Source organism: Mesoplodon bidens (genome assembly GCF_964165515.1).
Source record: "Mesoplodon bidens genome assembly, contig: HAP1_SCAFFOLD_179, whole genome shotgun sequence".
Taxonomy (NCBI): domain Eukaryota; kingdom Metazoa; phylum Chordata; class Mammalia; order Artiodactyla; family Ziphiidae; genus Mesoplodon; species Mesoplodon bidens.
The window spans coordinates 639,041-711,129 of NW_027671490.1; the positions used below are offsets into that span (position 1 = coordinate 639,041).

Genomic DNA, 72,089 nt, shown 5'->3' on the forward strand with positions numbered 1-72,089 from the left:
TGGAAGCAGTGTCACATTCTTAATATGTCATCTTTTTCTGAAATACTTCAGTATTAATTTCTAACAATGATAATAATTAATTAAGGCATGAATTATTTACGGAGAGATACTAGTTATTCCTAAAATATTTGGAGATTGTTTTAACATGAAGGTATTTCTTAGAATACCTCCAGTAAAGTTCCAAAACGTGTCTTTCAAAGCCTAAATGTGTTTGTACGATCCTGAAAACCTCAAGGAAAAATGTGAATGTTGCCGATTATCCACCATTTAAAGTTTTCTAGGCTTTGGCATTTTTCTGTAAGTATAAATAATTGACTATGAACTATGCAGAGAGTTGTTTTACCTGAATTTCTTTGAGATCCATCAGATGTGGCCATTAAAATGAGCCAATCTCCTCCATTACAACTACTCACTGTGCAGGCTTCTAGTCAAGCATTGGTGGAGATAGCGAGGCTCAATTTAAATGTAAAATTCAAGGTAATGTAACTAAACAAGTTAGTCCTATCCTTTTCCCCTTACTTTCCCTTAGAGAGTTTCTGAAGTTAGGGATTTGTAAAATGAAAGTATTAAACCAAATTTAATAGCAAAATGTCATTGATATCATGAGTGAAACCAAGCCCAGTTTCCATTTACCCCAAAGTATAAATTGCCTATCTGAGAAGCAGTTCAAATTTAAGTCATGTCAGATTGGTGGTCTTTCTGAGTTTCAGTTTGGAACTCTTATTTGAAGTCATTGTTTCATTCAAGAGCATCTCAATATCAATAGCAGGTTTTCTACTTCAGCAAAAGCCTTGATGTACATCAGTGCCATTGGGTCCAGAGGATAGCCTCTTTGTACGTTTTTTTCTCCCAGTCTCACTGCAATGTTAAAGTCACTGATATCACAGAGCACATTTCTAATCCTAACTGTATGCCCTAATTTGGGCAGAAATCCACTCCTCCACTTTTATGCAATGTATTAACAACCAGAAATTTAATTATATTTGTTGAGACTGTAATATCAACGTGAAGCATTCCTTTTTTGAAGCTCAAATTCTTAACACTTGCTTTCCCCTTTGCAAGAAATACTTACTCCTTTACTCCCTTGTCCCCTTAGGCTACCTACGTCATAGTTCAGTTAAGAAGACATTTCACAAGGGATGCCTTTCCTCATCCTTCCAGGTGAGAAAGGCTCCCTGTTCCATGGCTCACAGTACCCTGTCTATATTTACTACAATTAGTAATTCTTCTTTAGACTGCAGGCTCTAAGAAATATGGACAATGCTTGCTTTTCCACACCTTGTATTACCAGCACCTAATGCAGTGCCTGGGACCTAGTAGAAGTTCTATAAATATGTAATGATTGCTGAATGAATGAATGAATGAATGTGTTAGTAACAAGATAAATGCATAAATCGTATTTGTAAAGCACAATACAAAGTAATTTCATGAATATTCACCCACTTATTTGTACCTTTATACCCTTCTCTTCATTTATATATCTTAGAATTACTTTTATCAGCAGGGATACAGGATTTAATGATGAAATTTTGAGGAAATGTATTAGAAATATTTGTGAGTGAGTAAGCACTATGCCATGGTGAGAGAGAGAAAAAAAATAAAAGCTATTGCTATATTCTTGACTCAAGTCATACTCAATATTATTTGTTACATATTATATTACACACACAAATGCATTCTCACTGGCATGGTATCACCTACATTATAATTTCCATTTCCTTCCCAATCCCTCTAAAGCCCATACCTGACCCTTAGACTTATTAAATTGCATTGTTTTAAACCACTTCTCCAATTTGTCAAGGTCATATTACGGTCATGTTGAATTTTGATCTTGACAAAGTATTAATCAGTCTTATCAACGAAAGAGAACTGTAAATGACTAAATCCACATGCTTTTCTATCATCCTAGACTTGATGAAAATATTAAATAGCCTCTGGCCCAGGATTGACCTCTACATATAAAACTTCTGTCCACTTTGGTTGAGGAGGAACTATAAATGAGTTTCATTGTTCTACCTACTTTGTTTCCAATAAATAGGTCTCTGGTGCTGATCTATTTTTATAAATTTGTGAATGAATTCCATTTGTAATATTTTTATAATATTAATATTTAATGTCTGATTTCAAGTCGTGGATGAAAAAATGCTAACATCAATGAAAACTACCACTTGCCCAAATAGATTAATAATAGTAAGAACAGGTAAAGTAGATTTAAAACCTACTGTCATGTTTATTTACTTTCCTGAATTGTTCCCACTGTGCCACTTCCTTACTTTCTGAATATGACAGGTTCATGCATGACGTCCTCCTCTAGATGCTGTGCCATTAAGAAATCTCCCTGATTATAATAGGTGATCATCTATGATGGATAATAAATATGCTTGTGCATTTTCAATCACAAATCCATGTCTTGCACACTGAAATGATTTTACTTGTTGCTTGATCACGGGGACTTCTTCCTCTGAATAAATAAGACTTGACTTTGCCTCTTTATGCAGTCATCTGTTCACAGTTCTGCCTCTCTCCAGTAGACTGTGTCTCCTTAAAGACAAATGAATATTCATTCATCTTTGATCCCCTTTGCTTAGCATGCATAGTAATTGTTCAACAAATATTTGTTTAATAAGTTAAACACCAATATGCCGTGAAGTAGGAAAATCTGGAGATGTGAGTGGTCAAGATGGGGGGTGTGATTAAAGGACCCCTCTGAATTCTAAGAACAACATACTTAGGAGGGAATGCATGAATAATCAACGGGGCTGACTACTTGACAACTAGTATGTATTCAACTTTCAAATTCTATATTATAAGCATCCCTGAGTGTAATTTGAAATGGATAGACAGGAATTTTTATTTTATTTTTTCTAATGAGGAAGCAGTGTAGGTCTCTATTCTCATGGCCTCTGTTGCTTCCTATGAATATTTCTCCAATATCTTGGCATAATCATTTTCAGGAAGCCAAGAGAGTCCAAAAGAAAATGACAAACAACAGAAATTGCTTTCATTTTCTAGTGTTTGGAAAAACATAAAAATAGGTTTAAGTTTTTCAAACATACTTAGATTTCATGAGATTTTACTTGGTTTATAATCAATATGATAAGATGCATATATATGTGTATAGAATCATCATTCATTTTAAATTGGAAATAATGTGTATCCCCATGGCTGATCTGCAAACTGTCCATAATAAGAACCAAGCTTATGTCCTCCTAAGTCTTTTGTAGCCCCATTTTAACACATTTTCTGAAAGTTATTTCACTTCAACCACTCTAGATACTTTCTAAAAAAACAATAGATGACTTTTTAAAATTTTCCTTTCAAAATGAAAATATTAAAATATGCTACAAATTGGTGCAATAATGGAAGCTACAACTTACCATGTAAGTTTGTTTGTAATTGAGCAAAATATGTTCCAATAATTTTTGCATTGTATTTGCCTTTCTCTCTGTAATTACTAACCCTTTTTCTTTCACTATGGAATGTGAATTTTGATTTCTCATCTTCAAATTTGCCTTTAAATACATTTCTACCCTTATTTTTCTTCCATCTGGAAGCTAAGTTTTCAAGAGAAAATTTGTTGCCACAAATATTGAATGTCTTCATATTAGGAATAATTCTAATGCAACTACTTTGTACTTGGAAATGTGCCACTGTGTTTAGGAAGGCTAAACACATACTTTTGGGTAAGTTCAAAAAAGATTACTCCAATGATTCAACCAAGTATATTTCAAGCATATTGATAAGAAATTTCAAACTAATTGTGTGTGATAGCCATCAATTAAAGACGTAAAATGAATGCCTGCTATTTTAAAACATAGTTAAGCCAAGGAAAAGCTGTGCATAACTAGCATGTTCTGTAAAGATAATTGGCTCACTAACTAAATTCTACCAGCCCATTCACATTTCTAGATTTTAATTGAAGAATGGATGGAAATAGTAAGGTGAGCTCATTGCCCAATACACATAAGCATGGGACAATTTTAATTTCTGCAGAGATGCCCATATTGTGTGAAATCTTATTAATATTGTGATGGAATACAGTGAATCATGCTGTGAAAGAAGCACACATTTGTTGTACGTGTGTTCACACACACACACACAAACACACAGATACACACACATTTCTTTTCTCTCCTCTCTATTCTCATTTCAGTCCCATTTTTCCTCTTCTTAGATAACTGGTATCATGAATTGAATATAAATACTTTGAATCCATGCTTGAACTTTTTACTATATGCAAATGAATCCATGAAAAACACATGATTGCTTTGAGTTTTAAAAATTTGTAGACATGTCATCATGCCAAATATGTAATCTTAAAAATCATTTATCATGTATATAATTAATTATTTCGAGTGAAGTATTGCATTGCATCTTAAAAATAGTTTATATATGTCTTTTGTAAGCAGCATAAACTGGAATTTTTTAATTTATTTTTATTGTCTCTGTGATCAAATGTATTGTGATTATTGATCTATTTCTCCTTTATTTTTCCATGTTTCATCCCTCCCGGTACTAACTTCGTTTAAACACATTTTTCATTCTCTTTTTATGGTCTACCTTTTTATGAATCATATATGAAGTCTTCATTTTTAGTGTTTTCTGAAAAATTTGACATATATTTCTAACTTGAAAAAGTCTAAAACTAATTATCTCATCTTCCTCCTAAGCGGTTCATGGACCCCTCAAATTTTAAATCTGATCTCCAGTATTTCAGTATATTATCTAGTGTTTTAGTTTTACTTTGTACATACCCCCATTGGCTATTATTTTTTACACTCAACCGTTATTCAGATTCATTCCAACATTACAAATTTCTTTGCTGGTCACTGTTCAGTGCACCTTCCTACTTCTTTTTATTATGCTTATTTTCTTTCTTACTGAAGAACATTCTTTGTACAATGGTCTCCAATCTTGCCTAAAACACATGAGAATTATGTGAGAACTTTTTAAAGCTCCCATTATTGAAACACCGCCTAGATCACTGGTTAAAAAAAAATAAATCTCCAAGTATTGGCTTCAGGCATCAGAATATTTTTTAATGCCTTCAGACAATTCCAATAGCTGCTGCTACTGCTTTAGTCATTTTGTTGTTGTTGTTGTTACAGTTTGTGGGTGGTAATTCCTCTTTGTCTATGAATGAAAATTTCTTTACTTCTTGTTCTTGAGTAGTTTTTTAAAATGAGGTGTAGAATTTTAATTTGGACAGCTATATGTGCTCAGTACTTTGAAGATATTATTCTATTGTTTTCCAGCATCTACCTGTTTTCTGATAAGACAACAGCATCTACCTGTTTTCTGATAAGACAACAGATATTTAAAGCCAGCCCTCAAAAACAAGGCTTATTATTTCCAGGGCCCCCTTGAATTTCTTGGTTTCAACTCCTCCTCACTATTCTAATGTTGAATTTGTTTTTTCTCCTTAAATCCTGAGACTGGGGATCCCCCCCCATTTTTTGTAAGCTTGTTCATTTTCTTTTTATGTGTTGCTACATGTAAAAGCAACATATAAAAGAAAACACAAGTATAACAAACTGTGTGTTCAGATAGCAAGAAAGGATTCTCAATATCAGTTCAGCCTATCCTATTGACTGAAAGCATTTACCTTGTTTCTTTTACAACTAACTTGAATATTATGAGTCTTACATCTAATATACAGTACTCTTCACCCTTCTTGGAACGTCTATGCTCAATAAGGACATTAGTTGATTTGTCACTAATATTGCTTTCCCTACATGTGAGTGCATTCAGAGTTCTATCCTGTCCCATATACATAGCATAATCTTATATTTTGTATCTAACTGGCATCAGTTTTCCTTTTTTTTTTCGATTTACTTTTAAGGTTTACTTTTAGCAGGACTGTACTGAAACACTCTTACACCTTAGTAGATCTAATTGTCTGGACTTAAAATAATAGATTTCTCTATCACAGGGGCATTTGTCTGTACAGATACTGATTTCTGTTCTCTGCACATGTTTTCATGTTATATGCCCAGTGTAATATGAAGCGAGTTAATTTATTGTGTTGCATATAGTAAAGAATCCAGCAGAATAATGTTACTTAGGGTTTTTTTTCATTATTTCTATGAATAACAACAACATCAACAATAATAGTAATAGAAAAGATAATTTCTACCTATAGCAAGTCTCAGTTTTTTCTTAAATGCAGTAGAAGGCCCTTCACACTCTATTTGTCAGCTTGGCTTCAGGTTTTCATATTGTTGGCTAGAAGACAGATAAAGGGGATTATGGACAGAACTGAGCCTGGTTTCTGCTAATCTCCAACTTGAATTCTTTCAAGGGTTGCAAAATATGATTCAAGTATTTCACAGGCCTTTATAACCTTTGTCATCTGTCTGGTATATGTGCCATCATGGGTGGATTTGGAACTGACATTTTATATCTCTGATCTCAACTGTATAAATATTTGTTTAGACTGACTATCAACATAGAACACAGACATTCTCTTCTGATGTATGGATGATAGAATAGTCCTTAACTGGGCCCCTAAGGATGGGGCAGACACAAACTAACAGAGGGCAATGAGGCAAATTTTCAATGAACTCAGATTTTATATTTTCCTTTAGGTAAAAGAGTGGTTGCTTCTATACCAAAAAACTATTTCTTATAATTTGGGTTACATTAAAAATATCTCATATATACAACCATTTATCGGAATCTATAATAGTGACTTGGTTTTCTTAAATACATTATATATGGAGTCCTTTAGACTGGAATTAAATTAATCATGGTTGTTATTTTTTTTTTCTATAGACTTCCCAGCTATTTTCCCCTAGGAAAACTCTCTTAAATAATCAAGAGAAATATTTTAGGCAACATTATGTAAATCATCACCCTTATTAGATGAATTAATATTCTTGAAGTTATAGCTCATTTCATGGAAATCAGATTAACCTGATGTTATGGGCATTGTCATTTATCAGTAAGTTATTTGTTAATATGCTCAGTATGTGACATAAAATATGTAACTTTAATAAGAGAATGGATCACCTCAAATAATTTAGCAAATCTTGAAAATGATAAGGATTAAAATTGTGGATGTATAAAGGACACAGAAGCTTGGAGAACTTTAAAACCATCTATTTCTCTCCTGTTTCCCTCACACAAGGAAATGAAGGCTGACACTTTAGCATGGTTTGGAAATCCTTCTAAAAATTATCTGACTTTCTCTTAGAATTAACAAGTAATTTAAAGTTTTAAGAACTGCAGAACTGATCACATGAATTACCATAATTTAGTCAAGAATGTTTTTGAATATCCACCTTTTGACAAACATTGTACATATATATACCAGGTTGTAGAGATGAATAAAATCATCCTTAGTCTCAAATAACTGAAAGAAAAATCCCCCAATATTAGTGAATACTGAGGAATTAAGGATGATGCTATGAGAAAATTTTTATAATGTGAAATTTATTAAGTTAAATAAAATATTGTGCTTTTGAGAATAGAATGACTTGGTTTCGTTCTAATGATACTGATGATAGACAGTTGCTGTATTTTGCAGAAGTTTTATGGGAGCAAAATAAAAACTTGATAATGTGATATAAATTTGGTCCCCCAAGGCGATTTTTATTGTTATTTCTATTGGTGTTGTTAATGAGAGAAATTTCTGTGAGCTATTAGAAAAAAAAATGTGGATATCAATATCTAATCAAAAAGAAGGACAAAATAATGGATAATTAGAGAATATATATAACCAGTAAGTTAAAAATATACTCACATGCTAAGGAAGCACAGTGGTGGAAGTTTTGCTCATCATAAACTTTAACAGTGAGTAGAAGGTATCTTGGTGTCTTGGGTGTGGGAAGATATGCTAACAACCAGTGATAGATCCGTTGTAAAATTTGGAACTGTTCCTTTGGTATTAAATTTCACTTAAGACCTGTGCTTCTGGACAGGATGGAGTAACAGGAACTGGATTTACTCTCCTGGCTTAAACTGCTAAAAGTAAAAAAATATATATATTAAACAATACTTTTAGACATTGAACAACAAACAGCACAAGACAACGGTTGTATAAAGCTGTTAATTATAATGACAACCCATAAAAACCAGTGGCATAATGTTTTGTGTAATACAGTTAAATGTTGGTGTTTGAACAAGTCCCTGGTCACCTGTGAAAAATAAAGGTGGATTCTCTTTTCATATTTATTAACAAAATGAATTTCATAGGGATGCAGTATTTAAATATGTTAAAATACTACAATTACTAGAAGAAAACATTTTTGTTTTATTTAATAAAAGTTAATTTTTAAAATTTTTTATATTTTTATGTGTTGCATTTATTGCTTTAAGATTATACAAATATGTTTTGATATAATTTAATACATGCAGCATCAACTAGAGTATTCAGTACACAGAGTATTCAATGGGTATAGGCTTAGTAGTGGGACCAAATTAGCCCTAGACTAAATTGTTTCACTTGCAGCCTAATAAGGCTTACAAGGAAGCCTCAAAATGATCAAACTATTTCTTAACTACCTCTTTGAGCAAAGTTACAAATATTTACAAAAATACAAATACGCCCTGCAACCAGTAAAGTAAAATTCACAATATCTGACATGCAATCTAGAATTACTAGGGATGCAAAGACGAAGGAAAATATAACCCATAACAAGGAGAAAAATTAATTAATGAAAACAGACTGAAAAAGGGTACAATCAGTAAACAAAGACATTCAAACAGTTATTATAACTAATTTTCATAGGTTCAAAAAGTTTAAAGGAAAGCGTCAACATCTTAAATAGACATACAGAGGATATAAAAATAACCCAAATTGAGTTCCTAGAGATGAAAAATATAGTTTCTGAGATGAAAAATAAACTGGATGGGATTAAAAGAGATGAGGTAATGCAGAAGCAAAGATTGACCTCCCTGCAAAAGCAAAAGTTTGTTATTATAATCTGTCCCACTGAGTAGTCCAAATATAAAGTCTGAAGTGCAAAATGCCAGCTTGGTCTTCTTTTTCCATTTCAAGTTTGCTTTACCCTTTCTGGTTTGTGCTTCCAAAACTAATTAAAGTATAAAATTATGAAAATTGTATTCAATGGTGTTAAAATTAAGCATCTATCCATTTTATGGATTGCCCTGCATAATGCAAATATCTAAAATCTAAATATTATGTGTATATAAACATATATGTATACATACATATATGGATATATATCTCACTAGCAGAATGAAAAGAAAATATGAAAGTACAACAAAAGTTGTGGAGGAATATAGTAAAGGAAAGTAAAATGATAGTATTTTTGTTTTTAGATATAGTTGCCCTACGCAGTGGAAAAAGGATATACGGATTAGCATATTTTATTTTCTGAGAAGCATGAATCAATTTAAAAGATGAATGGGCAGATGAATTTAAAGAATCATTAATTTAAATACATAATCAGTCTTCAATTTTTTTGTTACTGACAACATCCCCTTTAAGATTTTCAAAATGCTGAAAGGTGGGATTCCAAGATTTTTAGTTGCTATAGAAGCAATTATTAGCAAATCCTTTCTTCTAATCTCATTACAGAAAATAGTGCCCTTTGTGCCCAGAGAACTCCCATTAGAACAGATAGCTAGTGGGAAGCAGCCACATAGCACAGGGAGATCAGCTGGGTGCTTTGTGACCGCCCAGCGGGGTGGGATAGGGAGGGTGGGAGGGAGGGAGACGCAAGAGGGAAGTGATATGGGAACATGTGTATATGTATAACTGATTCACTTTGTTATAAAGCAGAAACTAACACACCACTGTAAAGCAAGTATACTCCAATAAAGATGTTAAAAAAAAAAAAAAGGAACTGCATTTCGGAGCAGCTCAGAACATAGGGTGTACCACTCTGGAGCTATCCGACATTTCCTGTGTCTGATTAAATATTGTGTATATATGCTATGTATTTATATCTCCATCTAAATATACGTCTGTATCTCCTAAAATACTCTCTCACATATAATGAAGTCACAGTTTCCAGATAGTTGTTCTGGTAGTCATTAGACAAAATATAGTCTCATTTATTTAAAAAATGTGAAATGAGAGAAATGTATGAAAAACTTGATCCATCTTCTGACTGAATTTGTGGTATTGGTACCTTCAGAAGAGGAAATAATTAATTTATTGTAAATTATTTTATTCCTCATTTATTAGAGAGGAAATTTATAAACTGAAACTGTTAGGGCTTAAAGGGTTTTTTTCCAGAAGATAATATCTGTGGTTCTCACCTTACACTGAGCAGTATATCACTAGTAAACAATCAGACAAATAGGTACATTATTAAGTTATTTTATTTTCACCTGGCTTTTTAATACTATCATCTGATATACATCATATTAATTGACACTGCAATTTCTTCCTTGATTTGTATATTTTTTTCTACAAACACTTTGCATTCCAACTTCCACGTATCTGATTTACTCATCCCTGTGATGGTCTTCATCTTCAGACATCTTGCTGTCTGGGCTGTTCAACCCTGTGACAGTAAAAGCACACTCACTAGGGACTAGGAGTTTGAGAAGGACTTAGAAAATTGTTTGGAACCTGAAAAAAATGGCTCCAGAATATGAAAACAAATCTGCAAAATGGAGATCAAAACTTGTGTAATTAATATTTTCAACTAATATTACTACAACAGCAATGTTACTCAGCTTTCATATAGTTATCTCTAAATTATATTGGATATGTGACTTGGGCACATTTTAATGCATTTGATAACATTTAGGGTAAAGCTTCTAAAAGGGCAATTGCCTAGGACTGAGGAAGGTTTAAAAATGGCCCTGCACAGAATGAACTAGAAGTGACTTCAATGGGAGGCTGAGGCAGAGATGCTGGACCCGGAGAGTGACAGAGCAGGCGTACATTGGAGAGAGCTTTCCTATATAGGAGAGCCAAGAATGTGTTACTTATTGAGGGGGGAGCATGAGGGTAGTGGACACTATAATGAGAATCCTAGGATTGCTCCTAGATTTCTAACTTGGATAAATGACAGGACGGTACTCTTTGGTGAATACTAAAGGAACAGCAACAGCAGCAAAAGTCTAAGAATGGAACTTTAACATATCACAATGCCACCTTTAAAGTTAATTTGGCATTCTTCCCGTTTTGAATGAATGAAAATACATTAATTAAAGACATACACGGGCTTCCCTGGTGGCGCAGTGGTTGAGAGTCCGCCTGCCGATGCAAGGGACACGGGTTCGTGCCCCGGTTTGGGAAGATCCCACATGCCGCGGAGCGGCTGGGTCCGTGCGCCATGGCCGCTGAGCCTGCGCATCCGGAGCCTGTGCTTCGCAACGGGAGAGGCCACAGCAGTGAGAAGCCCGCGTACCACACACACACAAAAAAGACATACACATTCACACACCTGCTAATATCTGCTCTTCTGCAATCGTGTTTTCTGTATAGTGTCTAAATATCTATTCCAGTTGAAGTAGTGCTTAAACACTTCAATAGGCCTCTTTTCAGCCAAAAAGAAAAACTGTCTATGACTGTTTCAACATATTTTAAATATATGTATAATCATTGCCAACTTGTCTGCTTTGCAGATTCTAGTTTCCTATACAATATTTAATATCTCCCTTTATTGAAAATGTCATTGCTCAGTATTATGATTGTTTTTCATTTTGATTATATGTCTGAATATTAGAATTATTGATTAATCTCTTTATTAATGGAATAATCTCAGCACAATGTTCAATACACTTCTCTACCATTATTATATGTTATTTTAAAGATTTTCCATACAGTTACTTTAAATGGGATTTTCAGATTTTTCAGGCTTTTTGAAGTCAGTAGGATAGGCTCCAGTGAGTAAAAGAAATGCTGAAGAACAACAATATGAATTAAACAAATTTAAGTAGTTAAGAAAGCACTAATCTAGTCATTGGGAAATGTATACTAATATTTACATAGTATGTATATATAAATCAATAGTTTCTAAATGAGATAATCTACTGAACAAAATATCTTAAAATATGAATGAAAAGATGTTGTAAAATCTCTATATGATTAAAGTACAAAAATTTTTATAAGCTTGGAAGATAAATAATAAGTGCATTTTTGTCTGGGAGACAAGTTGTTATCTGGGAAACCTCAAGACATTTTGTAGATTATTGAAATCACTTTACTATCAATCTTGAGCATTTCTCCTATCAACTCTATAATTAGTATTGGAAATTACCATGATGACTCTATTTCACTATCAGGAACATTGAAGAAACTATTTCAAGTGCTAAACATTGGTTTTAACAAATAAAAAACAATTCATCTGAAGAAGATGTTACAATGAGCTGAGGAATTAAAAGATCTCAAAGTAGAGAAATTTCACTGACTGCAGTATAAACAACTTGAGGGTAGAGAGTGTCTGTTTTTCCTGTTTGCCCTCCAAATTTGGGAACAGTTTTATATGCACGGTGCAGGGTAATAAGCAAATGTTTAACAAATGAAAAGTACTGAATTCATTACCTTGTGGTACAAATTAGGATTTCTTTTGTACTGTAACTAGAAGATTTTAACTTCAGCATTATGAATTATTAATGTCTTTATCTGATTCCCAGTTCTGTGTCAACCAAACTTACTTGAGTGATAATTAGAGGACTTCATGTTTATCCTATCTTCTAGGATTTCACTTTTGCATATCTGTTAATTCATAATTTTGACATTTTTATAGCACAACCAAAGACTATAAAAACACATAGAGCAAGCACTTGCCAAAGAACTCTAAATAAAACACATCTCAGATATGAAATTAGATCCATGCTTGGTTCTACTTCTAAGTGCTTCATCTAAAGAGAGACGTGCAACACTGCTGCATGAATTAATCACCTAGGGTGACTTTTAAACCTACCAACAGCTGGCCCCTCTATCATATCTGATTTTATTCAATAGTCTAAGTGATAATAATTTCTGGATCAAGAACTTTATTTTACTGGTTGTAAAGGTGGGCACATGCACACGCACACAATCCCCAGTGCTTTTAAAAATTGTGGGACAGAATTAATCATAACTATTGAGTTTAAATGCCATTTATCAACTTATTAAAGTGCAAGCATGCAGGGAAAATAAGCTAAAGACAAGACTTTCGTTTTTCAATTTATTTTTTAAAAGTCTTGTAGAAATCTTTATGAAATTAACACAAAATGGTGGTACCAAAAATCTTTTTGCTTTGTTTATTCCCTAGTCTGTGGCAATGTAAAGAGTGGAAGTTAACCCGGAATTTAAGTTAAGGAAAGCTATATTGTATTAAGTTTAACCAAAATTCTCTAACTTGCCATATTTTTTCAAATAAATAAACTTTCTATTCTCTTCCCTCTCTCCTCATCTCCCTTAAGGTATGTCAACTCTAACCCCGCCCCCCCATACACACACCTTGTTGCCTCTGATATTATCTCCTCTACTAGAGGCGCTTTTGTACTTATTGCTACACGATAGTTCAACAATAAAATGTGATAAATGCAGGCAAAGGTGTTTCAAGAAAGAAGGTAAATGTCCTTACACGTTTTCAACATAGAAACAAAAAGTTTACAAAACAGCAAAATTAAAAAAAAATAGTTATAGATAAAGTTTGCAGATAATGTTGTCATCCCTCTTAAAAGAAGAGGGATAAGGCACAGAAGAAATGTAGTGTTGAGGACAATGAAAATCAGCAGTTATTGAAATCTATTTATGCTGCATTCAATGGATTTAGAAGACAGAGGCTTGAGTGCTGTCGTTATTACTTGTTTGCCATTTGATGGTGGGCAAAATATTTAATTTCATTGGGTTTCTCTTTCTATGCCTCTCAAATGTGGATTCCCAGGCTAAGAAAATATTTCAAATCTTTTCTAGGTCTAAAAGTCACAGACCTTAGTGTACCCTTTCTAAAGGCCACATTTTCACAAAAGATAGCATTCTTGTAAAACACCTTCATAGAAAGAAAAAGCTATAGTTAGAAAGCCCACTCAGTGTCCAGGGTTTTCTGAAGTCGTACTGCTGTTTGTAACCAGGTGTAGGCCAGTAGGACAACACATTTGCTTTAATAACTGTCCAGATTTCTTGGAGTTAAAGATAAGTGTTTCATTATTCTAAGTGTTGACCTAAGAAATTATTGAAAATAAGAATTGTTCTAATTTACTTCTTGAATTGCCCAGTTCTTACATGGCCTGACACGAAAGGCGATGTAAAAGATTGCATTTAAGTTTGGACATATAGCCTTCATCCTGCTGTTTCATCACAGACCTCTTACAAGATAAACACGTGCAACCATTTTGAGTTTCTGAATGGGAGTGCTCCTTATAGTATTTTCCCCTTATAAATTTCTTGCCAACTTACTCCAATTTGAATGCAGGTAGAAATTTATAAATTTCTCCAAGAACTTATTTTTATTTTTATGAATCTTACTGATTTTGTGTTAATACCGAGGACTTTATCAAATTCATAGACATTTGATAGAATAAAAAGCAAAAGCATAATTCGGAAAAATCCAAAAACCTCAAATAGAAAATAAGATGCTATGTTGTTAGTAACAGAAATTAGCACAAATAGACTGAAAAACTGACCACCATTGTAAACTGAGCTTTTAACTATGGCAGTCACCAGGAAAAGGAGGGTTACTCCTCTTTTTTTTGCCTTCTTTTAACAATCTCGAAAATTAAAGAAAGATTGAAATGACAATAAAAATAATTTATTTCCCAAACCATTTGAGAGTAGTTGCTAACACAATGCAATGTCTCCCCCAAATCCTCTAGTATTTCCTACAAACACATATCCAAATATAATCATGAAAATAAGGAAATTAACACTGACACATGACCACAGAGCTACTAATCCTCAGACCCCTTTCAAGTTTTGTCAATTATCCCCATCATGTCCTTCATAATAAAAGGATCAGCCCAGTGTCACATGTTGCATCTAGTTGTCCTGTCTCTTTAGTTTTTTAATCTGGAAAATTTTCTCAGGCTTCCCTTGAATCTCATGAACTAGAAAGTTTTAAAGAATATGGATCAGTTATTTTGTAGGATTTAGCTGTTTGTATTTGTCTCATGATTATTCAGGATATGTGTAGTTGGCAGGAATAACACAGTGGTGAAGCTCTGTTCTTCTCACTGCTTCCTATCAAACAATTTTGGCAAACTTTTAACCTGTAACCTTACTGGAATATCATGTGACTCATTTGATTAAGGTGTATCACCCAGTCTTCTCCATTGTAAAGTTATTTTTTTCTCCTTCATTATTAATAATTTTTGTGGTAAGGCACTTTGTAATTATGTAAATATCCTGTTCCTCATCAAACATAATTTACTCAATTTAATTATTTAAATCAGTATGAACTCATAGACTCCTATTTTATTCAATTGAGTATAATACATTTCTGCCATTATTTATTTTGAGGCTGAGATTGTTCAAGATTTGTCCAGTGGAAACCCCTTCAGTTTGGCTTCTATATCCTTTGATGTTTCCCAATTATTCTGTGATAACTCCCTTCTTTTTTTTTTAACATCTTTATTGGAGTATACTTGTTTTACAATGGTGTGTTAGTTTCTGCTTTATAACAAAGTGAATCAGTTATACATGTATCCTCATATCTCTTCCATCTTGCATCGCTCTCCTTCCCACCATCCCAATCCCACCCCTCTAGGTCACAAAGCACCAAACTGATCTCCCTGTGCTATGCGGCTGCTTCCCACTAGCTATCTATTTTTCGTTTGCTAGTGTATATATGTCCATGCCACTCTCTCACTTTGTCACAGCTTATCCTTCCCCCTCCCCATATCCTTAAGTCCATTCTCTAGTAGGTCTGTGTCTTTATTCCCGTCTTACCCCTAGGTTCTTCATGACATTTTTTTTTTTTTAGATTCCATATATATGTGTTAGCATACGGTATTTGTCTTTCTCTTTCTGACTTACTTCACTCTGTATGACAGACTCTAGGTCCATCCACCTCACTACAAATAACTCAATTTCGCTTCTTTTTATGGCTGATCCCTTACTTCTTGAAACAATAATATGTTCTAGGGTCATCTTATATTTTCCCTGTAGCGGTTCTAGAATCAGCCATTTCTCCAAAGACCTTTAGTTCCTTCAGTTGGAGAGCTGTATTTAGAAACCAAGATCTGGACACTAGGTGTATTCATTGCTCTTGGGAAGCAGTGGTCCCAGGTACTCTCAATAGGCAGAGCTAGGGGATTTATGTACATATATACATACACACATATGAAAACACATATTCATAACCATTTACACATATTCACAAACACATTCATAAACATATGCATACATATAGTCTATGTTTTTTCTATAATGTCTCTATATTGAAAATCATGTGTTCACATTAACATCCTCCATTCCCTTTCAACACCCTTTCATTCTAGTTTTTGCCCTTTTCATATTTTAACTCCCTCCACAGATATTAAAATAACACTGATTACCATATTCTTAATATCCTTAATTATTTGATCAATCTTCCTGTATTTAAGTAAATTCTTGTAGCTGCCACTTTCCCATCCACACATTTTCTCCACCTGGCACGGGTTAGGACAATCTGTACACAGTGGTTGCCAAGGCCACTTCCTCATGTGGATGCCCTTTCACACGAATCAGACTTCAGCAGTCAACTCCAGGCTCCCTTATGCAGACATCCTCTCCCCTTTCTCAGACTCTGAGACCCAATGCCAAGTCATTTGGTTCCTTGAATGCCCACCTCCCCCATGCTGACAAAGGGTTATTTTACCTCACTTAATGGACTAATTTGTTCAAGAAGGGAAGGGATCACAACACTATAAAGCAGTTATACTCCAATAAAGATATAAAAAAAAAAGGGAAGGGACAAGGAAGGGGATGAAGAAAGGGAGGTGGACAGGGATGAACAGGTATCTTTCCTTTCTAAACAATATTTGAAGAGGCCCTTCATTTAGAAGTTGCAAAGACATTATGAAGTAGCAGCTGAAGAACTGAAACAATGACATATATTTACACATCTGTATCCCTACATCTATGACACACAATGTACACCTAATTTTATAGCAACCAAAATATAATTTAACAAAACTTATGATGCTTAGCCATACACTTTAATACTCAGCAACTTAAAAAAATGTGCAGTGCCATTTGGCTGTTAACTATCATCCATTTATATGAATGGATGTGTAAAACTCCTAGCCAAGAGTGCTTGGGATAGCATCTCTACTGATCCTTACTGGATCCTCTTCTTCTTTTGTCACTCTTTTCAGTCATTTGTTGATTCTCGATTGTATCTCATTGGTGACTTGCATGACCATTGGTAATCATATCTGGGCAAATACCCCAGCTTGGTGTCTCTCAAAGGGCTGACTGAAAACCACCTGCAACAGAATCAACTGTGGTACTAGATAAAATTCAGGTCCACAGGCCCTGTTCTGATTTCCTGCTCAGAAGCTCTTTAGAGAGTAATGAGTATTTGGAAAATACCTTAGCTAATTCTCACACATTAACACTGAAACCATGGTGGAGTTTGCATGTCTACAATTCCTCAAAGTTCACGGTTTAAAACACATAGGTCTCACCAACTACAGTTCTTTTATTTTAGCTTCATCAATTCACATTTGTTATTTAACCAACTTGGAAATTGCCAGATGTGTGAATAGCCGCCAAAGTAAAATGTATCTATCTTTTGCAAAAATGTCTTCTACCAAATGTCTCTACAAAATGAAATGTAAATACCTTCTAAGATCTTGCTTGGAGGAACCTTACAGATTTTTTAAATCTTCCAGGTTTTAGGGAATAGCAAGTGCAAAGGCCCTGATGTTGGGAAAGCCACTGCAGAAAGAAAATCTGGATGTGTGTGTGAGAGAAGAGTAGTAGTAAACGAGCTTGGAGAGTAGGGCAGAAGAAATACTGAATAAAGCATGTGGGACAGGTAAAAAGTTTAATTTTTATTCTAAAGTGATGGGAACAGGTTTTGGGAAATAATGTGATATGATTCATGGTTTTTTTGTGATTATTCTGGCTATTGTATTGGTTATAGACTATAAGGATTGGGGCAAGAGGGGAGGAAGCAAGGAGGTTGTGGAAGAGGCTGCCTATTGCATTAGATGAGGCAAGCAATGATGGCTTGGAGTAAGTAAAGACGGCAAGAGTAAGGTGAGAGGTAGGTTGATTCAGGATGTATTTTCAAGTTAGACTGGCAAGAATTTATGATGGACTGGACACAGGAATTGTGGGAAAGTGGGAGTTCAAGGATGAATCTAACATTTTTGCCTGAGCAACTGGATGAGTTATGGAGCCAGGGAAAACGGGAGTGCAATGGATGGATCAAAGCAAAATATTGAGTTTTATTTGCTAAGTTTGAAATGTCTATTATGCATAGATTGGAGATATTTAGTGGGAAATTGGAATTAGGAGTCTGGAGGTTAGGTGAGTGCTTAGGGCTAGAAGTACGAATTGGGGAATCATAAGTCATCTTCCCATTCAAGTAATGGGACTAGATTAAAACTCATGAGTAGTTAAGGTAGATGGAGAGTGAAGGGGGCCAGGAATGAGCCTTAGGGCATTCTAAAAGACATTGAGGGATGGGAGGCATCACCAAGGGAGACTGCCAAGGAATGGTGAGTGAGGAGGGGAGAAATCTAGGAGAGGATGGTGTCCTGGTAGCCAGTGAAACAAAATATTCATTCTGGAAATGATGAGGTTCATTTCCCAAAGTTTCTTGAATTGATGATCATTTGAAACTTGGTATTTTAAAAAGAGCTTTAGCAAACAGAAAAGAGAATAATTTTCTATCATGAGTGATTGATTGCAGTAGCATGGGGAATGGAAAAGTTGTGAAAAGGGAATCAAGAATCTATGTAAAAGACAATTTTAAACAAAAGTATTCATTTAAAAAACAAGTACACAATATTTAGACATTATATTTTGTCTTTGTGTCAACAGCAGCTACAGCATGCTGTAAGTGAAAGATGAAGGATTACAGTTTAATATCAAATCAGGGAAAAAGGTGAAATAGTTGAATTCTTTGTAGATTTTTAATAGATTTCAAACCTCTATTGGTTTTGAATAATGCCATATTTCAAACATACTTTTCTAAATAATCATAACAATTTTAGAATCAGAATAAACCTTATATAACCTTATATAAAACTTATTTAAATGCACATATAGTTCATTTTTATGGGTAAAACTAGGACTCTGGTATTCTGATTACCAGTACTATTTCTTATTGCAACACACTGTTTAAATGTATAGATGATTGAAAAAAAGAGCATACCAGTGATCTCTTAAATGTTTTACAAAATATTAAGTAATTACAATTAGGGGAAATAAAGCTCATGAGGATTAAATTACAGGAAGAGTTTATAAGAGGGCAAACAAGTAGGAGATGTTTTTCCACACAGATAAATATGAGGTTTTAGTAGAAAATGACCAAAACTGCATTTATAAGGTCATGATACTAGCTAAATGAAATAAAGACAACCATCATGTAAATAACATATAATTTTGAAGGTGAATTTTGAATATGGAGACTGGTACAGATTAACATCTGATTATAATAAAAATCAGACAGGCAGGGTAACAAGGTCTTCTTCATCCAATCACAGCTTATCAGGAATAAGGGAACCTCTTGATACTTTGGTATGTGCCATTTTAGGACAATGAACTTGGTACAAAGTGAACACCTGGTACAAGAAATAGTTTAGAAACATAAATATGATTCAAGAAATTCATGGATGGTGAAAGCTATGTTGCATTATTTCAAAAAGTTTTAGACAAGAAATATGCTGTCATTGGAATTGGTGTTTCTCAATAAGTAATGCATCGTTTCTTCCTGTCCACTTTCGAGATTTTTTTTGTCTCTACTTTTCAGAAGTTTCGTTGTAACGCGTCTTGGCAAGGATATCTTTGCGTTTTTCCTCTTTGGGTTTGTTCAGATTCTTGAATTTGTGTTTATGTGTTCTAAAAAATTGGGAACTTTTTAGCCATGATTTCTTTGAATACTTTGTCAGTCCTACTTGCCCTCTGTTTTCATTCTGGAACTTTGATGATATGAATGTTAGTGCTTTTGTTACTGTTTACAGGTTCTTGAGATCCTGTTCTTTCTCCCATCTTTACCCCTCAGTCTATTTTTCTCTGTACATTTGGTACATTGTATTGATCTCTTCTAAGTTCATGATTCTATGCTTTGTAATCTCCAGTCTACTCTTGAGCAAAGTTTCGTTTTTTTTTTTTTGAGCAAAGTTTTTTGATTGTTGTATTTTTTAGTTCTACTGTTCTCATTTGTTTTTATTGTTATAGCTTCTAGTTCTTTGTTTACATTTTCTATTTTTCCCATTTCTGTCAAGGAACACATAATTGCTAATTGAAGCATTTATGTGACAGCTTATTTAAAATCCTTGTCTGATCATTTGAATAGATGTTTTATCTCAGTGTTGGTGTATGTTTATTGTCTTTTCTCATTTATTCTGTGATTTCCTGGTTCTTGGTGTCATAAGTATTTTTCCATTGTATTCTAAACATTGTGAGTTATTATATGACTCTGTAACCCATTTAATTTTATTATTACTTTTTAGAAGGAAGTCATCCTATTTGAGGCGTAGTATGAGGACTGGGGGATTACGTACAGATTTCCATTGGGCCCTACTGACGATACCCCAGCAAAAGTGGGCACTTACATTGTCTCACTGCAGACAGATCAAGTAGAAGTGCAGCTATCCTACTGGCCCTTCTGACACCTTCCCCCCAAAAGTGGGAACATTAGTATCATTGTGTTGCCTTTTAGTAGGAGTGGAAGTTCATCTCCCCAGTAGATTTCTTTTTTTTTTTTTTTTTTTTTTTGGCAGTACGCGGGCCTCTCACTGTTGTGGCCTCTCCCACTGCGGAGCACAGGCTGCGGACGCGCAGGTTCAGCGGCCATGGCTCACGGGCCCAGCCGCTCCGCGGCATGTGGGATCCTCCCGAAACGGGGCACGAACCCGCGTCCCCCGCATCGGCAGGCGGACTCTCAACCACCGCGCCACCAGGGAAGCCCTCCCCAGTAGATTTCTTGACATAGGGGAGGGGAGAAGTGAAGTGTTTGCTGTCCTTCCTCCCACTTCATTCCTTCTTGTTGATGCCGGGTGTGGGTAGAGGGTCAGCTACGTGCTGGCCCCACTGACACCAAGGTAAGAGGAAGAGAACTGCCAACTAGCCCTGCCTCAGGATGGTTATGGGGATTCAGCACCCCACTGGGTCTCACTGACATCATGTGTTGGGGGTTAGTGGGGTGCCTACTCCCTCCAACCTGTAACATCCTATTCTTATTGATGTCAGGGAGAGATGGACGCTATGTCCCACCATTGGACCCCACGACTGTGTGAGGGCAGCCCAGTGTTTACAAGCCTGTCAGGCACCACCTTTTTTTTTTTTAATAAGTAAATTTATTTATTTATTTGGCTGTGTTGGGTCTTCATTTCTGTGCAAGGGCTTTCTCTCGTTGCGGCGAGCGCGTGCCACTCTTCATCATGGTGTGCGGGCCTCTCACTGTTGCGGCCTCTCTTCTTGCGGAGCGCAGGCTCAGTGGCTGTGGCTCATGGGCTCAGCTGCTCCGTGGCATGTGGGATCTGCCCAGACCAGGGATCGAACCTGTGTCCTCTGCATTGGCAGGCAGATTCTAAAACACTGCGCCACCAGGGAAGCCCAGGCACCACCTTTTAAAGTCTGATTGCTAATGGAAAGGGGTGGAGGCTCAGCTCACCACTGGACCACACTGAAACAACCCTGGTGGGGAATCAGAGCACTGGCTCTTCTGGAGGGCAGGAGTGGGGTGGTGAGGAAGATCAAATCCTACCTTGGCCCAACTGAAACGACAGGACATAGGGGATGGGTGCAATATTCCACTGGCACTTGGCTCGAGTAGTGTGTATATTATTGTCCAAATGGTCTTCTGTCTTTAGCAACCCCTTTCCTCATACTTTGGCTAGGGGGAACAGGGTTTTGTGTTTTTTTCGGAAGCTTTTTTGTCTGTTGTTCTGTTGGTGGTTATTGATTGGGGGTTCCTGTAATACCCTCTCCAGGATGTATGGGAAGCAACAGGAAACACAGGGGACTCATCACCATGTTATTCCTCAAGTCCCAAAGTCCCTAGTTAAGTCTGCCTTCTCATTTCCACCTTTCAGCGTCTTCCTATGTTTGTTTGTTGTTATGTTCAGGGTTTTAGTTTTAAGTGGGAGAACCTGGGAGAAATGGGCTACTTCATCTTCTTGGAAGCAGAGGTCTGGAGGCCTACTGATGTTAAAAAGTACTGCTGACTGTAAGTTAAAATTTGATGATATACACCTTGCCCTTTAAGAATTATTCTGCTAGATGATGTGGCTTCCCAAAGTTGCTACAATTTGATTTTCATACTTCTAAAAGCCAAGTGTTTTGCTGGAATTGAAATTTAAAGATAAGCAAGAGATGAGGCTAAGATGATCTATGTGGTAACAGATTAAAGTTGGAAACATCAATATACGTTCATGTTTAGCTTAATATTGCTTCATATTACCTTAATACACATGGTTATGTAGAGAGATACTTATAGATATGTGCCTATACGTGGGTCATGTACACACATATTATCTCTTTGCTCTGTCAGCTGAGAAGATCTAGAAGCAATGACATCCGAGCAGCAATTAGCACACCCCACACCCAGATCCTGCTGGCTAATACCGTTCTCCACTAAAAATACCTAGTTATCCTTGAAGAAATAGCTGATTCTAGGACTAGGGCAGTAAATATACAAGATTTATAGACAAGACCATCTTATAGTGTCAGAAAGGAAGGAAGTTCCAAAAAAAAAAAAATACAGGATGGGGATACCTCAGAGTGGCACAAGAGCCAACTGAAAAGAGTTCACAAGGGTCAGGACTAGAGCAATTTGAGGAACTAATTCTACTAAAGTAGAATTAGATTATAACCCAAAGTATAAAATAAAAATCCATGAGTTCTTCTGATATAAATAAATAATTGGATACATAAATAAATGCAGGAGAATAGATAAATCTCCAGTGCAATAGAATTCCAAATAGTTTATGTAGTACCCCATCTGAAGCATAACTCCCTTTTCCTTAGTTGTGGGCTGAGCATATTGACTTCCTTCCAAAAAGTACAGCATGAAAATGGGAAAACAGTAATCTTACGATGGAGAAACCTGAAAAACACTACCTCAGCCTGGTGATCAAGGTCGACCTCAGCATTCATAATGCATATTGATACTTTGTACACTTGATGTGATCTGACAGAACGACCCTTCTACTCTGTGGTCTTCCTCCCCAAAACACATAATCCCAATATTATCATGAAAAATGCATCAAACAAATTCTAGTAGTGGGTATCCTACAAAAAACTAACTACTCAAAATTGTCAAGGTCATCCAAGGAAACTATGAGAAGCTATCAAACCCAAGAGGAGCCTAAGGAAACATGGCAACTAAAGGTAATGTGATGTTTTGGATGAAATCCTGGAATAGAAAAAGGACATTAGGTAAAAACTAAGGAACTGGACTAATGGATGGGCTATAATAAATGATAATGTATCAATATTAGTTAATTGATTGTAACAATGTAACATACTAATAGAAGTGGATCATCATAGAGGGAAATGGGTATAGTGTATATGGAAACACTTTATACTATCTTCTCAATTTTTCTGTAAAATTAAAACATTTCTAAAAAATAAAGTCTATAATAACATCGTGTTTCTTGTTTTATGAGTATGTGCCTGTATTTCCTAAAAAATATGTAAATTTGCTTTACCTTCCTTGATACTCATATTAAAGAAAATACTAAGTAACCCTGAAAGAATTTGTAACTCCAATTCAACAAGCAATAATTCTTGGTATTAACTTTTTGGAAGAACCCACTGAATAAATCAAAGCAAATTGTCTTTAAAGGCTGAATTTCTTTTCAGTGTTTAATCTTTTATATGATTAATGCATACCACAAGCATGATTCTGTTTCAAAGGGCAGAAAACGTTGATTGTAGGCAATGTCTAAAGTACAGTGAAATATTAACGCCTGATGCTATAACAAGTTTAATGTATTTAATGTTTTCAAAATGATGAATTGTTATTTCAGTCAACAAAGTATTCACTTGTATACATTTCCTACCCACCTTTTCCGAAAACACCCACAAGAAATGATACTATCATCTGAAATTAGGTTCATCAAGTTAAATTAGCGTTTTTGGTAGCTGTGGTTGCCAATGGTACTGGAATGTGTGATACTTTTACAAAGCCTCTCCATGGCAAAATCTGATCTTCACAAGGTAAATCACAGTAGGTGCCTAAAGCCAAATGACATATAGCCAAATGACATATAGCTTTGTAGCTACATTACCAAGCATTTTACTTAGAGGCACAATAGAATGTAGAAAAGGCCATTTCTCTTTCTGTCTTTTTCTGCTCAAAGGTCACTCACCATCTTACTTTTTATCAGCCATCTCAGAAGTTTTCCACAAAATTAGACTATATAATGTCACTTAATTCGAATGTAGCTCAACATTCTGTTTTAGTACAGCTAATCTCACATTATTTTATTGGTGCTAAATATGTAAATCATCAGCAAATTTTTGTACTTAACTTTTCTTTTGATGTGGACCACTTTTTAAAGTCTTTATTGAATTTGTTACAATACTCCTTCAGTTTTATGTTTTGGTATTTTGGCTGCGAGGCATGTGGGATCATAGCTCCCCGACTAGGGATTGAACACACACCCCCTGCATTGGAAGGCGAAGTCTTAACCACTGGACCGCCAGGGAAGTCCCTGTACTTAACTTTTAAAAATAATTAAAATAAGCTATTCAACACATTTTCCCTTAAAAAAAAAACGCAATTCTTCTTAGGCTGGCCCTGGGCACATATGTGACTTTGCCATTTTTTCCATGGACTATTTTCTTATCTGTTCTACTGTGTCACATTTGTTCTACCTTCTCAAAACGAAGCATTTAAAAATTCATCTATGCATTCATGCATTCATACATTTATTAAATAAATCTATTGAACACCTACATACGGCACAGAAAAAAAGGCAGAAAACTAATCTGGGTTGCACAGAAAGTAATGAACTCAGTGAAAATTTTTGGTGAAAACAGGTGTTAATCTACTGGAAATTACGTTTCATTATGGGGACTCACAGACTCAAGGAAAATCAAGACCTAAATAATAATAAAGTGATAAAAGCACTAGCCATTTACTGAGTGCCTGCTTGTACCTGACTCTGAAACTCTAAAATCATTACGGATGTTTTGAGGATTGTCTGATATGATTATAATGTCCATTTTACAGATGAAAATAACAAGGTTCAGAGACATTAGGTTACTTGCCTAAAGTGAAGTGGCCCAGAAACTACAGAACTGGAAATTGAACCTTAGACTTCATAATGCCAAAGTCTGTGCTTTTAATCACTGTGTGTGTGTGTGTGTGTGTGTGTGTGTGTGTGAGAGAGAGAGAGAGAGAGAGAGAGAGAGAGAGAGAGAGAGAATGTGTTTAATAGAGAACTTCTGAGAAATGGCAAGAAAACTGCCAGGTATCCATAAAACAATAATTTAGGAGCTTCTTACTATACAGGTAATTGTTAATCATATGGCTGGATTAAGCATCTCTCACTTTTGAACTAAGAAATGAAAAGCTTCCAGAAGTTGAGTCTAAATTTTACACTTACATAAGATACTTCATACAGAATGCTCAAGTATAATAACTAAAGAGCTCTGAAAATACTGGAAGCATTCATATTAGTATGGTTTCATATTGTGGATAATAGAGGATTTAAGAAATTGGCAGAGGCAACTGCAGACTCATTGGTTATCATTTCTGTGAATAACTGAATAAAATGCGAAAAAAGAAAAAAGAATGGCTAACAATTTTAGGTAGTTTGCTTAATCTCCATACTAGGAAAGACTGAGCAAAAAAAAAAAAAAATTCTCGAAATTTTATTTTGAAAGCACCTACAAGTGTATATGGTCTTTTTAAACCAAATAACTTGGAATTATGAACTGTCAAATAAGTCTAATCTTCTCTGATGATAAAATTGCTGACTTTATTTGAAACTATGAAATGAAAAATGAGGTAATAATCAGAAATTCTTAAGAAAAGGAGTAGAAAAAACAAAATTATAAGAGTTATGTTAAAAAATATTTTGAAAGAAACATAAAATCCCCATTACTGGTACAGAGCTTTTAAAACCTTATTTTGGTTTTAAGTTTTCATAAATATTTATATGTTTACATAATTACTGTCATAAGGAAGACACAATTTTAGGTCAGCTTTCTTCATTCTTTCTTTATTAAGCATTATTCTATTTTGCTCCATCATCTTGTAATTATACTATAGTAACTGTGTAATTTTCTACTAAGTGGATATAATTTCCTAAACTGTTTTCCTACTGTTAACAATTAAAGGTGTTTCTAATTTTTTGTTATTGCAAATGACATGACAATGAGCATCTTTATATAATAATTTTCTGGATTATAAAGTATTTATTGGCATAAGCATCCAGAATTAGAATTAATGTGTAAAAAGCTATTAACATTTTTATCTTGCTAGACATTGCCAAATTACTTGTCAAAAGATGGAACCAAATTATATTGCAAACATCTTTGCCAACAGAAGACATTATATAAAATTTTTCATTTTGCTAAATTAATAAGTGGGAAACCTATGTTCCATTTCTTTGAATTCTTTGATAACAGAGTGCTGCTGGAGGCTGGGAGGGCAGCCATGTCCATGAAGGCTCCCCAGAGTTGGAGCGGGGAAGTAGAAAAAGGTAAAAAAAATACTAATTGTATTTTCCCTCGATTGTTATCTCTCACTCTCTTCTGCCTCTGTGTAACTTATATCCAGGTAGCTGGAGAAAAATCATGTGGCAGGGCAAATTGGTATTCCAATAAATTAATAATCACCAGCTTCAAATGGATTTTCAAGACTGGAAATAGTGCTCTGACTTATAGTACGTTCTTTCTAATTCTCCTTAAGGACTATTTTCTGAGAAGCTTTACCTGCCCTCCTCAAATGTTCCTCCATCCTCTCTACTTCCTTCATTCTGAGCCGGTGAGGTGCTTCATAACTCATTAAGAACACAGAAGTCAGTAAATAGTCCACTGCCAAATCCATTAATCCATTAGCATTTGCATTGATCTTTGTATTCCCTTTTACTACAGGAGTTAAAGTTAAAAGTCCATGTGCACTACAGATAGCATTTCATTTCCTCTCATCTTCTCAAGTACTTCACAGCACTGCATTTTCTACAACCCATCTACTCCTTATGAATGATTCTTGCCAAAATTCAACCTCATTCTAGACTAGTAACTCCAACTTAAAATGTTAAAAACTATACGTGCAACATGAAAGCCTCCCTCCTCCCCTAATCCCTGCATATCTTCTTTAGCCAATTCATGTCTGAGCTTTTCAAAATTGTTATCTTCATATATTGTTTCCATTTCCTCACGTCCCATTTACTCTATAAGTTACATCCATCTGACTTCTCTCACCGTAATCTCTTTGCCCACTGTCCTGAAATTTTACTTATGGAGGTCACCAGCGATCTCCATGTCAGTATAGCCAACGAATAGTTTTTGTCCTATTTCTAGGCTTTTTCCTTCTTTAAAAAAGAAAAACAAAAACAAAAACCGTTTTTTTTTCTTCTATGCTTTTACACTCTCATCATCTTCTGTCTTGGTATATTTTACTGGCTTTCTGTGTTTAATCTGATTTCTAATATTCTATTAGTTTCCTTTATCTTGAGTGGAATAAACCAGTATATGAAGGATTATTCTCAACAGTTCGTTCTCATAATAACAGTACTAGTAGCAGCAGTCAATACTCTGTAATGCTTATCATGTGCCAGACACTATTCTAAGACACTGTTTAAATACATATATATAGACACACACAAATATATATGAGGTTTTCCTCCTCATAGGCCTATGAAATAAGCCTATTATTATACCCATGTTACAAATGAGAAAACTGAGGCAATGAGAGGCCAAGGTCCCATGATCAGTACATGGTGAAGCCCCGCCTGAGTTGATGCTGGAACTTTAGAGTAGACAGGATAAATAATGTCTCACAGATTGGCCTTAAAAGTGAGCAACATTCAATTAATGACTTGTTAAGTATCAGAAAAAAATGGAACATTTTAAATTGAATGGGAACTACTGAGTCATGTATCAGTAACTAAGAATGACTCTTATTGAATGAAATTATTTTTCATTATTCTTTTGAAAGAAGAATATTCTTGTGTAAGTGTTTCACACTTGTTTTTTCATTCACATATTTATTCAGTTATTGGACCCACATTTCCTACACACCTTCTATGTGCCAGTGTCTGCTGCCAGCTGTTTTGCAAAATCAGAAGAAAAGGAAAGGTAATTCCTTCTCACCATTGCCTCAGCCAGTATTTCTTCTGTAATTAAAATTGAAAGCTTTCCCCAACAGGTTCTCAGAGGCTCTCCCAGAGAAACAGATTTCTCTTTTCCTGTATAATTAAGCACAAATTGTAAGGTGCAGGGCTTGGCCATAGAGGGATGGATGGTCAGAGGTGTTCCGTGCAAGGCTGGGGGACGCTTTTGTGTTTGGTTAGCTGTTAGGAAGTGCTAATTTCCTTTTCTCTTGCCATTAGGCATTAATTCCCTGCTGTGCCAGAATTTTTTTACAGGCTGGGGCCAGAAAGGTGAAGGGAGCTGTACAGCACAAATGCCAGAGAATCACCTGCACCAGGAAACTGCTGCTGGGCCAGGAAGGTGATTGTTCACCCAGCGTTTGTGCCAACAATGTACCTCAAAACTCCTTTTCTTCTCGTCCTTGGGAGCAGGCCTAAGAGTAGGTACTAAATTCGGTCCCTGACTGTCTCAGGTCGCTAAGCGTGTACCCTACACACGAGGTTCCAATAGCAATTAAGCATCTAATCAAAATCTCCTAGCTCAGGAACAAAAGCCAAGGCTTAACTCTTTCCTGGGCTGCTGACTGCAAGGAGATCCGTGTTGCCTGCCCGTCAGAGCCACGTGTCTGCGTCCCCACATCTACTGCTCTGAAGGGGAGACAGCCCACAGCAAGCTCCCAAGCCCTACAGCACAGATACCCTGAAAGCTCGGGGAGGCCAATGTGTGTTCCTTCTGCTTCTCACAAACACAAGGCAAAACGGGCTGCACCCACATCACCCTAACACCTCTGCCTCTGCAGGTCTCATCCCAGAAACGCCCTTTCCTTTCAAAGAACCAGGTGGCCAGAACTGTGACCACAGATGACAATTTTTCTGCCATTTTATTTTAGCCCTATGCAAAGAGCCTCTAGCGTGGCCCTATGACTCTGTTCGCCTGGTGTTGACACCTTGTATGATCACCACCTCCCTCTGAGCATAGACAGGACCTGTGACTTTTTTCTAAACAATTGAGTATGGCAAAGGTGAAGGGGTTTGGCAGATGTTATAAAGGTCCCAAGTCAAAAGGGTAAATCAAAAAGGAGATTATCCTGTGTGGCCTTAATCAGGTGAAAGCTCATAAAAGAGGCACCGGGCCTTCTACAGGCCAGAGACCCTCCTTGCTGGCTGAAGCAAGCAGCCACACCGAAGCAGCCCACAGGGAGGAACTGCATTGCCTCTAGGATCTGGGGTGGCCTCCAGTGACAATCAGCAAAAAGCTGGGGACCCCAGTCTTGGAGCAACCAGGATATGAATTCTGCCAACGACCTGAATGAGCATGCAAGTGCATTCCCCCCCAGGCTGATGTCCACATGAAAATGTGGTCCACCCCACACGTTTATCAGAGCCTGGTGAGACCCCAAGCAGAGGACCCAGTGCCTGGACTCCGGACCCATAAAACCTGGGTTGTTTTAAGCCACTCATTTGTTACTCAGCAAACAGATAACTAATACAATTCCTAAGCATTCAGATCCTACATTTTTAAATGACTGGTGACTCAGCTGTATTGCAGCCATGGTCTTCATCATTAATATCTTCAAATCACCAGCCAATTAATATATTCCTTCTATGCATTGCCCCTTGGGTCCATGGTGCATATTTTTTGAGACCATTGAGCTCTTGAGATCTTCTGTCAATCATTTCTCATTTCTTCTCAACCTTGCCTTTTTAGTCACTGAGAGCCCATATTGCAAAGAAAGATCTTAAAGTGAGTAGAAAACTACATTAAACAAAAAGATATGGATCCTATGCTTGACACACAAATATTACAAAAATATATTCTTTTTCTTTTAATCAAGCCTTCACATGCACAAAGAGAAAATCATATTTTATTCCTGCTTGTCTTAAGCCTCATGAAGCCTTCAGTTCATAAACTTCTAGAAAACTTTCAAAGTTCTCAACAAATATGTTTTGTAGTTCAGATCATTTTAGAAATCAACTGCCATATACCAATAGGATTTTTTCCCCATGGAGTTTGACAAGCTGAACCTATTTATATGGAAGAGCAGGCCAAGAAAGGCTAGGATACGTCCAAAGACTCCAAACGCCAGATATGAAGAATTATTATAAAGTGATACTTTTTAGTATATTATAAAGTATGATGTTGGCACAATGATTTAAAAAAATAATAAACCAACAGAATAAAAAGAGGTGCCCAACACAGGCCCATGCATGTATTGAAATCTGATATATGGAAGATGGGACATTACAAATCAGAGGGGAACAATGTTCTATATACTGAATGGTACCCCATGATAGGTTCCCAATATAGGGGTGGGGGATAAATAAAACGGAAGAAATCGTCATTTAGGAATTTAGTTAACTACCAAACAATGAAAAGAAAAAGAGGTAAAAAAAAAAGGTATAAGCCAGTATTTTTAAACTATAACACAGTAAACAGTTATATAAATCATGTTATTCATTGTGTTTTGCAATCATTTATCATTTTAAAACAATCTAGGGTTAAGAGAGGCTGACTGACCTTTTAAAATATATTAATTACTGCCTATGATTCAGCTCTTAAAAATATATGCTTAATTTGTGATTGAGAAAGGGGATTCATTTTAAAAAATAGCTTTAACATGCCTTTGGCCTAACAAAAAGCCAAACATGGGATGTATTTCAAAATCATAGGATTATGAAGATTGGACGCGAGCATGATGAAACAAGATTGGTCATGAATTGATAAGTACTAAAGCAAAATAATGGGCATCTAGGGATTTATTATGTATGTGTGTGTTTGACATTTTCCATAACTAAGAAAGTATTTTAAAAAAGGAAAGAAAAAGAGTGTTTGGTAAAGCATCTCAAGTAAGAAAGTTAAACAATAAGTCCCCTACATACAAATGAGTTCCATTCCGAGAACGCGTTCCTTAAGTCCAAATTGTTTGCAAATCCAACAAAGTTAGCCTAGGTACCCAACTAACAACTCGGCTATATAGTACGGGACTGAAATAGGTTTATAATACTTTTCACACAAATAATACATACAAAACAAACAGAAAAAATAAAGAAAACATTTTTAATCTTACAGTACAGTACTCTGAAAAGTACAGTAGTACCAGCTACTTTACCTATGCTTTTACGCTTGCTTCTGGACAGCCTGGGCTTGAAATAAAGATACTGTACTACTGTCCTCTATACAGTTCTGTAAACTACACAAAAGCACAACCACTCGTAGAAGATGCATGCACGTGACAATTTACCCCAGACACTTGAACTTACGTGATTGGACATGCGAATGCATGTTTGCATCTTTGAAAGTTCACAACTTGAAGGTCTGTATGTAGGGGACTTACTGTACAGAACTTGTGTGCTATTATTTTAAGAAAACACACATGTATATATGTGCATATATATGTGTATATATAGGCATAATAAAATGTGCATAAAAAGTTATGTTATATATATACACACACACACACACACATATATATACGCATATATACATAATTAACATAACTTTTGGGGGCAGGCAAGTCTACATTCTTACACAGTCATGTTACAGGTGAGGATCCTGATCTCTCCTGGGTGGTTATCTTCTGTTTGCCCTCCCAGGTCCCCTCTCCACCCTTCTCTGGTGAACTGGAAGGGTGAGGTTGACAGGATCCCAGCCCCTGAGACTTCTAGCTGGGTCTGGGCCATGGAGAGCATCAGAGAGATGTGAGGGAGGGAGGGAGGAGGAAAGTGAAGGCAGGGGATTTGTTTCCCTGGCTTTCTCCCTGCTAGATAGCCTCCAAGTGGGCTAACTATGACCTTTTACTGAAGGTTACTGTACCTCTCAAGAAGACCAATTCTCCAGGGGTCCTTTTTCTGCTGGGGTCCTGAAACTGATCCCTCTCTTCTTCCCTTTGGACATAGAGATTGTCTCAGCTCAGCTGCTCCTAGCCCCAGATTCCTGCACAATCCCTCCTATGGGGCTGTACTCACACCCTTGTAACAGTTTTGTGTGCCATCTGTTATCTATTAGGACCCTAATTACCACCCTCTTCATTAAACAATAGATGGTACACAGTTATTATAAATAGAGATGGGGAGATTATTATTCTCTACATTTGCAAATCTTTCCAGTATTGCAGTTATGTCCTAGGTGATTCCCAAACTGGACACAGCAGACACAGGAATAAAGGAAAAGAGAGATGTGCAATTGGGGGTTATCAACTAGATACTTACTGGTCCACAAACCAGTTCCTTTTGCTAATAGACATGGAGGCAACTGAGAAGACAGTCCTTTCTCTGAAAAGCCCCAATTGTGAGAGCAATTCAGCTCTTCTAACTTTCCCTATATCTGAACCTAGACTCAGTGCTATAGGACTATTAGAGCACATCAAATATTGCACTATAGTTACCTGGATACATGTATTTATCTCCTCCAGTAGGCTGTGAGCAATTCAAGGAAAAGAGTCCGTCTCATTCAACTTTATATCCTTGCCATCTAGCACAGTGTCTGGCATATAACAGACACAGTAAATGTTAATTGAATGAATAAATGCCTGCTTGAATAAATGAATGCCAGTGGGGCCAGTGTGTTCCATAGCAGGGCTCTAAACAGAGGCTCTTCTCACCTTCCAGTCGCCATCTGGCTTCCAAAAGCAGCACCAAATCCAAATGTGACCTTGGTACCATGGAATAAAGAATCTTTCTCATCTGAATCACGCTGGCTACATCTGCCTGGCTACAGTCAACATAAGGTCTTGAGGCTGAGACACACCTTCATTTGTTAAAAGGGGGAGGGGAGCAGATGGCAAATGAAGGTACTCAAGCTCATTAATTCCTAATGGAGTTGTCCTCCTGGATGTAATTAGAACAACAAGAAGAGCCAAAGGAGGAGGGTTTGGGGAATAAAGTAGGCAGCTGGAAGAGGTTTATGAACGGTATAAACCCTCAGGGAGCTTTCCATTAGACAGAATAATAATGTCCACACTTCACAATGGCATAGTTCTCCTCAACCAGCAAAACACATCTGCATACATTATTTCAATAGCGTCTCAGGAAATGATTGTAAGACACAGAGGAGAGTTTTATTTTTCCAATTGTGTAAATTTAAAAAGTTAAACTTCTCCTCAGAGAAGTTAAGCCACCTGCCCTGAGTAACATGGCTAGAAAGTTATAGAATAAGGATGGATTTCAAACATTCTGACACTGAATTTGGTCTCCATCCATTCCATGGCTATAAATGGAGAGAGTGACCTTCAGACCAATTCTAAAAAGCATGTGACACTCCACCCAGCCCAGCTATTCCACAGCATGCTCCTTTCTTCCATGCCCACTACCAATCACTTAAAGACAACCAGTTGCCTTCTATTTTTGATTGGCAAGTGGGACACAGAAGTTCTTATGAGCCTAGAGTTTTTATTTCTTTATGTCCCCATGGAAGACCTCAAGCCAAGAGAGAAGGGAACTCTTCCTATTAGACCTGGTTAACTGATTCCATTTCTTCCCACTGTTCCCAACACAAAATAAATTTATTCAAATATGTAGTTGCATTGAAATTGAGAATTACATATTGTACTTTGATCTTATAGGAAGTGTGCAGCATAAAGCTGAGATATCAGCATTAAATGCAGAGACTTTATAACTAAGGGCTTGCTAGTAAGCCTGGGTTTTCATACTCAGGTCAGTCTACCCAAAAAGAAGTACGTTACTTGAAAATTGACTCTTTGCATTAAAGTAAACTTGCCCCTTAAAGTCTTCTTCTTCCTCTCTCAAAGACACACAGCTGACTTAGTTCAGAAGCAAGCTGAAAAGAGTAAGGAAGATGTTCTATTTAACCAGCATCAATTGCTTATAACTATCCTGTTCTCAGCATCTTTTCCCCCCAAGGAAGCATTCAGCCAACATTTTTATTGGACTGATGCCCAGATTGCTCCATTAATTCATGCAACTACCTTTGTCGGAGTGCTCCAGGCATTATTACTCATGAATCCTACAGAGCACAAATATATCTCTAGAAATACTGTCATTTGTGTTACATATGACCTTAAAGCATCTTCATAAATTATACCTTCAAAGCAAACTAGAGAGCACTGAAGTCTTTTGCTATGTTAGTCATCTTAGTTTCACTAGACCCATTGTCTTTTCTTTACATATGCAATGTGACTAAATTGGTTTTACTGATCTGGGTCCTTCAGATTCATCAACTTTATCTTAAAGTGTATAAGATATATGATCTTTAAATCAGTAATGGTATCTTTCTGCTCTGTGGGTTTCATTGGTTCAAACTTATCTTCCAATTATGTCTTCCTGAGACGTATTCTAGCTATGATGGGGGCTTCTAGGCTGTGGTTTGTTTCTGGTACTGTATCTATTAAGTAATCAAACCAGAAAAACAACAAAAATTGTGCTTTGGCTTCATATACATTAGACCATTTAACATGAAACCTGTCCATTTTCAGAGATTTGGGCAACAAATATAGTCACTTAATTATTAGTTACCTTATCCTAAACAATTGTCAGTAGCCCACCATGGTAATAAGAAAGTTCTTTCTCAAAATAATTACCATTTGATTTCCAATTGCTTATAAAACGAGCACTGTTTTCTACCCCAAATTTCCATGAAATCTTTTAATAAATATTCTTGTTTCATATTAGGAGTTTAAATGAATAAGGTATTATTCACATAAAAGAAATAAGTACTTTGATCTACTACATTATTTTCAAAAGGAAAGTAGAACCACAATGTATGATGATATCCTGAACATGATCTGGGACACAAAAAAATCAGTATTATCTGTGAAACCCTGAGCAAAATTTCTCTCCTTTGCGGACAGAAAGCAACAATGTCATTCAGCTATTTACATATGGCCCAGATACTAATGAGGAACTGTTTCCTGCTTTCTGTGAAGGAAAAGTGAACTATGAATAAATATCACTGGGGTCATTATCACCTGCACACACAGGTAACTGGTGGCTTGCAACAAAAGAGTGTCAGAAGCAAAATGGATCTGTAGCAGGAAAATCTGTCTTAAGGCATGATTGGGGGTAAAAGACTAACTGTGGATAAATATTTGTGGTGCCTGGCAAAGCTCTCCAAGTTCCAAGATGACGAAAGACCTTTCACACATATATGGAACTTTCCATGAGAGTTCTAGAGCCTTTCAACCTCAGAATATATCTGGCCTATCCTCTTTTCAAAAGGTAAACTGACAGGATCTTGGAGAAATGGGAGTTGAACCTGCTCTTAGAGATCTTCAGAGAAGAGGAATTTCAGCTTCCTGGCTTAACTATGTTGCTTCTATCTAGTTTATTTTACATGGCACACTTATCATGCTTAAAAATCAGCCCAAGTCCACCTGTTATTTTTTTTTAGCAGCATTCACTCATTTATTCAATAATTATATACTGAGCACCTCTTATAGTCCAGGCACAGCTTTACTAGCTGGGATTCAAGAGAGAACAAAAGAGACCATAATTCTTCCTCTTGTCGTCTTTATTATTCTAGCAATAAACTGTTCAATTCCCAGTAACATCCTTATTTCTTGTATGAAATTGGGTCAACTTCTTTGACCAAAGCTAGTTTTGTTAGAATTTAATTCCTTTAACAAAAAATTCAGCGACATGAAAACCAACATTAGTTTTGTACTCACAATTTGACAGCATTTGGGGCTGGTTCTTTTTTATTATTTGTCATTCTCATGTTTCCTAGAGGTGTACCCTGAACTGAAGAACAGTTTCCCTCCATCCTGGAAGGATACCAGTTCAACCGCATACACATCCCTGAGGGACACAGGCGGAATGTGAAGAAAGAGGGGGCCTAGCCAGCCATATGGCCCATTCAACATTGGGGAAAAATGGAATTGCCTTTACATCAAGTTTCCTAGGGAGGATATAGGGAAAGCTTGTACAGAATTACTACTCCAGCTAATCTGTAGCTCTTGCTACTACTACCATTGTCCTTTGACCTCACGTACATTAGAATACTTGGTCCTCACAGCAACTCCATGAGGAACAGATGAGAAAACAGGCTGGCAAAGGTAAGTGACTTGTCTACAATTAACAGCTCTGACAAATGGCGGTGCTGAAATTCAAACTTATTTCAGGGGTCCGTCTCATGAAAAACCTATGATGTTAGTTATCTAATAAAACCATAGAAAGGGAGGAAAACCTAGGCAGAACACTCTATGACATAAATCACAGCAAGAACCTTTCTGACCCACCTCCTAGACAAATGGAAATAAAAACAAAAATAAACAAATGAGACCTAATGAAACTTAAAAGCTTTTGCACAGCAAAGGAAACCATAAACAAGATGAAAAGACAACCCTCAGAATGGGAGAAAATATTTGCCAATATTTGAAGCAACTGACAAAGGATTAATCTCCAAAGTTTACAAGCAGCTCATGCAGCTCAATATCAAAAAAACAACCCCATCCAAAAATGAGAAGACCTAAATAGACATTTCTCCAAAGAAGATATACAGATTGCCAACAAACACATGAAAGGATGCTCAACATCACTAATCATTAGAGAAATGCAAATCCAAACTACAATGACGTATCACCTCACACCAGTCAGAGGGGCCATCATCAAACAATCTAGAAACAAGAAATGCTGGAGAGGGTGTGGAGAAAAGGGAATCTTCTTGCACTGTTGGTGGGAATGTAAATTGATACAGCCACTATGGAGAACAGTATGGAGATTCCTTAAAAAACGAAAAATAGAACTGCCATATGGCCCAGCAATCCCACTACTGGGCATATACCCTGAGAAAACCATAATTCAAAAAGAGTCATGTACCACAATGTTCATTGCAGCTCTATTTACAATAGCCAGGACATGGAAGTGACCTAAGTGTCCATCGACAGATGAGTGGATAAAGAAGATGTGGCACATATATACAATGGAATATTACTCAGCCATAAAAAGAAACGAAATTGAGTTATTTGTAGTGAGGTGGATGGACCTAGAGTCTGTCATACAGAGTGAAGTAAGTCAGAAAGAGAAAAACAAATACCATATGCTAACACATATATATGGAATCTAAAAAAAAAAAAAAGGTTCTGAAGAACCTAGGAGCAGGACAGGAATAAAGACACAGACGTAGAGAATGGACTTGAGGACACAGGGAGGGAGAAGGGTAAGCTGGGTGAAGTGAGAGTGTGGCATGGACATATATACACTATCAAATGTCAAATAGAGAGCTAGTGGGAAGCAGCCGCATAGCACAGGGAGATCAGCTCAGTGCTTTGTGACCACCTAGAGGGGTGGGGAAGGGAGGGTGGGAGGGAGACGCAAGAGGGAGGAGATATGGGGATATATGTTTACGTATAGCTGATTCACTTTGTTATAGAGCAGAAACTAGCACACCACTGTGAAGCAATTATACTCCAATAAAGTTGTTAAAAAAAACATAGAAACGAATTAAACTTTAACCATCATTATTTCATCCTATAGAATGACATAACCCAAGAGAAAAAGATAGAGGTGTTGAATATCACTCATGCATTTTCAGTTCCTTGTGTGAATCTTAGCTACTGTAATAAAAGCATTGTTTTGAGCATTGTTTTATACGCATCCTCATATAAGACCACACATGCCTGTATCGATTAAAATTTAAAAGAAACAAATATTAACTGCAGATATCTAGTTCACTTACCTTGAACAAAGTAGCTTCAGGTGCTTCCACTTTTGAAGCTGGATAAATATCAGACAGGAACGAAGTTCACTTTAGTTTGGTCCAGGAAGAAAAAAGATTCACAGCTCTGAGAATAAAGAAAGAATCAGACCTTGTCAGGGCATTTGGTTCTAATTAACTAGTGACAAAATGGTTCTACACTGCAACTATGTAAAAGTGGCTGAGTTATTTGAGCTAGGAAAGGTCAAAAACAATGATTATGATCAAGATGTTGTTATTGCATATACTTTTGATTATTGGGAGTGAATCTTCCTCTCTCTTTTCCTCATTAAAATTTTATGGTTTATCAATTTAAAGTTAAGTGAACAAGATAATTTAACATTATTTTGATAATGGAGCATATTCCTTGTAAAACATAAATCCCTGGAGGCTTTCTCAATTCCCCTTCTTCTATCCCCACAAAGCTGCCTCTGTCTAGTATTGAGCCATGGCTTTGCTCAAGAAAGCAAAACAAAACACAAATTATCTAGTGGTAGCAATCTGAATGAAGACCTGGCCCAGAGGACAAAAAATGTGATTTAACATAAAATAGGATGTCATGATCTAAACTACTCATTTGGCATTTACCATAAATCCCTGAGTACCATTAGTTGTCTTTTCAGGTAAATTCAATAAAAATTTATCGACTATTTTCCATGTACAAGCACTTTGCTAGATATTAAGAAAAAGGAGGTGAATAGAAGACCAGGCTCTCTTCTCTGCAATCTATCTCTGAAGAAAGGAATATATGCAAACAATCCTGAATAATTTCAGGGATAGAGAGAAAAAATAGCATACTTTTGAAGAGTAATGCTAACTTGATATGATTCTATTTTATTCTTTCTGATCTATTGTAAACCCTTGGAAACCAGAAATTTGTATTTTTCAGAATCTTTGCACATGTGAGTATTTTAATCAGTAGTCCTTTTTAGTGAAGGACAGAAATTGTGTATGTTCTAAGGTACACGTGTAGCCTGATATCAGCTTCAGACACAGTTGGATCAGGCTTTTTTGTTTTTTGTTTTTTTGCTACGCGGGCCTCTCACTGTTGTGGCCTCTCCCGTTGCGGAGCACAGGCTCCGGACGCACGGGCTCAGTGGCCATGGCTCACGGGCCCAGCCGCTCCGCGGCATGTGGAATCCTCCCAGACCGGGGCACGAACCCATGTCCCCTGCATCGGCAGGCAGACTCTCAACCACTACGCCACCAGGGAAGCCCGGATCAGGCTTTTTAAAGGGACATAAGAATTTCTTTCTCCATTCCTTGGGTCTGGTTTTCTCTATATTGGCTTCCTTCTTCAAAGATCCTCTAATAGTGGGATTAAAGATAGCCCCAGAAATACTGCACCTGGTTAGTAACCCTGGGAGAAAGACAGCTTCTCTTCCCAACAGTTTTAGTCCAAAGTCATGGAATTCATTCCTAATGGACTGTTTCATGTCGTGTGCCCATCACCACACAATTCACTGGGGCCAGAGAAATGGGCTACACTGATTGGCCAGTCTGAGTCATGTGCCCACTGCTGGAGCTCTGCTGCTTCCAAAGCACATGACTGAGAGATGTAGGGAGAGACGCCCCAAAGGGAAACCTAAATGTAGTTACCATAGGAAAGGCAATGTCTCCTGGGCAAGATAAATATCATGTGCCACCACAAAAAGAACTCAGCAAATATTTGTTAATTGATGTATTGATTAGTAAGTCTGGGATAAGTGAAATGATGATAAATACAATGTGTGAAGGGAAACACAGCCAAGATCAATTGTGAAATGGAGCTACAGAGGTGGGCAGTATCCTACGAGGCCTCTTGGAAACAAATCAACAAAAAGGAGCTGACCTTGACTGTTTGCACTGTTTGAGAAGAATTAACTGAGTCTATAATCAGTAAACAATCCTGAGGGCTTGGTAAGGTGAGTTCTGCCTTCTGTGATATGAAAATTGTGTCATAGGTATCAGAAGGTGAACATGGCTAACTGTCTGTGATTGCCACAAAACAAGAAAAATAAAATGAAATAGAAATCTTAAATCAGTCCTTGAATCACAACAGATACAATTATGAAAACTAGATTATATATTAATCAGATTTTCATGTATTACTTTAAAAGACTTCCCTAAAAAGCCATGAGGAAAAGGGACCTCTTATTTGAACTATGGAATGATCTGAATTGGCAACAATATACCAGTGCTTCAAAAGAAAGTCAATTAGTCCTATAAAAACAGTGTCTAGGGCTTCCCTGGTGGCGCAGTGGTTGGGAGTCCGCCTGCCGGTGCAGGGGACACGGGTTCGTGTCCCGGTCCGGGAAGATCCCACATGCCGCGGAGCGGCTGGGCCCGTGAGCCATGGCCACTGAGCTTGCGCGTCCGGAGCCTGTGCTCCGCAACGGGAGAGGCCACAACAGTGAGAGGCCCGCATACTGCAAAAAAAAAAAAAAAGAAAAAGAAAGAAAACAGTGTCTATAAAATATGTGTAACCTTTGATAATTCATTATATTTGCAAGGCAGAGGAACCTTTAAAAATGCATCATTTTTTTCCTAAATGACTTAATTTTCATTATTATACTACTTTAAACAAATTTTAATGAATGCATTAAAAGCTTTGAGTAGTTCTTACTTTAACCAACCAGCAACTAGAACAAGTTTCAAGAAGACTTCAAGTCCAGCCACATGCCTCCAAGAAAAGCTACACCTACAGTATCACAGACATATGGCCTCATGTGTCCATCTTGGCATGTCAGAATTCATGTCACTTGCCCAACTCCTTGCAAAAGTCCGTTTTTACATGGTAATGATTCATTTAAGATCATTAGAAAGCCATAAGTTTTCACTTATTCATTCAGAAGCAATTTTTAGTTCCTACAAGCACTGTGCTAGGAAATAGGATACAAAAATGAATATGTCTCTTGCTCCTAAGGAACTCCCAGACTGAAGACACCCAGGGGAGCCAAAATTTTCCATACAATCTCATGAGCATGGGGACAGGGGGACATGCAAGGTAAGAGGGGCTACAAACCTTATCTGTACCTGATCACACTATTTTAAAAGTTGGCCATTCCGAACTAATTCGGAGTACGTTATCTCCAAAAGTTTATATGTTCCTAATTTCTCCATCATTTCCACTCTTAGGCATTCCCTAATTGTACCAAAGGTAGAGTGTGTTTTATATGAAAAAAACTGCTACAGGGCAATCATTGACAGCGATGTACTAATATAATACCCGACCAGAGAAAGCACGCTTTGCCATGATAAATTGTTCAAACTATGAGGAGCAGTAGGGCTGAAATGAATCTAGTCGTGAACAAAAAAAAAGATTGAATGGAAACAGTTTGTATAAAAGGATACACTTGATATTTTCACTCTAGACATACAGATTAAGAGGCTGTCTATCAAGGTAAATCAATTTGAAATTTGAGACTGATTTTCTCCACCCTCAAGAAATGATTTGCAGGTATTTGTGGCTTTTCGTTTTGCTTTGACTATTATTTCATATTTTACTTGTAATTCTTCTTATGGAACACTAAGAACATTTATTTGTTCTTCGGTCAGGTTTATTGAGGTATAATTTACAGCCAGTAAAATTCACCCTTTCTAGCGTACAGTTCTAAGAGTTTTGACAAATGGATATAGTCTTACAACCTCCACCATAATGAAGAGAGAGAATAGTTCCAGCATCCTGAAAATTTTTCCCTGCCCCTTGGAAGTCAACCTGTAGCCCCCTGACAATCACTAATAAGTTTTCTGTCCCCATAGTTTTACTTTGTCCAGAAAGTCATATAAATGTAATCAACAAGTATGTAACATTTTGAGTTTGGCTTCTTTCACTTAGCACAAGGTAAGTGAGATTATCCGTGTTGTGTGTGTCAGGAAATGTGGACTGGCATATTGTCCTTTAGAGTTTCCCTTATTTTTCCAAAGCCAAAGTCAATATGCAAAGCCTGGATCTCTTGCCATTTAGTTTGTCCATGGTTAGGAAGAAACCGAGTTTTTACTATGGCTGTTTGTTTTCAGCAGAGCAGGGAAAGAAGAAACACTCTCAGGGAATAATCATAATCTGTGGTTATTATAGGCACTAAGTCATATGTTTGTAAGACCCATACTTTTGTTAGTCAAATGACTGGGCACTAAAATTAATTCGGAGACTCAAGGCAGAGTTTAAGTGTGGTTTTCCTTATCTTTTCATTATTGCAATAGCAACGGAATACATATTTGTGACTTAATGGTACAACACATTAGTTTTCTTATCTGACCCATCTTTAACAAAGTGGAATTACTGTAGAGGCAAAGGAATCAAGAAGGTAAATCTCTTACCAGGAGTAGGAGAGAACGGATAGAGGCCCCTGTGACCTAAACCTTAGTCATTCGAGTGCCACCTTCATAATTGTGCCTCTACCCACACATTACCCATATCATTATTTATTTAACAATTATATGGGTCACAGTTTTACTTAGATAAATTTATTTTCAACAGGACATTCTTATTCCTTACTCTTTCAAATGGAAATCCCTTGCCATAAATAAAACTATGAAAAATATCCAACAGTATAAAACTCTACCTATATGAGTCAATGTACCTCCCCAAATCATCCTGAGTTCTTGAGTATCACTGGTGGAGCCCATGTACACACCCACACATGCTTTTGGAAACACAGCAACGAGAGTAGCTGTCCCATGCTTTAAATGCTTTCTCCTTGACCATGTATTCTGTGCACACCAAGGCAAAGAGTCTGCTCAGAGATAGAGTAAAGCATTAAAACCTGTTTAAAATAACAAAGTACGATATGTCTTTCTACCTATGTCAGGCATTGGAAGCCTGCAACTTATTTGCCAAACAGGTTACCAGGGCTGATTTTTATGGAAAGACGGACCAGATGCACCTTCTTCCTCATCTCTTCAAAGTGGCCCTTCTGAGCAAGGCCAAGGCCAGTGTGATTCAGCAACACCCATGTTTGTTAGGGTATCTCCTTACCCTAGACTAAAAAATGGAACAGAACCTTGGCCCCAAAAGACTTAAAGAATTTATTCACCAATTCATATCTTTATGCTAGTATAATCATGTATTTGATGGTTGCTATAGAAATCTATGTAGACAATCATCACATTTTTAAAGGAAATACATTACTGAAATTTCTTCTGACCCGTGGTCACTATGCTCTTTGACAAGACAGTTGACCATCACGATGTTAATCATCTCATCTGTTTGAAAGGGACTAAAATGTTTGCTCTGCTTCCTGTTTAATAAAGCTATCAAGAGGATTAATGAGAGAAAACCTCTAGAATACTCCAAGCTCTTTCCAAAAAGGCAGCAGTAAAACAGCAGGTGCCTCTTGTGAACATACACTTGTCTTCATGGAAACTCATCCTGAAGGACATCGGGCTTCCAGCTTATATTTAATTGGCTGATTATGTTGACACTCTTGAGCTCCTTGCCAAGTTACAGGGAAGAGTTTTCTTGGAAACCAGAGTTCCCCAACTTTCTCCAGCTATGCAGTTTAATTACATCTAGCAAACTGACAACAGAGCTCATAATTAGCCTGGAGATTAATTACTGCTGAATCAGTCCAAACACCACAGCTACCAAATTCAACACAGGTGCTTAGATGAAGAGAAAAGAGTTTTCTCAATACCCAACAGAAGGTGGATATGGAAGATGTGCTTTATGACTCTCTTCCCATGAGCTTAAACATACAACCTGTGCAAAAGGCCTTGTGTCTTTACAGCCAGGATGCCCCTAAGTATTTTAAAAAGAACCAGACTCAAAAACATTTCAAATACTGATATCACATATCTTGAAATGTGCAGTGACTGGGGCATACTTTCTTTCTATGCAAATTTCTTCAACCTAGAGCTCCCTTTCCCCTTCTCCTTTTATTGAGGAGTCTAAAAAGCCTACATAATTCATCTACTGTTTCTAAACTATGAATGAAAGAGTGATATAGAGAAAATTATAAAGCAAGCGAAAAATCACGCTGTACCTCGTGTTCATCCTGTGACCTCTAAGAGTGACTATAAGCCTGTAGGGTGGGTACCACACTCCCAGAGAGTTATGAATGCATTGTCAGATCAAAGGCTTGAAAGCCAACAACCGCCCAAGGGAACCCCCTATTTTCTCTCTGAGGATCACCAAAAGAGAAAGAAGCTAGATTAGGTAGGTAGAAAAAGGAAGGAGTTGATCCCATTTAACAGATGTTATCCATTTCTTACCCCCTCTATGTACAGGTCACTTAAGGTATGTTTAAATATATGCACACCTAGAATCCAACAAAGACAAATTCAACCCCCAAGTGATTCTAACGTGCAGCCAGAGTTCAGAACAGCTGGTCTGGAGTAACCAAAAGGTCGGCCAGATGGTATAATTGCATGAGACTCAGGGAATGGACAGAAGCAGGTAAAGGAGAAGGAAGGAGGCGGCCAGAAAGAATGAAGTGACAGATCAGAACTCCAGAAGCTCATGTTCCAAAGAAGCTAAAGGTGTGGGGCGACAGACGAGCACTCAATTCTTAAACCGTGTAAGAAACAAGTACACCGTCCCCTAACTAGAGGCTGATGAGATTGTGTTGAAGAAGCACTTTTAATGGATTTGTAGGATGCGTCTGTTTGCTGGTTTGATTTTCTGTTGGCTTGTTTGTTTGTGTGTTTAGAGGAGTTAGGGGTTTTGCTGCAAATTTTTAAAAGTCATCCTAATATTGACTAAAAAGAAAAACCGTGTTCATACAACCCAAAGGAAAATCCATGGAAAGGAAGGAGGAAATTGACATCTAGGGAAGGCCTTGTGGAAAGATCCAAATAAGGGAAATGTATACAAAGGCACAGCCCTGATGCTTGTACCTTGCTTACACCAGGACTGAGGGGAGCCGCTGCAAAGCCATTTGCTTGCACAAGGCTGGAGGAGAGATTACATGGCTGCCAGGAGAGGAATGTTGTCAGAGCGAGTTCGGAACCAGCTCAGCCATGCTCTCCAGTGCTGGGAGGCCCGACCACTGTGCACGCAGCCGCACCACCATCTGTACAGGGCTGCTTCTCAGTGCTGGGCCAAAGCCGAGCTACACCCCCGCCCCCGCCCCACGAGAGGAGGAGCAGGCAACGTTCTAGAACACAGCTCTGTCCACTGGAGGGCAGGCGTATAAGAGCCACAAGGCGACCTCCTGGGACAGCCTCTGTGTGGGGGCACACGTGCCCACGTCCACACATGGTAGGAAATGGCTCTCAGAGAGATGTGTCCCCTTCACTCTCAGTTCTTGAGGTGGCATTGCTCAGGTTGGCTTGGTGCACCTGTGATTTGAAATCCTAAGACACGTGTTCAAGACTCAAGTCTACATCTCACTTCCTGGATGACCACTGGCAAATCATTTCTGTGAGCCTTAGTGTCACCATTTTGTAAGTGGAGGTAACAGAATTTTATTTTATTATTATTATTATTTTATTGCGGTATGCGGGCCTCTCAGTGTTGTGGCCTCTCCCGTTGCGGAGCACAGGCTCCGGACGCGCAGGCTCAGCGGCCATGGCTCACGGGCCCAGCTGCTCCGCGGCATGTGGGATCTTCCCAGACCGGGGCACGAACCCGCGTCCCCTGCATCGGCAGGCAGACTCTCAACCACTGCGCCACCAGGGAAGCCCGGTAACAGAATTTTAGAGTTCATCTAGTCTAAGCATATCATTTTACAGTTGAAACTGAGAACCAGAGAATGTGAAGTGAATGCCCACCTTCAGCCAGCTAATGGATGGCTAAGCAGAATTCACACTCAAATTTCCCAGCTTAAGTTCAGTTTTCTCCCTAAGCACTGCAATCTTCTGCCTCAATACTTCCCCTGACTCATAGCATGGGTTTAAGAAAGGATGTTAGGAGGGTAAGAGCTTCTGATTCAAGATGACGGACTGAAGACACACATCACGTCCAATGCCTCCCGAAAAGCCCACGGAACTTATGGAAAAGATTTTTAAAAGAAGGAGAAAGGGGAAGAAGAGGATGAGAAGGGAGAAAAGGGTACCAGCAGAGAACTATGAACTGTGAACAAATCCTGGAAGATTGCGAGCACATTGGGATCCAATTGGTAGAGAAAATTTTTCAAAAATAAAAAACCAATTTAAGTTAAAAAGGGTGCCTTCATCAATAAGAACATTATTAAATATATTATATTATAAATAGGATATATAATATTAAATTTAATATGAATGTATTAAATATATATTTATAAATAATATGTAATATTAAATATATTTTAATTCATATATATATAATAGACTACTACTATGCAGCCTTTGGAATTCCCAGAAGTAGGGAAGATCTTTATATACTGACATGGAAAGATATTAATTATGTAATGTCAAATGAACAAAAGATGTCAAAACGATACAAATACAAACCGATTTTACGTGTGCATGTCGTATGTTCCTATAGTAAAAATGGCAAATGCTTACAGTGCTTGTTATGTAAACAAGCTATAAGCACCATTTTGTACATAAGAAAGAGAAACATGAGAAACAGAGAGGTTAAGTAACTTGCCCAAAGTCACAAAGCTACAATTAAGTGGTGGGGCTGGGACAAATCAAGGCCATGTGGCTCCTGAGTTGATGTCTTTCCCAGCAACTCTCAGCCTGTCAGAACAGCATAGATAGCTCTGAAAGGATACACATCCTGGTATGAGTTAGGGAGGTGAGGAGTGAAGACTCCATTTTACTTTTACGCTTCCTATTGTTTAATAGTCTTCAATAAGAATGTATATTTTTTTCACTTTGTTTTAAAACTTATCATACCGGGGCTTCCCTGGTGGCACAGTGGTTGAGAATCTGCCTGCTAATGCAGGGGACACGGGTTCGAGCCCTGGTCTGGGAGGATCCCACATGCCGCGGAGCAACTAGGCCCGTGAGCCACAACTACTGAGCCTGCGCGTCTGGAGCCTGTGCTCCCCAACAGGAGAGGCCGCGATAGTGAGAGGCCCGTGCACCGCGATGAAAAGTAGCCCCCGCTTGCCACAACTAGAGAAAGCCCTCGCACAGAAACGAAGACCCAACACAGCAAAAATAAATCAATTAATTAATTAAAAATTTTGTTAAAAAAATTATGATACCATAAAATTGGCTCATTTTTGAGGTACACTTTTATAAATTATAGCACATGTATGGGTTCATGTAACCATCAGCACAGTCAGGATACAGAGCAGTTTCATTACACCCAAAAAAACTCCCCATTGCTCTCACTTTATAGTCACACACTCTCCTGGCCTCAAACCCCTAGCAACCACTGACCTACTCCCCATCACTATACGGATGACCCTTGAACAACATGGGTTTGAATGGCGCAGGTCCACTTATATAGGACTTTTGTTTCAATGGTAAATTCTACAGTACTACACGATCCAAGGTTGGTTGAATCTGCCAATGCAAAACCGTGGATGAGGAAGGCTAACTCTAAAGTCATATTCTGATTTTTGACTTGTGGGGGGTTGGCATTCCTAATTCCCATATTATTCAAGGGTCAACTGTAGTTCTGATTCCTTGAGAAAATCATGCTCTATGTAGTCTTTTGAGGTTAGCTTCTTTCACTCAGCATAGTGCCTTTGAGATTATCCAAGTTGTTATGTGCATCAAAAATTTGTTCTTTATACTGCTGAGTAGAATTCCATCACATGAATGCAGCAGTCTGTTTATTCACTTGCCCACTGAAGCCCACATTTAGGCTGTTTCTAGTTTAGGGTGATTATGAACAGAGCTACTCTAAGCATTTGTGTAGAGTTTTTATATCAACACGAATCTTCATTCCTCTTGGGCAAATACCTAGGAGTGTGCTTGCAGAGTCTTATGATAAGTATCTGTTTACCTTTATATGAAACTGTCAAGCCGTTTTCTAGTGTTGCTGTACAATTTTGCATTCTCACCAGCAATGGATGACAGTTCCTGTTGCTCTACATTCTCACCAGCATTTGGTATTTTTAATATTTTAATTTTAGCCATTCTCATAGGTGTGTAGTAAGAATATATCACTTAGATTGTTAAAAAAAAGGAAAAGAATTGAACAACATTGGCAAGTATAAAACAAATAGGTTATCTCCTAAGCTGACGGTGGGAAGAAATACAAATAACTGTTTTGGAAAATTCCATTCATCCATTAAATATTTCTTGAGCACCCAATATATGTGTCTGCTGGTCTCCTCACAGGCATGTTTCAAAGCCTTAGGAATGTTCATGTACTTTATGAGTTTACTTTTCATTTTGTCATCCCTATTTTCTATTTACTTATAATACCCACAGTTTCTGTCACACAACACAAATGTAGTTTTAAAAAAGTAGAGTTAAAAAAAGATAACATATTTAAATTAATTATTATTTATATTAATAATATGGTATTTGGGAAAACATCGTCCTCTACAGTTACACAAGATAAAAGGAAGTCCAGATAGAGTGTACTCAGCTATAGAACTTTACCTGTTTGTTCCACCCTGAATCTACCTATGTCTTGTCATCTATCAAAAGCACCGTAACAGGTAGAAGAGTTAGTTTATTCCCTACAAATGCCTTGTGAATGCTTGGCAATGAGAAATTAATTAGAGAAGATATAAGGGCCAATTGATTTTCTGGCCGCCAACTGTCCACTTTGCGGATTATTTATGGAAGCCAGAAGATAGATAAAAGGCAAAGACGTGTGCCTGGGCTGGAAGGCAGCAAGGGGCTGCCCAGGAATTCAATTACAGTAATCCCTGCTGGCTCAGGACTTCCTTGCATCTTTGCCATGTCCTCCTCACCAAACCTGGCCCACCTGGGCAAAGAGACAGTGTAATGCATTAGCGTCCCAAAGACCTCTTTCTCCTGGTTTTGTATAGATTGTCAACAGCTTCAGTAGTACAGAGAGAGATGTGAGAAAGTCCATTTTGAAAATAAAAATTCATATTACGAAAAGGCTGACCGGGCTTCCCTAGCGGCACAGTCTGCCTGCCGATGCAGGGGACACTGGTTCGTGCCCCGGTCCGGGAAGATCCCACATGCCGCGGAGCGGCTAGGCCCGTGAGCCATGGTCGCTGAGCCTGTGCGTCCGGAGCCTGTGCTCTGCAACGGGAGAGGCCACAAGAGTGAGAGGCCCGCGTACCGCAAAAAAAAAAAAAAAAAAAAAAAAGGCTGACCAACATGGCCCCAGACCGAAGGAAAAAAATCAAGAAAAGAAATTATTCTCAGAAATTACATTTACCCAAGTAAAGTATATTCAGGAAAAGACCTGCATGTCTCCCCAGGGTAGTCTCGTGTTGGTCCCTGACCCCAATTCTCCTAAACCAGGGGAAATTTAACTAATCGGTTAGAAATGCTTTTCATAATTCCTTTGTGTAGGGTCCTAATCACAGAGGCCTAGAATTTTAAGTTGGTTGAATATGTGATTTTATATTTTAGTTCAGATTTCATAGATGGGACACAGAGGCTTCGAGAAGGGGGCTGACAGCAACGTCAGAGCAGAACCACGACCAGAAGGAAAAGTTGTCAGATATCCGGTCTATAACATGGGTCAAACTTATTTACTTTCCATCACTGTCCTGCCTCTTCAAGGAGAGCTATTCAAATGCATTGCTTTTGGAGATTCTTGCCATCACCTATGACAAATGGTGTTTATAATGACATTTCCTTGCAGAAATGCCCCTCAAGAAAGCAGAAGGAGCAGGAAGAGGAAAATCTTCCAAATGCACGTGAAAAACTACTGCAAAGTACTTGAGAAAAACATTTTTTCACTCAAGTAGGTTTTAAGCACAAATAGCTCATTCTTAATGAGATCCAGCTGATCCTAAACATTTTACAATTTCACTACATCATTTTCTAGCATTCCTGTCACATGGATCAAGATGCATAATACAGCTACAAATTAAGTTCAATTCCTCAGTCAATTTTTAAAGGAGTGAAATTCAGCCACAATACTTCAGCTATCACTATTTATCCAAGAACTACTGGTATGGACTTGGCCTTCCATGTACTTTCTATGAGTAAGGATAGAAAGGACCCAAGAAAATGAAAGAGATTTCTGGAAGCAAAGGTAAGTAATGGATTTTCCATTTCCAGGGAGTTCATTCCTTAGGTATATAAGAATACATTTAAGTTATGACTACTCAAAATCCTATCTGATTTTTGTGTTATTATCCATACTTAAGGTCTGGAGCATCTAAAAATAGTATGTCTAACTGAGGTGACCTGTCCTAGCAGAGTGATTGCCAGTGCTGGTTAAATCCTCCTGGTTCAGCTGCCTCTCCTTAAGTATCTGAATGGATACTTTTATTTCAAAACTTTATAATAATCACAACTAATAATTATTAAGCCCTAACTAGATGTCAGGTGCTCTTTTAAGCAAATAACATGTACTAATTCATTTAACTCTCAAACAAACCTCTGAGGTGAGTACTACTGTTATCCCCATTTTAAAGCTGAAGAAACAGGCAAGTGAGGCTAAGATACAGGTGGTCAAAGTCACACGGCAGATAAAAGCTGGGAAATGAACCCACACTTGTGAAGAAACAAAACCTATTTACGAACAAATTATGTAGAGTTTATTCAAGAGTTAATTTAAGTGCACATGGGAATAGATATGGATATGCAGTAAATTACTAAGAATTAACGTGGATGACCATGGTCTGGGTTTATTGTTAACTCCACCTCACTACAAAAGCTATGAGCAAAAATTGATTAGAAGCAGATCTTTATCCTGGACCACACCCCTGTCTTGCTGCCTGGTGCTGAGTGTCCCTTCTGCTTCCAGTAGCTCCACGTCTCACACTCAGCCATGCTGCCCTTGTTTGGATCATTCGGTGCCTTTTTTCATAGCAAGTAAATATACTGCAAAGAGTTTTAACTCCTTTCTACTACTGCACCATTTCAGTCCTTAAATCAGAGAGCTTTCTTGCCTTAACTCTAAAAATTTCTTGTCCATGACACAAATGAACATATCTATGAAACAGAGACTCACAGACAGAGAACAGACTTGTGGTTGCCAAAGGGGAGTGGAGTTAGGGGAGGGAAGTATTGAGAGTTTAGGATTAGCAGGTACAAACTAGTATATACAGAATGGATAAACAACAAGGTCCTACTGTATAGCACAGGGAACTATATTCTATATCCTGTGATAGGGACTTCCCCGGTGGCACAGTGGTTAAGAATCCGCCTGGGGGATTCAATGCAGGGGACATGGGTTCGAGCCCTGGTCCAGGAAGATCCCACATGCCGCGGGGCAACTAAGCCCGTGCACCACAACTTCTGAGCCTGTGCTCTAGAGCCCGCGAGCCAGAACTACTGAGCCTGTGTGCCTAGAGCCTGTGCTCCACAACAAGCCACCACAATGAGAAGCCCATGCACCGCAACAAAGAGTAGCCCCTGCTCACCACAACTAGAGAAAGCCCGCACACAGCAACGAAGACTCAATGCAGCCAAAAATTTAAAAAAAACTAAATAAAATAAAATTTATTTTAAAAAATCCTGTGATAAACCATAATGGAAAAGAATAGATATATGTATAACTGAGTCACTGCTGTACAGCAGAAATTAACACAACATTGTAAGTCAACTACACTTAAATAAAATTTTAAAAATTAAAGATTTCCTGTGAATTTCTATTTCTCTAGCTATTTGTTGCTATCTTCACCAGCACTGAATGTGTAATTCCTTCCACTGGCATGCCCTCTGCAAATGCCTTCTGAGAAGCTGTGGATATCCTCTGAATTGTATAGGTCTCCCTGGCTTTGAGAGCACTTAGATGGGCATCTATAGGGCTGCCCATAGATCAAGAGTTTTTTAAACTGGAATGTTCATATGAATCACCTGCAGATCACGTTAAAAGGCAGACTCTGACTCAGTATTCTGGGGTAAGGCCTGAGATTCTGCATTTCTAACAGGTGATTTCTTCCAGGTGACATTTATGCTGCTTCAAAGACCACACTACAAGCAAGGACCTCACAGACTTTTCTCTTCTTTATCAGTTTCTTTTATCCCACTATTACTGCCCCAGTATCCTTCTTCCATCTCCTGCTTTAGCCGCAACAGCTGGGTTATAGTATTTTCACATGCAACAGATGTTGTCTCATCAGAGTTTTTTTTTCCTGTTTCTATGGTCACCAACATGTATGTTTCTCTGTTCCCCTAAGAATATAATTGACCAAATAATCTAGAAATTTTCTCAAGGTAGTAATTCAGGGCAACTGAGTGAGGGAAAACATCACCAGTATTACCCTTAGAAATATTTAATGCATAAATGGATAGGCTTTGAAGTTACCCTCTTCTTAGCTCATATTTATTCTCTTCTAGCAGCTGAAAGTCTAACTTAGGAGGAAATGGAAAAGAGATGAGGAGGGCTTTGCCCAAGAGAGCTTTCATCAGTGAAGTACCAAAGTAATTACTGCACCTGACAAATTTCTACTCCTTGTTTTAACCCAGTTTTAATAAAAGAAAGATTCAACAGTGGTTTATATTACCTGGCATTGCCTTTAATTTCATCAAGCTCCAATATGAAGACTTGCCACGTTTACACTAAACTGCTTTTTCTCCTGAAGTTCATTTGTGAAGGCAGCTGCTGGGGCTTTAATCAGCTTTTCTTCAATCTTTCATTTCTAACACACTGTGAGTGATAATGGCTCTCCCAGGCGCCCCCCTGCAAACTAGGCAAATTCTCCTTCACGTCACTCCCAGGTAGTCAGTGGTAGAGAAAGCATCTACTAATTAAGAACTGAAAGGCCATTTCAAATGATCTGGCTATGAAGACTTAGCATTTCACATTCACGGTGGGCCACATCCAAACGTAAGGTCCTCCGACCTGCTGGACCAGATTATATTTCTCCGAGCTTAGGAACAGCAGGCAAACTCTTGGCATTTCAGAAGTTCCGTTGAAATCGAGGGTAATAACATGCTGCTCATGTTTGAGAGCACAAAGCCCTTAGAATAACCTTGTCAGTATTAAGCAGATCACAGGAGTTCAAATCTCAATCATGGAGGCCCTACTGTGTCAAGGAGCACTTTGGAAAACCTTCACAATGTTTTACGCCGCCAGGATAATTCTTTTAGCATTGATACTACTTAAAAAGTTCCTTTCATGGGCTTCCCTGGTGGCGCAGTGGTTGGGAGTTCGCCTGCCGATGCAGAGGACGTGGGTTTGTGCCCCGGTCCGGGAGGATCCCCCATGCCGCGGAGCGGCTGGGCCCGTGAGCCATGGCCGCTGAGCCTGCGCGTCCGGAGACTGTGCTCCGCGGCGGCGAAGCCGCGGCAGTGAGAGGCCCGCGTACCGCAAAAAAAAAAAAAAGTTCGTTTCCTATGACTTTCTCTAAAAACCTGTAGGCAGCAAGCTGTCGCATGATTTGAAGAGTGTTTAAAATTCAGTCTAGAAAAGTTCCGGTTCAAGATGGCAACATAAGAAAATCCTGAACTCACCTCCTCCCACAGACACAGAGTCTACAGCTACATACGGAAACTTTTTCTCTTAAGAAAACCTAGGGCTTCCCTGGTGGCGCAGTTGAGAGTCCGCGTGCCGATGCGGGGGACGCGGGTTTGTGCCCCGGCGAGGGAGGATCCCACATGCCGCGGAGCGGCTGGGCCCATGAGCCATGGCCGCTGAGCCTGCGCGTCCGGAGCCTGTGCTCCGCAACGGGAGAGGCCACAACAGTGAGAGGCCCGTGTACCGCAAAAAAAAAAAAAGAAAGAAAGAAAGAAAACCTAAAGTCCAAGTCCGGCTGAATGACCACCACACATCTGGCAAACAAGAAGGAAACCACATGGAAACGGGCATACAATCTCGATATAAACGCCACCCCCAGCTCACCCCAGTGAGCCACAACCAGGAGAAAACTCAAAACCCGGAGCTTCTCCCCAAGAAGGAAAGAGTTTGAACCCCACATTGGACACCTCACCTTTTAGGACCTGCACCTGAGAGACGAGCCCCCAAAAGCCCTAACTTGGAAAACCAACAGGGCTCACATCTTCAGACGCAGAGCTGTAGCTATCTGAGAGCCAGCTCTTAAAGCGGCCCTGTGGTCAGATGTACGCGCCCCCGGGCCCAGTTCAGAGGCAGCCAATCAAGCCCTGATTTAACGTGAAGGAGGCTCACCTGCTTATATTAGTGTTGACCTGAGGGGCAGGCATCTAATTTAACACACACCTCTAGAAGCCTGCTGGAACAGTCTCCAGGGATGCAGACTGGTGGGGCCATCTTCGCACTCTCCCTTTGCTGTGCTCCAGAGCACCAGTATCTTCTCCCAGAAGGAGCTCTTTCCATGTGCCTGGTGCCCAGATCTCTGTGGCTGCCACCTGGGGCGGGGGATACCTCTTGACCACCTAGCTCTGGAGGCAAGTGGAGCTTGCATTCCTGGTCCCCTGGGACTGTAAAAATCAGTGTCACCCAGAAAGGAGCTCATACCCCAATTTTTGCAGCTGATGCCAGAGTACACATCTCCATCACCTGGCTCTGGCAGGCAGTGGCGCTTACACTTGTGGGTCTCACACAACCAAAGGAGAAAGAATTCTTCAGCAGCTACCACCCCCGGGGCACAGCAAGAGGCAACAGACCCAGAAGCCTATCTTTCTGTGAAGAAGACCTATTAGCTTATCATCATGGCTGTGGCCTGAGGGGCAAGCTTCTAATTAAACACACATCTAGGGGTTGACTGTAATCCTTTTCAGAGGCCTTGGTGGGCAGGCACTGTCTTCATGCTCTCCCTCTGCTGCCCTCCAGAGAGCCGGTGTCTCCTGGAAGGAAGCTTTACACTTGGCTACTGCCTTGGTTTTTGTATCTGGCGCCCCAGTTTTTGCAGTTGCTGCCTAGGGGATGCCCCTTGATTGCCTGGCTCTGGTGGACAGGGGGACTTGCATTTGTGGATCCTACGGGATTGTAGCAAATCAGAGAGATGGTTCTTGGCAGGCTGCCAGCCCAGGGACTGAGCCGGAGGCAGACTGATGCACATACCCCAGTCATCTGTGAAGGAGGCTGCTTGGCTTATCCTGGAGCTCCAGCCTGAGGGGCAGGCTTCAGGTTCAGCACACATGTAGTGGATTACGGAGCTGCTCTCCGTAATTACGGAATGAGGAATGCAGGCTGTGGATGCCATCTTGGCACTCTCCCTCTGCCTCGTTCCAGTTCACCAGTATCTCCCAGAAAGAGCTTATATACTTGTTTGGAGCCCTGATTTTTGTGACTGCCAGGTCACCTGGCCAGCAGAGCTTACACTTATGGTCCTACAAAACATGTATCTGTGTACGTTTTCATACTTTAAAAAGCCACTGCCTGAGGGTCTGGCTTCTAAACAGCCTGAATCTAGGGGCTGAGATCCTCCCATTAGGGATGCTGACAGGTCTTGGCACATTCTCAATTACTGGGAGTTATTAAAAATGTAATGGGCTGCTTGCGTAAGCACAAAGGTTTGAGAGACAAAAAAGCATTGGGGCAGGGTTGAACAACAAGCTTCATCTCCTACACAAGGCCACTCCTTCAAGGCTGAGAGAGGCGATTGTTTCATCTACTGTACAGAAACCAAAACAGAGGGTCAAGAAAATGAAGAAACAGAGGTGTATGTTCCAAATGAAAGAACAAGATAAAACCTCAGGAAAAAAAAAAAAAGCCTTAATGAAATGGAGGTAATAGGAGAAGAACAACAGGATAAGCATCTCCAAATAAGGGGTGAAAGTGACAGTGGCCAGCTGATAAGAACCATCCTTCTTGACAATTTCCTCTTTATCCCCATCTGGAATGTGGGTAGTCAATGTCCTGGGAGAGAACTGGACCTGGGACAGGATTATAAGGGAGGATCCTGGGACAATGAAAAACCCCGATCAAACTTCTACTTCTTTGAGACCAGCTTGAGGTATCATCTGGTCTGCTTTCCTGGGGGCCCTCTGGCTTCCACAAAGGAGAGCCAGGTGTGTCATAAGGCGGAGTGGAGGGGAGTTTTATAACGATAAAGGAGTCACTCCAACAAGAGGATATAACATATGTAAATATATATGCACCCAACACAGAAGCACTTAAATATATAAAGCAAACATTAACAGACCTAAAGAGAGAAACAGACAGCAATACCATAGTAGGGAATTTTAAAACCCCACTTACATCAATGGATAGATCATTCACACAGAAAATCGATAAGGGAACATCAGCCTTAAATGACACATTAGACCAAATGAACTTAACAGGTATATATAGAAAATTCCATACAAAAGCAACACAAATACACACTCTTCTCAAGTACACATGAAACATTTTCCAGGATAGAGAATATGTTAGGCCAAAAAACAAGTCTTTTTTAATTTATTTATTTTATTTTATTTATTTATTTATTTATTTTTGGCTGTGTTGGGTCTTCGTTTCTGTGCGAGGGCTTTCTCTAGTTGCGGCGAGCAGGGCCCACTCTTCATCGCGGTGCACAGGCCTCTCACTGTCGCGGCCCCTCTTGTTGCAGAGCACAGGCTCCAGACACGCAGGCTCGGTAGTTGTGGCTCACGGGCCTAGTTGCTCCGCGGCATATGGGATCTTCCCAGAGCAGGGCTCGAACCCGTGTCCCCTGCATTGGCAGGCAGATTCTCAACCACTGTGCCACCAGGGAAGCACCCCCAAAACACGTCTTAATAAATTTAAGAGGACTGGAATCATATCAAGTACCTTTTTTCCAGGTACAATGGTATGAAACCAAAATTAATTACATGAAGGAAGCTGGAAAATTCAAAACTATGTGGCGATTAAACAACATGCTACTAAAACACCAATGGGTCGGGGCTCCGGCTCCGCCTCCCGCTTCAGCTCCAGTTCCTGCTCAGCCCAAAGAGCCTCCACCGGCCTCTGCTTTAGGAAAATCAGCCCCTCCTTATGCTTCAGCCTGCAAGGGACCAGAAGACCATAAAGGTTTAGGAATAAAAATGAAACCCAACACCCACAGGAATAAAAGTCTCAATGTCCATCCAGTCATAAAACCCAGTGGAGGTGCTGGGGAAACTGCCCAAAGGAGACAGCATTACAGACAGAAAAGAGAAGGACAACTAAAAAATCCACCTACTGGGAAACGCTTGTAAAAATCGGCTCTTTTTAGAGTTGCGAAAACTAGCCTAGTGCTAGTGAGAGAGGAGGCCACCAGCTGAGATGTCGGGCAAGTGCTACCAGACTCCATCAGTCCACAGGTCTCTCCCCCAACACCCGCAGCAGGCAAGGTGCTTCTCCTCCCTCCTGCTTGGCCTGACTGAACCCCGTTTCTCTCAACGGTCATTTTGGGGGGTTGATTACAAAGCACACGTCATGGATTCTAGATTTTTAAACGTTAAAAACTTTCCCCTAAGAGAGAACAACAGACCTTAAAGATGATCTCTTTTCACTCTTTTGATTTAATCATATATACCTTTTGACATTTCTCAAGAAAGAGCCTACAGACCAGATATTGTGTCAGGCCTATCTTTCCACGTAGCGTCGAATTGGATTCAATCAGCAGCCGAGTTTGTCATCCTAACGACATCCTGTGGAGTTAGAAGCTCACAATTACAAAGTGCTTCCACATCAGTGATATCATTTGCTTCTCACAGTAAACCTTAAGGAAGGGAAGGGAGGTAATGTTACCCCCACTGTACAGATCAGTAAATTGAGACCTACTGCCACTTTGTCTGGCTTATTGGACGAGACAGCAGCTTCCTTGGAAGGCACAGAGGGACTGACTCTGAGGGGGGCGCATAGGAAAGTTTCCGGTCGTGGCAGCAACGTGTCTCTGCAAAACAGGATCCTGAAAAGGGGGTTTTCGGGTAAGGATGTGGTAATGAAATACTAGAGCGGGAAGACAAACACGACTTAGGTCACGCTGTTGCCTACGGAGAGCTCTGGGTGAATGGCTTCCTTCCCTAACTCTCTGCTTTCTCAGTCCTATCCATTCTTCAAAGCCAAACCCAAATCCCACAGATCCAGGAGCCGTTCTTGAGTATCTAGCACAGAGAAACCATAATAACGACACCTTAAGATTTCCATGTGCCTTAGCTCCTTACATCATGATAAGCTTTCGAGGTAGGCTTCGTAGTCCGTTTTACAAATGAGGAAAGTGAAGCTCAGAGGGGTTCAGTAACTTTTCAAGCTGACACAGCTAATAAGCAGCAAAGTCTGGATTTCAAACTCCATCACATCACAGCGGCCTCACCTTCCTGTACATGTATCACACCTTGTATATTGCCTGCCCACGTGTCCCTTAGTTCATCAGCCTTTTGTTGTAAGTTCTTTGAGGGCAGAGAGCAAGCCTTATACTTCTTTGTAACCAACCCCTCCCGTACTTAGCAGAGCCCCATGTACACAGTAGGTTCTCAAGAAGCATCATATGTTAAATATCTATTTGGTAGGAACAGTAGTTACGGGATTTTTTTGGTACTCTGAATGTCAGGGTCTCTGCTGTATATAATTAAATCAAGAGTGAACATGGGAAGAAAAGAAGAAAACAACCAATGGGTCAAAGAAGAAATCAAGAGAGAAATTTAAAAATACCTCGAGACAAACAAAAATGGAAATATGCCAAAATTTGGGGGATGCAGTAAAAGCAGTTGTAAGAGAGAAGTTCATAACAATAAATACCTACCTCAAGAAACTTTACACTTCAAGGAAGTAGAAAAAGAAGAACAAATGAAGCTCAAAGTTAGTAGAAGTAAGGAAATCACAAAGATTACAGCAGAAACAGAGACCAAAAAGACAATACAGAAGTTCAGTGAAACTTAGAGCTGGTTCTTTGAAACGATAAACAAAATTGACAAGTCTTTAGCTAGAGTTACCAAGAAAAAAAGGGAGGACTCAAATAAATAAAACAGAAGTAGAAGAGGAAATATCACAAATGGTACAACATAAATACAAAGGATCATAAGAGACTACTATGAAAAATTATACACCAAGAAATGGACAACCTAGAAGAAATAAAAATTCCCAGAAATATACAACTATGAAGAGAGAATCATGATTAAGTAGAAAATAGGAACAGACCAATTACTAGTAAGAAGACTGAATCAGTAATCTAAAAGGAGGTCAACATCATTAGTCGTCAGGGAAACGCAAATCAAAACCACATGTGATATCACTTCACACCTGTTAGGATGGCTATTATCAACAAGCCAAGAAATAACAAGTATTGGTGAGGATGTGGAGAAAAGGGAACCCTTGTGCACTGTGGGTAAGAATATAGACTGGTGCAGCCACTGTGGAAAACATTATGGAGGTTCTGCAAAAAATGAAAACTATAACTACCATATGACCCAGTAATTCTACTTCTGGGTATTTATCCAAAGAAAACAAAAACACTAACTCAAAAATACATATGCACCCCCATATTCACTACAGCATTATTTTACAATAGCCAAGATATGGAAACAACAGAAGTGTCTATCAATGGATGAATGAATGAAGAATTTTATATACATTATATATACACACACACACACATACACACACGATGGAATATTACTCAGCCATAAAAAGAATGAAATCTTGGGCTTCCCTGGTGGTGAAGTGGTTGAGAGTCTGCCTGCCGATGCAGGGGACATGGGTTCGTGCCCCGGTCCGGGAAGATCCCACATGCCGCAGAGCGGCTGGGCCCGTGGGCCACGGCTGCTGGGCCTGTGCATCCGGAGCCTGTGGTCTGCAACGGGAGAGGCCACAATGGTGAGAGGCCCCCGTACCACAAAAAAAAAAAAAAAAATCTTGCCATTTGCAACAACATGGGTGGGCAGCATGATGCTAAGTGAAATAAGTCAGAAAGAGAATGACAAATACCATTTGACCTCTCTTATATGTGGACCCTAAAACAAACAAACAAAACACAAAACAAGCTCAGATACAGGAAACAGATTAGTGATTGCCAGAGGCAGGGGGTGGGGTGGTAGGAGAAATGAGTGAAGGGAGTACACATTTATTTTTAAATGTTTTTACATTTAAGCAAAGAATCTGTGTTACAGGTCTATGACATAACTTCATTAAAGGAAAGGGGGGAAATTTATCTGAAAATGAGTAGACATTATAAGACTGAGGACTAAAGGAACTATATGAATAAGCACTCTTCTCTTGTTAATAAAGTGGTTTCCCTCACTTCTCAATTCTGATACCCTTATACACATGTACTGGGTTTGAGCAAGTAATCAAAGAGATGATGAATAATGGTTAAAAAAAAAAAGAAGAGACAAATTTTTTAAAAATAAAATACTGTTAATTCTGGGGAGGTTTATTAATAAAAAATAATGTTTAAAGGGGGCAATGTTGCTCATTCTGGTTCTGAATGAGTCCTCCCTCTCTATAAAAAGCAACAAACTTTGTGACTATATAGTGATTGCTCCCTGCCCCCAGGTGCCAGGGTTGGGGGCTGCAGGATTCAGGGCACTGCAGGCCTTTTCTTCTTTGTCACACAGCCTCTCTTGCATCTTCTCTTCCCTCAGTTTCCATTACCTCTCTCTTTCCTGGTTATCTTCACTTTTCTCTAACTGCTCTTTCTCAGGTCCTCTGCCGGCCCCTGGTCTGTTTCCCCAGAGCTTTGTCCTTCACTCTCCCATTGTGCAGATTCCCCAAGGGACATCTTCTAAACCCAAGACGCCCATGTCGTCCACCCTGTATGTTGAAGACCCCTACTTACATCTTCAGGCTGCCCTCTCTGCTGAGCTCCAGAACTGGACCCCAAATATATTTAATCACAGGTGTTTATAAAGTTTCTACTATGTATGACATAACTGGGTAGAGGATATCTCTACCTGTTTAGATAATTCAAATTTGACATATTAGAAACTGAACAGATCATCTTCTCTGTTTCTGAATGGCATCAACAATCACCCAAGCCAGAGAGGGAAAGAGAGAGAGAGAGAGAGAGAGAGAGAAGGAAGGAGAAGGAGGGAGATGGAGGGAGGGAGGGAGGGAGGAAAGAAGGAAGGAGGAAGGAGAGGAGGGAAAGAGTGAAGAAGGAAGGGGAAAGGGGGAGGGAGGGAGGGGAAGAATGGAAGCAAGCTCAGTGCTCAGCCTAGTTCGTGGTCAAGAAGTTACAAAGTTTATACTGCGGAAGTATAAGTCAGTAATTGAAATGCAATTGAGATATGGCATCCGTGATGTCTATGGAATAAAAACACTCAAAAGTACCTAATTCCAAAAATGCTAGGACATTTCTAACATAGAAGTGTATTTTATATGTTCTCATAGGACTGCTTTAAGGATTGTGGCTAACTTAAGTCTTCTATACCAGGAAGCTGACCAGATTCCCCAAGGAAATGCCTTGGACCTCCACACCCAAAGCACTGGGTTCAGAGCACTGCACACTAAAGAAATGACTCCCACCAAATGCTCATTCCTGACCAGGCAAAAAATAACTCTCCCTATTCCTGAGGTCTGATAGCAGGTGTTTCAGTGAAATGCCAAAGAATGAGCCAGGAAAGAGACACATCATATTCAAAAAAGCCTGTGCCAGCAAGGAGAGCGGGGGCAGGAGATGGCAGTAAACTGGGGACTTACAGGAACAAAGAACACAGAGACAGAGCAGGTGTGGTAGGGAGATGCTTTCCTGAGATCCGTGACCTTCCTTTGACCACACACATCAGAGAACTGTTCAGATGAGGTCAAGAAACTCAACGGTTGGTATTCAACGTACCAACTTGGCCAAATGCATCTGTCAGTGTGACCTGAATTGCCTTGGGTTTCACCTATTTGTGGGCGTAAATAGAGTTCGAGAAATGGTATCAAGCAAAAATTTCCTGGTTTATAGTTCTGTCTTGTTGTAGCATTTTGGTCCCTAAGTACACACACACTGAGCATCCTCAGAGGTGTTTGCATGGGTTTCAAAAACATGTTCCATTTGTTCTTCCACTTTGGCAGCCACTGGAATGTCAGGTGTCAGCTAAGGTATCCGAGGATGGCTCTGTCACACTGACACTGCTGTGTGCCCTCCATGAAAGAGCCATATTTTCTAGTCTGCCAGGAAACCTGGAAGAGTGGTTCACACCCTGAAGATGGCAGGGCAGCCCTGTGCGCCTTTCACTCTCCTTAGGGCCATGCTCCATGTAGAAACACAGAGATGCTCCTCTTTCCTTGGGACACAAACCTAGTGCAAGGGGCTGAACAGAGGAATAATACCTTCTTGCCTCCTTCATTTCTCCATCTCTGCATCCAAGTATTTGAATCAAAATTATTCCAAAATTCAAACTATTTTGTGAAATGCTTATATGTCATGTTGGGCCTGATACTTATAAAGTGGATAAAAGGTCTCTTCTAAGAGCTTCAGGGTTGAGAGAGAGCACCAGAATGGTAAGTCAGCTATAGACGCAGCGACTACGTTTTCAAGGTTTAGTGGACAGTTCCTATTTCAAGTAGTCTGCTCCATAAATACACTTGTCTTCAGACAATGTGAAAATAAAATGACTGGAATACTGTGGAGCAAGGAGTACAGTAAGGCGCAGCAGGGTTTCATGAATTAACTATGCAGTAAGGACCTAGAGGTTTTTTTAACCATTTTTCTTTTCCTTTCCATATATGAAAATAAATTGCTAAAGAAGATGAACTTCTGGGACTTCCCTGGTGGCACAGTGTTTAAGAATCCACCTGCCAATGCAGGGTACATGGGCTCGAGCCCTGGTCCAGGAAGATCCCACATGCCACGGAGCAACTAAGCCCGTGTGTCATAACTGCTGAGCTTGTACTCTAGAGCCCGCGAGCCACAACTGCTGAGCCTGCGTGCTGCAACTAATGAAGCCCGCACGCCTAGAGCCTGTGCTCTGCAACAAGAGAAGCCACTACAATGAGAAGCCCATGTACCACAATGAAGAGTAGCCCCCACTCGCCGCAACTAAAGAAAAGCCCGCACGCAGCAATGGAGACCCAACGCAGCCAAAGATAAACAAACATTTTTTTTAAAAATCAAAAATAAATGTGAAAATGTTTTCTTTTGCTCTAATAGTAAAATAATGCATTTTCTCAATCTGCTGTTGTTCTTTTTAAAAAGTTGGTTTTGCTACTCTTTTTTTTTTTTTTACAAATAGAAGTTTCAAATTTTATGTAGTCTGAACAGTTGGCCTTTTGTTTTATGATTTCTTAAAAGGATTTTAAGCTTAGGAAGTCATCCTTGGTTTTAAATTCACAGATCTAATACCTTGTTTGAGCAGGCATTTGGAAAAGATGTTTTAAAAATATTTAACTTTTTAATATATCTGGGATTTATTTTGTTATACACTATGAAAGATGGGTCTAAATTAATTTTATTTCCCTTAAATTCCTACCCAGTTATTCCTGCACAAGTTAATGAATAGTTCTTCCTTTCTGGTGATGTCACTTTTGTTTCCTAGCCAATTCTTGTATGGAAAAAAATCAATTCTGGACTGTCCAGTGTGTGTTCTATATCTTTATATTTTTCCTTCTTTCTGTAGTGTCTTATTTTAATTATCATAGCCTTATTTTTTTTCACCATAGAGTGTTTATTTTCCATATAAAAGGGCAGAAGCTAACATGTGGGCAAAAGGGTAAAAAGCGTGGAGCTCGTGTGGGAGACCATGACAGGTGACTTGAGGCTGAGGGTGGTGAAGGCTGGTCCAGGGGGAGAATTGGAGGTTGGGATGAAGAGATGGGGTCAGATCCAGGCCCTGTCCTTCAGGCAGACCATGAGACATGTTGATGCCAAAATTTATGGGATATAGCAAAAGCAGTTTTAAAAGAGACTTCTCACAAAAAATGCTTACTGGTCTTGGAGAGTTTCCCAGAGAGGCATGGGGTGAGGGATGGTGACGACTGCTGTTCACCCTGGGGACAGAGTCAACTGGCGGCAGCCACCGTTGGCGCTCTCCCCACCATGTGGACACTGGTGCTGGTGGGCACCACTCCCTCCAGCTCAGCTTTATGCTGTACTTAAATATCTAGTGTGGCTGCCGTTCATATTCTTCATTCAAAAATTTCTTTGATAAACTTATCAATTTTTTCTTCCTGAGAACATCAGAATCTAGTCAGATTCTCCAAATTTTCTTAGAATATTTATTGGACTTTGTAAATCATTATGAGGGTTGTCATGAGTTTGTGTATTATTTATGTATGAATTTACACCCATTTTCAATCAACTTTTGATGTTTGTGACGACAGAACACAGATTAGAGTCAATGAATTAGTCTAAAATAGTAACAAAGACATTTTATCTCAGTTGCCTCCTTCACTTGAGCAATTCATAGCCAAATTAAATTTAATCCCCTTTCATTTTTGCACCTAAATGTCTGGTGGAGATGTAATGCAACAATCAAGGATCCAGTGACTGGCCTCAGGGTGCAGAATAAAAGACACAATGATCAACATTGTCAGTGAATGGATTTGGAAACACTTGAAGGGTAATTCACGTTTCAACTTTTAACTTTCATTTGAATTCGTCAGTATTTCAAATGGAAACCCATGATCCCCTTCTGCAAGAATTTTCACCTTGGGTGTTTACAATTCTTTTCTCTTATTTCCTTTGCCCTCTTCATGCTTGTGGTATCTGTACAGCAAGTTCTCCTGGCCCTAATTCTTAGTACTCTTGAAACTCTCCTGACAGCAGAAAGCAGTGATCAGACAGGTTGAATGATTCAATGGAAATTTAATCGGATCTCATTTTAGCTACGTGTAAGAAGAAACCTGCTGTGAACTAGAATTGTAATGCTGGAAGTTATCTGATTCCTACAGGCCTCTCTTCCTTCTCTGCCCTGGTGAATGACTGCTAAAGGAAGTTAAAGCATGTAAAACATGATAAACATTGATTTCTTGCCTTGGCCATTGAACTGGACATCTTGCCTTCTTGCAGGTAAAACTGAAGAGGAGTATGATAGATTCTAAATTTTATTTATAAGGGTGAAGCTTTTAAATGTACTCACTTAAGTTGCTTCTTGAGGCAGTAATGTCCTATTTCCTTTACATTAGACTTCCAGCTTTGAACGCAGTTTATAAAGCAAAACAAGATGAAACAAAAACCTAGACAAAGCAACCTCTGTCAGTAGAACACTTTAACAAAGACTGATGACCTGAAGAATAGGGTTGACAAGATGCGATTGGTCAGTTCACTGCTCTGAAGGAGGTAGGCATCCTTTATTTGTGGCTGCCTAGGGAAGGCCAGTTACAACGCAGAAAAGCTAAGAAATGGTAGGAGAAAGTGGAGAAACAAACAGGAAAAGAGTGAAAAACTGCACATAAGAAAAATGGAAGGTATAGAAGAAACAGCAACTTTTACAGTTGATTGTGCCACAGTTCAAGAAGAGTATAGCGACCACTGTTACCTTGTTGGCCCCCCGTGATCTCCCAGTATTTGCCTCTGTGTAGTCCTCTTTCTTAGAACCTGAGTTGGGAGTATGACTTATTTTAATTAACTGGAAGTGGCAGAGTCATGCTCTATCAGTTCTTGTTCCAAGCCTTAAGAAGTTCTGCTTTTGTTCTCTTCAGAGCCATGATCTGCTTTATAAGAATTCGGTTAGCCTGCTACAGCTATGTGGAGAGGCTGTCAGAAAAGCCACATAAGAGGGAGAGGCCCTGAGAGACAAGCCTGGCCATCCCAGTGTCTCAGTCAAGCCCAGGCCCCTGCTGACCTGCCAGCTGGATGAATCCACGTGAGTAGCCATCAGTAAGATCAACAGAAGGGTCACCCAGCCAAGCCCAACCCAGATTGCAGAATTATGAGCAAATAAAATGTTCATTGTTTTAAGCCACTAATTTTTGGGGTGGTTTGTTATACAGCAAAATATAGCTCCTGGCATGTTAAAATGAAGTCAGTGATCAAGACGCAGTGACTCTACTCTCTGAGACAGTAGTGTGTGGACTGAAGATGCACGTCTGGGACCAAAGCAAGCTTGGTTCAAATCCTTACTTTTTCACTTTTTAGCACTTATGGCCTTGGGCAAGTTATTTAATCTTTCTGGGGCTCAGTCTTGTTATCTGTGAGTGAGAGAACTATTTCTTCTCTCACAAGATAGTTAAGAAATGAAATGAGTGAAAGTTTGGGGCACAAATTAAGTACCCACCAAATCTTATATTATTTGTTATATTCCATTTCCTTCCTGTCGTTCCCTCACCCCGAGGGGATAAAAGTGATCCAAACTACATTAACTCTTTAGGGTAGCCCCGTGACCTGCTAAAGGCAGTTCTGTCATAGGTCAGTTTTGCACTGCATATGTACATTTGGCAAACAATTGTTGTGTTTTTATGAAAAAGAGGTAAACTCCTAAAATACAGGTGATGGATTTTTAAAATGATAGCAGGTTTGTGGGGCACTGCTGGAGACAATGCACATTTGTGTCCATGTCCCAGACCGCCTACACCTGCTCCTCTGCAGTATCACAGCTGTTTATTAGACTAAGCTGGGGTCACCAAAGAATATTGAAGTTACATTCAGCTTATTTTATTGCAGAAGGCATGAAGGCACATGCTGTATTTCCAGTTGGTTTTCACAAAAATGCATTACTATCTCAATGGTTTGTGAAGTTCACTTAGGCAAAAATTGCAGATTTCGAGGTAGTACTGCATAAACTTTGGTGTTTGTTGAGTCCTTGTCTTCATACTGGAAAGAAGCAAGTCCTATATTGAGTGACTAAATTAGGTGCAGACACCAAGAGAAAACACACACATGCACACACATGAAAGAAAGGATTAAGGAAAAAAGAAATAAACCTGCTCTGGCCTCAGTTTCCAATTTGTAAAATGAGAAGGCCAGACTAGAAGGTTCTCCAAGGTCACTTCCAGCTCTGAGTTTTAGCAGACATCTCAAATTCTGTGCATTTATTAGCCCTTTGTGAGATGAAAAACACAGGTTGTTCTCCAGCAAAACTTTAATTGCAGAGCTTTAATTAGAAAAAAATCAAAATACTCTTTCAGATTATGCTTTTTTAATTTTAGTTTTAATTGTGTTTTTATTGTTTCCATATTATTTTAAAAGAGAGATGAAAGCTGCAGTTTGACAAATTGCTACATCCGTCTGCTTGCCGTACAACTGCCCTAGCAAGTTAACTTAAAACAACTTTCTAAAATGTACTTTTAATGAGAAACTTAGACCCCTGAAATTTGTATAAAACCTTTTTTTCCTTCAGACTTCTTATAGGGCTGTAGAGTTTCCATACCTCAGTGCCAAGAGCATGGCAGAGGAATTTCGCTCAGCTTAGTAATTACCTTGTGTTAGTCTAGCTCAAAGTTGTTTTTCTCTTAATGGCTTAAGAGAGCCATTCAAATGCTTTGATTCTAGTAATACAAGTTTTAATGGGCAAGGCAGGTGAATGCCCATGTAATGTTTAGCCTATTAAACTGGCCATATCCAAAGCTTATGCAGAGTAAATTCTTACTAGGGACTCTGAATAAGGGCAGATCAACGTGGACAAAAGCTTGAGAAAATAAGAGAGCTAAAGTAAGTCTGCGAATGTCCTTCCTCTCTCCAACTAAGATCCCGATTATAGTGGACATTTATTTTTGCCTTCTTTCATGGCGAGGGGAGAAGAGCTCCCCAAAGTCTCCCTGTGTGCTTCCAGAATGTTGATTCACCCGCAGGCTTCACAGTGGACCATGTATATGAGACCACGGTTTCTCAGACTATCTGTGGTGAAGGACCAGTTTGCTTCATCTCCCACAACCCCATCCACTGTGGACTGGTACTTGTATATAATATAGTAAAAATGAATCACTGGAAAAATGACACACAAACTATGACATACAAAATATAAGCCTGTTTTTATTATTAAATTTAATGACTCTCTCAAATTGCAGTACAAGTTTCTAACCATCCTCAGTTTCTATACTTACCTTTTTTTTTAACATCTTTATTGGAGTATAATTGCTTTACAATGGCGTGTTAGTTTCTGCTGTATAACAAAGTGAATCAGCTATACATATACATATATCCCCATATCTCCTGCCTCTGGCATCTCCCTCCCACCCTCCCTATCCCAACCCTCTAGGTGGCCGCAAAGCACCGAGCCGATCTCCCTGTGCTATGCGGCTGTTTCCCACTAGCTCTCTGTTTTACATTTGGTGGTGTATATATGTCCATGCCACTCTCTCACTTCATTCCAGCTTACCCTTCCCCCTCCCCGTGTCCTCAAGTCCATTCTCTGTGTCTTTATTCCTGTCCTGCCCCTAGGTTCTTCAGAACCATTTTTGTTTGTTTAGATTCCATATCTATGTGTTAGCATATGGTATTTGTTTTTCTGACTTACTTCACTCCGTATGACAGACTCTAGGTCCACCCACCTCACTACAAAGAACTCAATTTCGTTTATTTTTATGGCTGATTGTCTAAACCTATCTTGTTGTAGATGGTAACAAACATGTGGAAACAGGCATTGGTCCACGGACCACACTTTGAGTAGCACTGACCTAGACTAGGCCAGTAGTATTCTCTGGTTCCCAGTAATTATTTCATGGGTGTTCTTATGACCTGAGCTGGTCCCAGTCACTTGAATGTTGGGACTTTGGTTGAGAAACTGGGACAACAATTCTGTTTTTCCTGGCTGGATGCCACCTTGGGACTATAAGAGAAGTGGCTTGAGAATGAGTCAACACCAAGAAAGCAGAACCAAGAGGTAGCAAGTCAGAAACTGAATCTGCTCCTGTGTTATAGAGAAATAGAAGCCAATAAATTAAAAATTTTGCTCAAGCTAGAATTCATTAGGTTTTCTATCATCTGCAAGAGAAAGAGTCCTATGTCATATAATTTGCATGTTTCCCCCTAACTCTCAGTCACCCTGCCAGTCATCTTTCCAAAACAGAGATCTGGGAATGCCATTCTTCTGGTTATGAAAACCTTAGCTTCCCACTCCCTTGGTCCAGAGTTCAGGCTTCTTAAACTGTCATTCAAAGTCATTCACAGTTGAGTCCCCTTCTTTCTCAGCCTCATTTTTTTGGCTACTCTCATCCTCAGACACATGCCCAATGCTTTAGTGTGACCACACATGCACTTTTATATATGTAATAGGTTTGCTCATGTTCACTTTGGCTGGATTGCACTTTCTCTTCCCACACCCTCCTCTGATTTTCTAAGAATAGGAACTTGAGAACATAAGGTGTTCATTACTTTTAAATGTTAAGCATTATGCATCACCATCATTCCTGCTGACTCAAGGGCTAATTTTGAGAGTGTTGGCAGGAGGGCAAATTGATGCACCCAGACATTTGACAAAAACTGCATTTAGACTCCAAAGCTTTCATTTCACAGGGAGTCTGATATGGTTATATTACCCAAATCTCAGAAAACAACAAACTTAGACAAAGTGTGACTTTAAGTTATTGCAAAAATGAATAAGCAAGAAATGAAAACATATGTCTGCAGCAAAATGTGTACACAGATGTTCCTAGCAGCTTTATTCAAAATAGCTGAAAGTGGAAACAAACCAAATGTTCATCAGCTGATCAGTGTATAAGCAAAATGTGGTATATCCATAAAATGAAATATTACTTGCCATGAAAAGAAGTGAAGTGCTGATACATGGAACAACATGGACTAACCTTGAAAACATTATGCTAAGTGAAAGAAGCCAGATATAAAAGGCCACATATTGTATAATTCCATTTATATGAATGTCTGGAATTGACAAATCTATAGAGAAAGTCGATTTGTGGTAAGCTAGGGCTGGGGAGAGTGATGAGATTGAAGGGTGAAGGCTAGGGGGAACAGAGTTTCTTTTCTAGAGTGATGAAAATGTTCCCAAATTGATTGTAGTGATGGATGCACAACATTGTGAATATACTAAAAGTCATTGAACTGTACACTTTTAATGGGTGAATTATATGGTATGTGAATTATGCCTCAACAACGTGTTTTTTTAAGAAAAAGAGTTTATAGGAGCTTTATTCATAGGTGCCAAAACTGGGAAGCAAGAAGATGTCTAAGGTGAATGGATAAATCAACTGTGGTACATCCAGACAACTGAATAGTATTTATTCAGCACTGAAAAAATGAGCTATTAAGCCATGAAAATACATGCAGGAACCTTAAATGCATATCACTAAGTGAAAGAAGCCAATCTGAAAAGGCTACCTACACACTGTATCATTTCAACTATATGACATTCTGGAAAAGGCAAAACACTGGAGACAGTAAAAAGATTGGTGGTTGCCAGGGGTTAGGGTGGAGGATGCAGTGAAGAGGCAGAGCACAGAGGATTTCCAGGGCAGTGAAACTACTCTGTGTGATACTACAATGGTGGAGACATGTCACTATACACTTGTCTAACTCACGTAAACTATGGGCTCTGGGTGATAATGATGTGTCCATGTAGGTATGATTGTAACAAATGTCCCACTCTGGTGCTGCATTTTTTTTTAATTTCCTTCCTCCCTCTCTCCCTCCTTCCCTCCCTCCCTTCTTTCCTTTCCTTTCCTTTCCTTTCCTTTCCTTTCCTTTCCTTCCTTTCTGCTGTGTTGGGTCTTCTTTGCTGCGCTCAGGCTTTCTCTAGTTGCAGTGAGCGGGGGCTACCCTTCATTGCGGTGCATGGGCTTCTCATTGCAGTGGCTTCTCTTGTTGCAGAGCACGGGCTCTAGGTGTGTGGGCTCCAGTAGTTATGGCTTGCGGGCTCAGTAGTTGTGGCTCACAGGCTCTAGAGCACTGCCTCAGTAGTTGTGGTGCACAGGCTTAGCTGCTCCGTGGCATGTAGGGTCTTCTTGGTCCAGGGATCGAACCCATGTCCCCTGCATTGGCAGGCGTAACCACTGCACCACCAGGGAAGTCCTGGTGCTGGATGTTGATAGTGGGAGAGGTTGTGTGTGTGTGTGGAGGGGTGTTGGGGGGGGTCAGATGGCATATGGAAGCTCTGTGTTTTCTGCTCAGTTTTGTTGTGAACCTTAAACTGCTCTAAAAATTAAAGTCTAAAGAAAGAAGCAAAGGAGGGTGAGGAGGAAGGGGGTGAGGAACAGGAAGAGGGCCAGGGCAAGGACGGAGAGGAGGAGGAGGTGACCTCACAAGGCCCATCTCAGTTGGCACCACGTCTGAAATTTTCCCTGCCTCTCTCTCATCTCCCTCCTGGCGGAAGAATTAATTGCTCTTTCATCTGTATTTTCATTGTGTTCTTATTCCTACTTCTTTTATAGTTCATATCACTTTATTATACTTGTTTGCAGGCCTTACTTACTGAACTATGACCTGCCTGAGGGCAGAGGCAATGCCTTATTTTCTTGATATTTCTACTAGAAATACTACATGGTAGAGTTCAATGAAAGTGTGGTGTGTGTATGAACGAAGAACATCTTAAAGCGGCAGTGTTCAGTTCAGTTTTAAAGGATTCTACTCTAGAATCTGTTGTTCTTCAGGCTCTTTGGTAACCTAAAAAAAGCTCCCTCTACGTGGCTCATCCCTGGGACCGTGGCCAGGATGTGAGCGAGAGCACTGAGGACATGTGACAATCCTAGACGAACAACTTATCCCTACTGAGTCTCCTCCAATAGGCAGCGTACTATTCTAGTAGAGCTTTTGGAAAATACTCTTTCTTGGGGATAATCTAACCATGTGCAGCCTGAAATCTGGAACCAGACTTCTGTGTAGTGATGAAGGTCAACTGGGAAGATGTCATTGGGCGGAGAGGAGAAGCTCTCACTCTACTGAAAGCCACCACTGCCACCTCAGGATGGCTGCCTGAAATGCTCTGGTGAGAGCTTTATTACAAGGCTCTGGGGTTAGATATATGTAAAATGTGTGACATGTGTTCCTGGGAGGGATGACATTTTAAGCTTTTATTATTCATTTATACCTTACTGAGAATCATATGTAATAGAGTTCTTGAAAGTAGGTTTTAAGAGGGCAATAGAGAAAACTTACCAAGATACTGGTGCTAAGAATGAAAAGGAAAAGTTACCTAAGAGGTGATAGGATGCCAAAAATAGCTTTTCTTTACTTCCCAAATTTGGCCTCACTTAATGGATAAAGTGAATATTCTCAATCACATAACCACTTTAATTTTAGTACCAGGGCATACTTTTTAAGAAGTCACTTATTTATATTGTTTAAAATAGTAGCATGGAGAATGTGGGGAATTTAGTAGGCAGGGCTCTACTACTTACTTGCTGAACCAAATCTAAGGAAGTTTCTTTCCGTCTCTGAACTTCAGTTTTATTTACTGATAAAATGGGCACAATAATACCTGTACTGTTTACATCACAGGATGTTTGTGAAAATGCACTGAGATCGCTGAAAGCAAAATGTTTTATAAATTAGACAAATAAATTTAT

The 72,089-nt window shown here is 38.9% G+C and overlaps 1 long non-coding RNA gene across 2 annotated transcripts; it reads right to left on the reverse strand.

Annotated features, from left to right (window-relative positions):
- Window positions 1–992: 992 nt before the first annotated feature.
- Window positions 993–38,151, reverse strand: LOC308611293. Of its 2 annotated transcripts, XR_014014826.1 has the most exons (4): window positions 37,976–38,151; window positions 7,745–7,965; window positions 6,137–6,225; window positions 993–2,541 (listed from the first exon to the last, which is right to left on the reverse strand). It is a non-coding gene; the product is annotated as an uncharacterized lncRNA (long non-coding RNA). The 2 variants fall into 2 exon arrangements; XR_014014827.1 differs by lacking the exon at window positions 993–2,541 and having other exon boundaries at window positions 6,077–6,225.
- Between the last annotated feature and the right edge of the window lie 33,938 nt (window positions 38,152–72,089).